Genomic DNA, 66162 nt, shown 5'->3' with positions numbered 1-66162 from the left:
CTGGACAGGCACTTGTTACTGTACATTCTTCTAACCTGAAAAGAAAAGCTGAAACAAGGAACACTTACCTGCAAGCAGAAGAACAGGTAGTATTAAGTTATACAGCATCCCCACCACAATATCCGCTGCCATGGCTGCTTAGTGAGAGAGGCACCCAGTTCCCTGAACACTGTCTACTCTCCGTACTGCGGAGACATCTCCTTACTGCAGACACATCTTCCTACTGCAGAGACAAAGGCTGAACAAGCAGCATCCCAAAAAAAGACAGCACTGGACAAAGCAGGCGAGGTGAAAAAAACGATCCAACCCAGTCGTCCTGAATTAGTGGCACTTCAGTCTAAAGTTCCAACACAAGAGGAAGAACCGGCCGTTGCCTTGGTTTAAGTGTGAAACTCCTTCTCTCTTTTCTCAATCTCTCTCTCTCTTTTTCTGAGTGTTCATTCACTCACACAAACATACGCACACATACACACATTGGCTTTCGTAATGGCCTGTGATTCAGCAGCAGCATTATCAGGGGATGCTCCCATAGGTACAGTCCTAAATGAGGACTAACGCTGAAGTTGTCCAAGAGCTCTGATGTCCTGTGTCGTTAGGCAGAGTCTATGCATAGACATAGACAATGTTTAACTTTCCATTTGTTTTGAATTGTCCAGTATTACAAAGACCAATACTGAACATCAAAGTGTAGGACATTGATGGGTTTTTCACACATTGTCTTTTCAGCTATTGGCCGACTCGTGTGTTTTTTTTTTAGTACAGCTCATCATAATTTTCTGCTGGCGAGGGGAAGTGTATCTAATATTCATGGCTGTCAGGCCATTAAGAGCCAGTAACTACTGCTGCATTGCATGGTAAACACAACGCGTTGCCTCTGGGGAAGGAGCAGGAGTGACAGAGAAACTAGGCCAGACGTCCAGTAAAAACATATATTTTTATGAGACACTTTTAATAATCTAGTTCAATTCAATTAACTTGATTCTTTAAATAATCAGATCAACTTGGGGCCATTGTCTAAAGTTTTTGATGGGTTCATGAAATATGTATTTGAATATTAAGAGAAATTAGAGTTGGGGGAAATGCACATTTATCTTTTCTACAAGTACTGTAATGTTCAGTTCACGATAATGGCCTTGCCTTGTCGCAACAACTACATTGCAGTTCAAACGAGTCACAACTCAAGAAATATGTCCACTAATGCATACTGCCACAAGCCATGCTGCCTTTAATCACACGGATCACACAACCAGGACATTTTTACCATAATGCAAGTGCTAGAGGTGTATGCATTCTCTGGCAAATATTCACTGTTGAGCTCACAGGTGCCTGACCTACTACAAGGACTCACTAGAACATGATGAGACAGAGCAACCACATCAAAACACCCACCTATCTTGAGCCAGTTTTGTTTTGTCATCTGCTGGACCTCTGGACCTCCATCCACTGTCTGAATGCAGCAGTTAGGATTCAAAAACCTGGCCACCAAGCATCACTTGTGCTGAGAGGCAGTGACTTCCTTGTCATGTGTTCTCCAACCTCAATACGCATTACAGGAGAAGCCTCAGAGCTGTTATCATGGCAATGGGAGGGTGCACAAAACAGTTGTCAGGAAATATTTAGACACTGACACATTTTTCTCTGTACACCACCACATTGTATTTGAAATTAAACAACCGAGATGCAATTCAACTGTAGACTTTCAGCTTTAATTCAAGGGGTTGAACAAAAATATCATATGAAACATTTTTGTGCATAGTCCTCTTATTTCAGGGGCTCAAATGTAATTGGACAAGTTAACACAATTGTAAATAAAATGTTTTTCAACAAAACATTTTACTGCTTTGTCGAGAATTCTCCAGCAATGACTGCTTGAAGTCTGGAACGCATGGACATCACCAGACATTAGGTTTCCTCCTTTGTGATGCTTTGCCAGGCCTTTACTGCAGCTGTCTTCAGTTGTTGTTTGTTCGTGGGTCTCCCTGCCTAAAGTTTTGTCTTCAGCAAGTGAAATGCATGCTTGATCGGGTTGAGATCAGGTGATTGACGAGGCCATTGCAGAATATTCCCCTTCTTTGCCTTAAAAAACTCCTGGGTTGCTTTCATGTTTTGGTCCTTGTCCATCTGTAAAGTGAAACATCGTCTAATCAACTTTGCTGAATTTGGCTGAATCGGAGCAGACAATGTATCCTTAGACACTTCAGAATTCATCCACCTGCTTGTGTCTTCTGTCACATCATCAATAAACACTAGTGACCCAATGCCATTGGAAGCCGTGCATGCCCATGCCATGACACTGCCTCCACCTTACAGATTATGTGGTATGCTTCGGATCATGAACCGTTCCAAGCCTTCTCCATACTTTTTTCTTCCCATCATTCTGGTACAGGTTGATCTTAGTTTCATCTGTCCAAATAATGCTGTTCCAGAACTGGCTGGCTGGCTTTTTTATATATTTTTTGGCAAAGTCTAATCTGGCCTTTCTATTCTTGAGGCTTATGAATGGTTTTCACCCTGTGGTGAAACCTCTGTATTTGCTCTCATGAAGTCTTCTCTTTCTAGTTGACTTGGATAATGATTTGCCTACCTCCTAGAGAGTTTTCTTCATTTGGCTGGATGTTCTTACCATGGAAAGGATCCTACAATCATCAAACCACTGTTGTCTTCCCTGGACGTCCAGGCCTTTTTGCGTTGCAGAGCTCACCAGTGTGTTAATTCTTTCTCAGAATGTACCGAACTGTTGATTTGGCCACTCCTAATGTTCCTGCTATCTCTCTGGTGCAAATTTTTTTCCAGCCAAAGGATGGCCTGTTTCACTTCAATTGAGAGCCACCGCATGTTGTGGGTTCACAGCAACAGCTTCCAAATGCGAATGCGACACCTGGAATCAACTCCAGAACTTTTAACTTCTTAATTGATGAAGAAATAACGAAGGAATAGCCCACACTTGTCCATGAAACAGCATTTGAGTCCAATATTGTCCAATAACTTTTGGCCCCTTGAAAAAGAGGGGACTAAATATTAAAGAGTTGTAATTCCTAAACCTGTCCTCCAATGTTGATGTAAATACCCTTAAATGAATGCTGGGATACTGAACTTTAAGCGCATATTAATTGTTTAACTGTAACTTTCATATAATTTGGTAAACAGCCATTATAACAAAATTTGGGTCAGTGTCAATTATTTCCGGACTAACTGTATACTAGTTTCCGCTTAGCTACAGACACAATTTTAAGTCTTTGCTTGACAACTTGGGGAGCCAAAAGAGAGATCAAATTCAATAGGGAGCCAAAAGAGAGACCAAATTTAATAGGGAGCCAAAAGAGAGATCAAATTCAATAGAGAACCAAAAGAGAGATCTAATTCACCAAACCTTTACTAACTGTACGTCTGTAACTGAAAGTGTTTACACATGATAACAATACATATAGCTTTAGGTGAAGTAAAACATTTAATAAATTGAATGAGACACAAACCTTGTACATATTGTGTTTGAATAATGCTCTGTTCATTTATTTTCCCCTTTAAATATTTTGTTATTAATGATGCCATTCTGTATAAGAGCCAGGGCTCCTAATTCTTACTTTGTACTTAAAGGGGCACTGGGTAAAATCCTGTCTCTAAACAATATCAAGACTTGTGTTTTCCTCGTCTTCCCTCACTGAACGAGCACGGTATAGTATTATCTAGTCCAGGGTGATTTGGTGTGGGAAGGATTGTACTGCATATGTATAAATCAAATATAAGGAGATTCCATGTCAATGTAAACAGATTGACGGACTGGAAAGAAAGTTTATATTGGGAATATCTGAGGCATTGATAATCATTTTGTAGAAAAACATAATTTGACATTTTAACCTAAAATATTAACTGTAGATGTGTTCTGGTCATTTTTGCTTGTATGTGTGCTAGTAGTACATTTACATTCTTACATATTGCCCCATTAAGAGTGCCCAATATGTTTTGTCCAGGGGACAGCTCCCAACTACTCTATTAACCCAAGCATCTACAAGACCCTTTGGCCTCTTGCTTCCTTCTATGTTGACTAACAGCCAGTCAGTGTACTCAAAGCACTTTTAACTGCACTGTCAATGTAATATTACTTGCCTGCTCAGCACTCATTGACATAATCAATTGAAATCTTCTCCGGAGAGTAATTGAGTGGGTTCCTCCTGGGCTGAAGACTTCACCTCCGGGCCTTGTTCTGACCCAGAGCAGCCACTCAAACACAGTTGAATACTATGGAGTTTGATTTGTAACACCATTACTGTTTCAACATGTAGTTAAAATCTCAGACCGTGAATAACTGACTCCAGATAAAGTATGTTTTGACACAGTATCTTAGTTAAAGGCTCTTCATTAGCAATCTTCGGACTTAAAAACACTATTGTTGCATTACTTTATGACACAACACAGCTAACTGATTAATAAACGTAACTTATACAGTATGGAAGTTGAAAGCCGTCTGTGATGTGACTATGGTTACACTGGTGAGGTTACATATGTATAACATAAGTGTAACATACTGGACATACTAATGCAGAGATGTTAGAGGTAGACCTGCTCTTGCATGCAGGTTTACAGTAAGCGTTGTGTCCAGTCACCCTGATTGAATCCATAAGTACCATTAAACAATATTTGGATTAATGGAGTCTAAACAATCTACATGGACCGCTACTGCTTGATGAATGTCCCTGCAATAACACCAATTACCGCTAATCGTTACAACCATTGACTAACAGTAAAATTAAACTCTTGAAGGATATACGGTTCAATATGTTCCCTCTTAGAGCATTACACAGGAGCTTGATTAATTTTGAAAGGTCTCTTGACTTGTTCTACAAGTGAGTCAGTAACTGTGAGCAGAAATTGGCCCAGGTATTTTGAATACACCAGTATATTTTCCCTGAGGCCTAAAGTTGTGGCCATTTTCCAGTTTTTGCATAATAAAAAAAATTGAAAAAACATACAGTCCCCTCCACTAATATTGGCAACCTTGATAAATACAAGGAAAACAGGCTGTGAGAAACAACAACTGTTGTTAATCCTCTTGATCTTTCATTCAAAATGTTAACAAAAATCTAAATTTTTATTCAAGGAAATTCTTATCATAAAATAAATATTTTCTCAAATATACACTACCGTTCAAAAGTTCGGGTCACTTAGAAATTTCCTTTTTTTCCATGAAAACTGGTTTTTGCGTCATTCCCGATCCAACTCCTCCCCGCCACGCTCCTCACCTGTCACCGTTACACCTTCACTTCCCGACACGCATGAACGCACCCAACACTCCAGATCCCAATCACCGGAATACTGAACACCTGCGTTCACCTGTTAATCCCTCTATTTAGCCCATGCTCTACCTCCACTCCAGTGTGAGGTATTGTTCTTAGTGGACCTGCCAAGCCTTTGTATCGCGCTCTGTATTTGCCTTTTGACTCCCAGCCTGTTGTGTTTCTACCCTCCTGTCCCGTCCTATCTCCTTGTTCCAGAACCCTGCGTCTTGACCTGTTCGCCTGCCCCGTAGAGTCTCTCCCCGCCTAACCCTGCCTGTGTTGTTGCCCTTACGGACTGATTACCCGGAACGCCGACCTACCTGCCTGCCCCTGGATACTCTGACCGTCTCTCCCAGCCTGTGCTGTTGCCTCCGCGGATTGATCACCCGGCTTCCTGACCTGCTTGCCTGCTTCTGGGTTTCTCGTCCCTGTCCATTCCTGCCTGTGCCTTTGCCTTCGTGGACAGATCTCCCGGTTACCGAACTATCTGCCTGTCTTTATCGTTCTTGTGCTAGCCTACTCCCTTGTACGACAAAAATAAATCTACAATTGCACTTCTGCAATTGGACCCACACTACTCTGGTCTTGGTGTTCACTACAAAAACAAGAAAAATGGGTTTGAATAGAAAATATAGCCATTGACAATGTTAGAAAAAACTATTTTTTATTTAAATAATAAAGATGTCCTTCAAACTTTGTTTTCATCAAATAATCTTTCATTTGCACCAATTACAGCCTTGCAGACCTTTGGCATTCTAGTTGTCAATTTGTTGAGGTATCCTGAAGAGATTTCACCCCATGGTCCCTGAAGATCCTCTCATAAGTTGGATTGTGTTGATGGGCATTTCTTACGTACCATACAGTCAAGCTGCTCCCACAACAGCTCACTAGGGTTGAGATCTGATGACTGTGCTGGCCACTCCATTATAGACAGAATACCAGCTGATTGCTTCTTCCCTAAATAGTTCCTGCATAGTTGGCAATTTTTCCACATGGAATAGCCTTCATTTCTCAGAACAAGAATAGACTAACAAGTTTCAGAAGAAAGCTCTTTGTTTGAGCCTGCAATCGAACCCACAATTGCTCCAGATACTCAACTAGTCCAAAGAAGGACAGTTGTATTGCTTCTTTAATCATCAACTGCTTTCAGCTGTGCTAACATATTTGCAAAAGGGTTTTGTAATTATTAATTAGCCTTTATGTATTTCTGGAAAACCCATTTTTGCTGTTAATGAAGAGATATGGAAATTTCAGTAAGAAATGTGAGTTTGGAAATTCAAGCTATCATGGGTTGTGAATATGGCTTGGACATCCTAATGTGTTTGGCTGTTAGACATTGAAAGAAGGTAATTTTGCTAACCAATAGAAGAGGATAACGCAAAGGCTGTAAGGAACTCTTTTGGTCTATTTTCCTGAACATTTCTATTATTATTTATGAATATAGTTAATTAAACAGGTTTAAACAATCAAGGGAAAAATATAACAACACTAACGGTAGGACTCATTGTAACATTTCCAAAGTAGCATCTCCCCATCTGCTAGAATGATTTGATAATTTGCATCAATCTAGTGGCCATTTATTTGACCAGTCCTAGGTGCCTGCACATTTTATTAATGAGACACTACAAAATACAAGATTTGTTTTGCTTTTTAACTGTACCTCAAAACTGCTCCTGGTGTGGTTCTAGCATTTTTTAAAGCTTAGAAAATCAGTTACAAAAGGGTGACATTGAGCATGAAAATGTGAGGAAACTATAAATCCTAAATCTGTGAATTTTTCTATTTAAATTGTAACTTACTTGCACAATATGGCATATGTAACCAAATGGGATAATTTGAGTACATTCTTATATTATTTTCCTTTGGCAAATCGGGACATTTGGGGATTGTTATACTCATTCTTTGTGCACCATCATGAAACACTGCCTGTATGTTCTCCATATGAAAAAAAGCAAAGTGTTATGAAAGCTTTCAGTAAAGTGTTATAGAAAGGGACTCCCATCTGTTCTTCCCATGGACCACATTTAGAGAGATTCTCTAATTGACACTAAAGCCCCAACAAAGTTCAGCAGCACCAGGACATCCCAGAGTCCACGTAAATGCCCAGAGGATAGGGGATACTAATCAGACCTTACTGGGGCTTTTAGGGACTTTCACTCTGGAGCTTATCATGCACTTACCACCGAAGATGTCTATCCACTCTCGCTTGTGTTCAGCTAAGTTAGACATACACTCAACTAAAAGATTATTAGGAACACCATACTAATAACTGTGTTTGACCCCTTTCGCCTTCAAAAATGCCTTAATTCTACGTGGCATTGATTCAACAAGGTGCTGAAAGCATTCTTTAGAAATGTTGGCCCATATTGATAGGATAGCATCTTGCAGTTGATGGAGATTTGTGGGATGCACATCCAGGGCACGAAGCTCCCGTTCCACCACATCCCAAAGATGCTCTATTGGGTTGAGATCTGGTGACTGTGGGTGACATTTCAGTACAGTGAACTCATTGTCATGTTCAAGAAACCAATTTGAAATCAGAGGATGGGTACATGGTGGTCATAAAGGGATGGACACGGTCAGAAACAATGCTCAGGTAGGCCGTGGCATTTAAATGATGCCCAATTGGCACTAAGGGGCCTAAAGTGTGCCAAGAAAACATCCCCCACACCATTACACCACCACCACCAGCCTGCACAGTGGTAACAACGCATGATGGATCCATGTTCTCATTCTGTTTACGCCAAATTCTGACTCTACCATCTGAATGTCTCAACAGAAATCGAAACTCATCAAACCAGGCAACATTCTTCCAGTCTTCAACTGTCCAATTTTGCATACCTCGGTTGTAACGAGTGGTTATTTCAGTTAAAGTTGCTATCAGCTTGAATCAGTCTGCCCATTCTCCTCTGACCTCTAGCATCAACAAGGCATTTTCGCATTTGCCGCATACTGGATGTTTTTCCCTTTTCACACCATTCTTTGTAAACCCTAGAAATGGTTGTGCGTGAAAATCCCAGTAACTGAGCAGATTGTGAAATTCTCAGACCGGCCCGTCTGGCACCAACAACCATGCCACGCTCAAAATTGCTTAAATCACCTTTCTTTCCCATTCTGACATTCAGTTTGGAGTTCAGGAGATTGTCTTGACCAGGACCACACCCCTAAATGCATTGAAGCAACTGCCATGTGATTGGTTGATTAGATAATTGCATTAATGAGAAATTGAACAGGTGTTCCTAATAATCCTTTAGGTGAGTGTATAGTGGCTAATCTTCCTATAAACCATGTTTACAAGTGTGCCATATAAACTGCTTTGAAAACCTATTTATTAGTAAGAATTATTTAATAAAGGATTTTAATGTGTTATTTTTGAGCAATTTAAAAGCTGTTCAAAACTGGACATACAGTGGCTCAAAAAAGTATTTAGTCAGCCACCAATTGTGCAAGTTCTCCCACTTAAAAAGATGAGAGAGGCCTGTAATTTTCATCACAGGTAAACTATGAGAGACAAAATGAGAAAGAAAAATCCAGAAAATCACATTGTAGGGTTTTTTATGAATTTATTGGTAAATTCCTCAGTAAAATAAGTATTTGGTCACCTACAAACAAGCAAGATTTCTGGCTCTCACAGACCTGTAACTTCTTCTTTAAGAGGCTCCTCTGCCCTCCACTCGTTACCTGTATTAATGGCACCTGTTTGAACTTGTTATCAGTATAAAAGACACCTGTCCACAACCTCAAACAGTCACACTCCAAACTCCACTATGGCCAAGACCAAAGAGCTGTCAAAGGACACCAGAAACAAAATTGTAGACCTGCACCAGGCTGGGAAGACTGAATCTGCAATAGGTAAGCAGCTTGGTGTGAAGAAATCAACTGTGGGAGCAATTATAAGAAAATGGAAGACCACTGATAATCTCCCTCGATTCAGGGCTCCACGCAAGATCTCACCCCGTGGTCAAAATGATCACAAGAACGTTGAGCAAAAATCCCAGAACCACACGGGGGGACCTAGTGAATGACCTGCAGAGTGCTGGGACCAAAGTAACAAAGGCTACCATCAGAAAGAAACTACGCCGCCAGGGACTCCTGCTTAAGCCAGTACATGTCCAGGCCCGTCTGAGGTTTGCTAGAGAGCATTTGGATGGTCCAGAAGAGGATTGGGAGAATGTCATATGGTCAGATGAAACCAAAATAGAACTTTTTGGTAAAAACTCAACTCGTCGTGTTTGGAGGAGAAATAAAGCTGAGTTGCATCCAAAGAACACCATACCTACTGTGAAGCATGGGGGTGGAAACATCATGCTTTGGGGCTGTTTTTTTGCAAAGGGACCAGGACGACTGATCCGTGTAAAGGAAAGGATGAATGGGGCCATGTATCGTGAGATTTTGAGTAAAAAACTCCTTCCATCAGCAAGGGCATTGAAGGTGAAACGTGGCTGGGTCTTTCAGCATGACAATGATCCCAAACACACCGCCCGGGCAACAAAGGAGTGGCTTCGTAAGAAGCATTTCAAGGTCCTGGAGTGGCCTAGCCAGTCACCAGATCTCAACAACATAGAAAATCTTTGGAGGGAGTTGAAAGTCTGTGTTGCCCAGCGACAGCCCCAAAACATCACTGCTCTAGAGAAGATCTGCATGGAGGAATGGGCCAAAATACCAGTAACAGTGTGTGAAAACCTTGTGAAAACGTTTGACCTCTGTCATTGCCAACAAAGGGTATATAACTTGTCATTGACCAAATACTTATTTTCCACCATATTTTCCCAATAAATTTATTTAAAAAATCCTACAATGTGATTTTCTGGATTTTTTTTTCTCATTTTGTCTCTCATAGTGAAAGTGTACTTTTCATTTATAAATGAAAGAAAAATATATTACAATAGTCAGTGATAAATGGGATGCTTCTGAACCAAGTTGAAATGATGAAGACAAATATGCATATTACTTAATAAATCATGGGAGCAGGCACAGAATTGGGTGTGTTTCTGGATTTTTACTATGAGATAAAACCATTATTTTTCCCAATAGAGGTGTGAAAGCTAGAAAGGTTTTGGTCAGTAGCATATTTACAGCCAGGTTAGTGCTGCCCTCTAGTGTGAAGGTCTGACAACAGCAGAGGCTGGTGGCCATGGCATTGATATAATGTGAACTCCAGCACATTCAATAAAGTTCCAGTACTGTGCACCTTCCACCTGGAATGAGTTACAAAATATTTTAAAATTACATTTTCTAGACTTTTCTAGTAAGTCTAAAATCAAATCTATGACAGATATTGAAATGGGTTTTTGTAAATGTTTTTAACCTACATCTACACTGTACCTTTCCACAGTATAAGTGGGAACAGTAGTTATCTGTTTTATGTTGTGATTGTATGTACTGTAATTTCTGTGTGCTGCTGTTTTTGCCAGATCTGTTTTAAAAGAGATTGTTAATCTCAGTGTGGCTAACCTGGTTATATGAAGGTACTTTTTTTTTTTTTGAAGCTAGTACTAAACCATCTCTGATTCCAATATCTTTCAAACCAGTGGAGGATGATGACACTACATATACTCAGGATATGGACTGTAAAAAAGAATAAATTAAGGTCATAGGTTCCATAGTGTGATACCAAGATAGAATGAAGAGCATTTGCAGGAGGAAATTGGAATATGATGTTGTACCGGTAAAGATGGGTGGATCTGTGGACAGGATTGGAGTTCATATCAGGTTAAAGTGAAGGTCCATCACCCGCAGACTGAAGAGGATAAAGTGTGTTTGACCAACCAGAGGTACAGGTCCAGTAACAGGAGATGGCTGCATATAGTGGTCAGTGTGATGGCCCTCGTTTTCACCCTGTTAAGGGAAGATAGTGATCCTATGGGTAAGAACATATTTAGAAATATACAAAAAATATCATGCAGTTTCAGTTGGCAATCAAACTAATTTATCAACAACAACACAATAATATTATGTATTACCCAATAATAATAAAAAACACTTCGCATTCTCATGCAAAGATGACTACCAACCTCAATAGTTAGGAACAAGGCTCAGTCATATTGCTTAGTTCTTATCAACAAACGACTGGAAGAATGAAAAAACGAAATCACAAACGACTGGAAACATTTATTCATTAGTCAATTGTGTGATTCAATGGCATTGCTCGTCAAAACATCGGAAATGGAAAAAGACCAAGCCATCGCCGTGACCCCGTGTTGACGATCCCAGAACCCCTGTTGTTCCTTTGAAGAGGGCGCCGTTTTCTCCGCAGAATTTCGCCATGCTGACGTTCTGTGCAATCATGTGATGAAGCTCTGGTCCTTCCCAGGGTTCAATGAGCGCTGTTTGCCCCACCCCATCTCTTCAGCGCTGTCTATCTCATGTACTATTCCCGGAGAAAAAGGGAAAAAATAATACCGTAAAGAATTGGTTAGTCCCGTGTTAAATCTTCCACGACCAGCCCAGGAGGGAACTGCCGTCATAGTGGAATGTGTTATTACAATCCGCGTTATATTTATGAATGTATATGCACATGTAGGTTCTACCTACCATTCGAATTCAAAAGGAATATAAAACTGAGACTGACAGCGGGCTATCCCTGCAAGAAACGGGAAAAAATCGAAGGATTTTCGTGTTTTTGTCATGTTTAGAAGAATCAGAACCCATTTAACAATGTGTTGGGGACAATCAGAACGCTTTTAGGAGCCTTGCTGATGTAAGGAAGAATAAACATTTTAGCAACAAAAGAAAAGACAGAAGGGCCTTTGGATTGAGAAAAACCAGCCTGGAACAGCCATCACAGAAACGGGGGAAAATCAGGAAAATTGAATTATTTCGGGGATCTAAACTGGAACCGGACTTACAGTTTAGTTCGAGGATAATCGTGCGGATATAAAAGTAATTAAATGAAGACGGAAGCAATGAAAATATTACACATGTAGTTCGTTTAGTGTATATATTTTTTTCTTCAGTCAGTGTACACAGTCTGCGTGGAGAAAGGCCGTTTTAAGTAAATACACAGAAAATACGCATTTTCCCTAAGCTATGTCAATTTTAACTCGTGTAAAAAGGGTCCGTGTCATTTCACAGTCGAGTTTTTGTGTCATGCCGAGTTTGGGTCTCTGTCACAGGCAACAGTGAGACGTGAGACCCGGGCCGCTCGTGAGATGAAAATAGGCTATTTATCCTGTCTTCAATTGAATGTAAAAGAGGTAAAAACCCTAATTAACCTTTACATCTGTGGATCGTAATCTATATCGGTACATAAAAACTGTATGCGAAGAAGGAAAAGCCTACAGAATTTACCAAACTAAGGGCGGCCTGGGTGTCGTCATCAACCTGCCCTTTTTGACAGCAATATCTACTGAAAATACGCATTATGTATACATAATTACAAACGCAGAAGGACAGCGTTTTCAAACAGATTAGTTCGACGTAACACTAAACAACAGACTGTATACATGTCGTTAATATTGCTATCAATTTCGTGGGTCAACCGAGGGATCTAGAATACTTTGTTTATTTATTTATTTTTTCACATTCCCCCTCCCCTGGACCCTTTTTCTTGCGGGAAGATGGGTTGTTTGGGCAACAGTAAGACTGAAGATCAGCGAAATGAGGAGAAGGCACAAAGAGAGGCAAACAAAAAGATAGAAAAACAGCTTCAGAAGGACAAACAGATATATAGAGCAACTCACAGGCTACTACTTTTAGGTAAGTTTGAATGCAATCTGATGTGTTGTAGGCAAGGCCTCTTTGGCAACATTGTTTATCTTCGTACATGGCATGCTATTTGAAGTTGTGCTATAGGAGATTGAGTTTTTTTTTTCTGTAGGCCTTCCTGTTTTTCTACACAATCATTTCACCTTTTCGTGTTTGGCATGGTTGCTGGCATGGTGATTTCAAGTTGACATTGTATATAAAAAGATTAAACTTTCTTCACATTTGGTACAATATGTCAAAGGCCTATGTGATTGTAACAGCTCTTGTCTAATCTATGTGAAACATGGGTGTTGAACCTCCAGCTACATGTGGGTGTGTTCTCAGAATGACTAGCTACCTGACAGCCTTTAAATCCATGGACATGTGTATTTGCACATGTGAATTAATACACAGTGAACTCACTGTTAGGTTTCTACAACTGACACTTCTGTGATCTCATGGTTATGTAAAAGCAGTCAAAATGTCCTCGCTAAGTGATAATATATGATTAGAAAATGCCAAAGAGTTGAATGACATGCCGGTATTTTCGTTGCAGAGGAAGTTGAGGTTAATAAAGAAAGCAGAACAGTAGTCACATTTAACCAGAACAAAATGTTTACTATAATTATGCCAGATGTAGCTCTGCATGTCTCCAGGATATTAAATTGTTTTAGATCAAGGATTATTTGCGAGTAAGATGTTTGTTGGAGTGTTTTTAGATTGACATCTGACCATGAACCAACCGTAATGAAGCTCATAACATTTGAGATCACTGGCAATTTGCGTCTAATCATTACAGACAGAAAGCTATTTGATATGAGAAAACGTATATTTTTAGTCTAGTCAACAACTTGATTAACACTATGGTGAAGCTGAGCTTTACTGAGTTAGCCTGGTTAATAACATCCACTCCTAGAACCGTGCAGAAAGGACACTAAAAAGGCAATATTACGGCCACCATAATAGCCTAGGGTTTGCATCAGCCCTGTATTATGAATCAGAAATTATAGCAGATTCCTTCCTTTTATAATTTTCACATTAAGAAGTCCTCACACTTAAACAAACATTAACCAGATCATTGGATCATCTTTACTTGTGCCAGTTTTCTGGAGTCAAGTCCAGGAATGGCTGGTACGTCATAATATCAGTGTACAATTGAACTTGACTGTTAAAGGAAGTGTCAATAACGGATATATAATGATGGTCTAAGGTAAAGGGTTTATGTTTGGGGGCATTTCCGACACATCCTATACAGATGGCCAGATTCAAGGACGTTGTGAGACATCACTTTAGAATGAAGGGATGTATTGCGAGAGAAAACAAATTAAATGATACAATTCTAGGAAAACAGAGGGTTAGAGCAGAGATTAGTTTGGTCAGCTAATGATTCTGGACTGTTGAGTGATGCTGGTTGCGGGTAGTGTAGCTGTGGTGGTCCTCTAGGTTTCTTCCAGTTAGGTTAAGGTGGAATGGGATTGGTCGACCGGGAGTGGAGAGATCTGACCAATCCCTAAGGAAGACACAAACTGTGGAACACAATATGTGGGTGATAGAGGTTAACTTTGTGTTTCCACTATAAGTCCAGCTGTAATGCTACTGGAGTATTAGATTTCAACATGTTAAGATTACATCCATTGTAGGACTTAAAGGAGCAATTACATTATAGGACTTAAAGGAGCAATTACACACTGTCATTTCTCAATCTAGCAACCTGTCGTGTACTGTTTGGATGCTTGAACCGATAGGGTATTCTGTCACCCGTATTCACCAATCCTTTCTCTATGGGAACTTGTTTGATGGCCTCCGACACTTGTTTTCTCTAACAATAAGTTTTCTAGCCTAAACACTGACCTTAACCAAGTGTATAATAGTACTGTGGCTGGACTCCAATGAAAAACCCTACATCCTAAGCCCCTGGGTGACGTGTCACATCTGTGTGGACTTTTTCAAATAAGGGATTGTGATCACCGTTGCCTCAATCCATTGAGGTTTGAGTGGCAAAGAACAATGGAGTTGGGTTGATTCATTTGACACGTTGCGGCCCCCGGCGCGTGAGTACAGTTTGCATTGAATAGTTGTTGATATCAGTCCTGCAATGAGCAAAGTTGTTGGCCCGTTCCCTCAAGCTAATTCAAGGGTGTATGGGGCAGGTTTTGTCAATTGGACCGGCACACAAGAGACTGCTTCCGGTTTTGATGGCGGTTCCTCAGGGAAAGCAGCAAAGGCGATTGCTTAGGTGAAGTCCAGCCTATCTCTCACCCTAGGCCAGATGTTAAAGGTGACTTCTTTCTACTCCTGGCCTCTGTTGCTCCCTGGGACCTTTAAATCAGGACATTTCTGATCATGTCCATTTCACTGGTTTGAAATGCGGAAGTGTCACTTTACTCTCTTAAATTTTTTGCAGGTTGCTTCTGATGGTCACATTCCTAATGGCCATTTCTGTTGTCAGGATGGGACAGTTCTCTGTCCTCTGTGTCCGGTTTCTAACTATCCCTGTCTGTCTGTACCTTTACACAGGGGCGGGGGAGTCAGGAAAGAGCACCATAGTAAAACAGATGCGAATCCTCCATGTGAATGGCTTCAACGCAGAGTAAGTACCTCTGTCTTGTCTGAGGAAAGATGAAGTAGTTATAACAAAGTCACAGCGATAGAGGAGAATCTGGGACATATTGTGTGCAATTAACAACCAAGCAGTAACAGAAAGCCAAAGTGTCTCCACCCTCCCGGACTGACATTAGTCCACACAGCTAAGCTGGGGATAAAGTCCTGTGGGGTTCAAGCTGTGTTGTGTTGAAAAATGACCGGCAATTCTAAGTAAGAATGTTGATTCAGGGGTGCTCAGAACCAAACTGTGCAGATGGGTGAGTGGGCTGGGCTCTGAGTTGGGCTTTACCCTGGTGGGTTGACTGGGTTATGTTAGATGAGCACATCAGCATATAAGCCACCCAGCAGCGGGTGACCCGTCTCACGACTCAACAACATTTAAAACTGTATTTGTGAGTGAACCAGTTCATCATTGTAAGAACCAGTTCAACATTGTAGAAATATCAGTCTTTCATTGAGTTGTTGATTGTGTCTGTGTTATCTGTACAGCATATAACTTAAATCTATGGGTTTCTTTCTATTTCTCTGGCATTTGTGATAGATAAAAAGCAAGGCAGTGTGTCTGACTGTTTGTTAGTCAGTGCTGGAGGAACAGATACTATACCACAACAAAATAAGAATTCCTGGAGCTGTTCAGTAGTTTCCCTCAGACTTGGAATATGGTGTTTTTGCCTTCAGTAACTTCCATTGACAGGATTCTAGGCCAAACAGCACGATAGCTCGTTCATTTGTGAAACACTGGACTCAGTTTATTTTGTCTTCTTGAGTGCGTTTTTAGAAAAAGTTGGACACGAATGTATACACTTGCTTTCTTCTTTCTAGTTATTGCTTCTTTTCTCTTTCCATCCCACTCTCTACACGCACAAACACAGACACAGTCATATACAAGCTCTCACACACTAAGTCGCAAGGACCATGTGACTTCTAATGACTATCATGTTGAAAATGTAAACAGGGCTTTCTCAATCTATGTCCTAACCCAATAAACAAGAGAGCTTGTCTGTGTTGTTACGGAGCCTTCGGTTGGCTTTTGTCTATTCTTTCTCTCCCCTTTCTCTTCTCTCTCTCTCTCTCTCTCTCTCTGTCAGTTTACCTTTTTCTGTTACATTCTTTTTACTTGAATTTTGCGTTTTGCTTTTGGTGTAAACTACACACAAGTGACAGTCCCCAATGGGCACTGCTCAGAGGAACAGTTGTTTTACAATGTTGTTGTACATTGAAATGCTTTACTCACAAAAATACGCCCTCAGCAGTCTTTGCTTGTTAAACACTTTGCATTTGAGTTGATAGCTGACGCTGAAATAGTGAGTTGTCCGTAGTGACATTCTGTTAATGGACTGTTGCAACTCAGTTGTTGCTATTCCAAGCAAGCTGATGTTTGACACTGGATCATTTGTAGTTGTCATGCCCTGCAAAGCGTTTTCATTGGAGTGCATTGTAGTCACTGGGAGACGGTGACGTTTTGAGGAGTGTCAGTCAAAAGCAATGACCGGTCCAGGAGGGATGTTGTGGGCTGTCAGTGCATGTGTGCCAGGCCACTTTTTGAGGCTTATCTACCCATGTTTTTTGTAAAAAAAAAAAAAAGAAAGAAAGAAAATGATATTATGATTTTTTATCATGGGAGTTTGAATTTCAACTTTACTGTGCTTTTGCAGAGAGAAGAAGCAGAAGATTCACGACATCAAGAATAATATTAAAGAAGCTATCGAGGTAAATCATTGCTTTTAATATTTGCAAGTCACTCTAGGTAGGTAGAGTAAGAAACATCTGGACGAGCTTAGCTTTAGTCGTGAGTGTTTGATTAATGATTATTGAATAGATGATGGCCCAAAACAAACCTGTGGTGTCACTTGATCCGTATTGACTGTCTGTGTTTGTGTCTCTTTTTAGACCATAGTAGCGGCCATGAGTACACTGACGCCTCCCGTTCTGCTTGCCAGTCCACACAACCAATACCGAATCGAATACGTCCTCAACTTAGTTAATCAGAAAGACTTTGAATTCACATCTGTGAGTATAATGATGATTGGAACACGTACATACACACACCCACACATTATTATTCATGTGCATTGTCTTTAATGAATGTATGTATGTATACACTTTGTGTGACAGCACGTACATGTGTTCATGGTCTCTTAAGGAGGCCCATCCAGTAATCCCTTTTGTAGATGCTAGCCTCATGACACTGGTAGCACTGCTAGTTATGGTGCATTACAGGAGTAATTAGTGGCCTGGGCCCCTTTGGGATGCCTGTTAGCTAATTGACTGGCCTGAGGGAAGGCCTTGAGGTCTCTGAGTACCACTGTTTGATACTAATTGTGCCTACACCGCCTTTAAATATGTTTCCCCGGGACTCCGCGGGCCTTTGTTAGTGTAATGCTGGGACCCATGATAGAACAAGGTTGTCATGAAGTCCAAAACGTAATCTGTTAAAATGTATCTATAACTGGTTTTATCAAGTCTTAGGGAACTTTTATGTATTGGTCACAGAAACCATGTTTTGATTGAAAAGGGAGTCTTAGCCAAAGTGATTTTTATTCCCCTCCAGGGCAGAGAACAGGTTGTCTCTCATCACCACTATAACAACAATCAGTTAGCGGTTGCATCTGCTTGGCTGTTTTGAAACGTTTATTTAGATCTCCTTACCTATCTCAGTTGATGGGATGGAATTCAACCACTGCGTCACGGTCATTGAAGATGCCTCTGTGCTGTTTCATGGACTAGCCCACCTGTCAGAGCATGTCTCTCTCTTAGTTTGGGCAGGGGGTTATGCTGCATTTGGCAGGTACGATGCACTACAAAAACACTGAAAAATGATGGGAGCAGAAGTTTGGGCCTACCTGTGAAGAGCTGTGATTGTCTGTTGTCTTGGGCTGTGGTGTGATTCTGCAAACAACGGAGGGTTGCTGGAAGGCTCTAAGGTCACAGTGTCACACACTCTCCCTCCCTCCTCTCTGGCACCCCCAGGGCCGAGAAGAAACCGGTTCTACTGGTCACCTGATCGCGGAGAACATGTCGGGGGGAAAAAAGAGGGTGAGGAAAAGTACGAGGGGCGTGAAAAGAGGGGAGCGTTGTACGGTTGTCTCCAGTCTGGGCTACTCACTCCCAGTCCATTGCTTGTTTAAAGGGTTCATCATGTGGGATGGGTTTTCATTTCAGACTACTGGTTTCTCGGCCGATGATTATTGAAACATTGTAGGTTGGCTAATGTCACTAAAATGCATTTAAAAAAAATGCAAATCTACCAGGGATATGACTTCCTTCTCCTGCCTCTCCGTGCATGAGGCTATTGTAGTAGTGTTGACCGTAGAGTTTGACTGCCAGCCAAAGGAAAATATTTCCATTGAGCTCCATTTCTTGTGAGGTTTTTGTGTTGCACATGCTCGCTCATCTTGCAGAGCATTATAGATGCTTGTTTAGTAGCCTCGAAAACGAGCGGAAACAGAGTAATGGCCTTATAAACGTCAACTTGGAAAATCCTTCCTTTGCTTTAAAAAATATACTAAAAAGTAAAATCAAACTTCCTCTGATATTTTTTGTGAAACAAACAACACTTGTGTATTTTAGACAGGCCTTCTCAAAGAATGGAATGACTGGGGGGAATGAACGACAGCCATACAAACAAGCCACTATTGAACAGAGAGAAACAATATAGTATTGAGTTGTAGCCCCAATGGATTCTGGGTCAGCTGCAATGCAATAAGGAGTTAGCAGCGACAAGTGATTCTTTTTTTTGTTTCTTAAGCGCATGACTGATGAAAAAGAAGGACACATGATGTGGGCTCTTTTATGCAGTGGATTGAGGGATTCAAGTGTTCAAGTGAGCCGCAACAGCCAAACAGCGGGACATATTTTTCATATTGGGCAGCAAAACAAAATGTTAGGCGAGTGTGTTTGGCCCAATTGTTCCAAGAATGTCAAAAAGTCCAGAAGCATTTATTTGACGCCATTTCACGTTTACCTTCATATTCCAAATGTAGACGCATGGACAACGTTCTGCCCTCTGGATGTTGTCCATGGGGCACACATTCTGGTTCTTGATAAGATAAGTGGACTGGACATTAACACTTCTTGCAAAGAAATATCAAACAAGGAAGTAATATATATTCATTTGTATAGTTGACTCACCTGTTTACACCTCCGGACCATTTGTTTGATGAATCAAAGTAATTGCATGTGTTGTTATATTGGATTTTGATGGGTTAGAGCCTTTTATGTACCTGACACAGGTCAGCTGACCTCTCCACCATATGCAGTGTTGATTTCTCTGTATTGTCGGGACCGTTGGAAGGGATGAGACCATGCCTTGTGTTTTTAGGTCATTTAAGGCACAATGAGGGATTTCAACGATCAGAGCATTGGTTCTTCCTATATTGATATTCCCCTTGGCTGTTGCCCTTCGTGGCTACAGAACCTGTTCTCCTGTCAATAAAATGCCAGGTCACTAAAAGGTGTGCTGCCCAATTGGAATGTAATTCATCCCACCCCTGTTTACCTTCCTACATGTTCAAATGCTTTAACCAAGCACACAGGAACACAACATCTCTTGTCAGAAGCCACTGCACATGGCAGTGCCCTCAGAAATTCTATCATTTTTATCAAACAATTGATTTGTTCTTCGTTGTCTACACCTCTTTCTCTCGCTCTCTCTTTCTGTTCTCTCTCTTTCTGTTCTCTCTTTCTGTTCTCTCTCTCTCTTTCTGTTCTCTCTTTCTGTTCTCTCTTTCTGTTCTCTCTTTCTGTTCTCTCTTTCTGTTCTCTCTTTCTGTTCTCTCTCTCTCTTTCTGTTCTCTCTCTCTCTTTCTGTTCTCTCTCTCTCTTTCTGTTCTCTCTCTCTCTTTCTGTTCTCTCTCTTTCTGTTCTCTCTCTTTCTGTTCTCTCTCTTGCTGTGTTCTTTTCTATCTTCATCTCCCATCTCTCTCTCTCAGGAGTTTTACGAAAACGCCAAGACTCTGTGGCAGGACGAGGGTGTGAGGGCTTGTTTTGAGAGATCCAATGAGTACCAGCTGATCGACTGTGCCCAGTAGTAAGTATGCTCTGTGCCACATGCCACAAGGGGACCCACGGTCTCAAGTGGTCCCAGTGCCCTTGGAAGGGCCCGTTTGTTGATACGAAACATTCTAGACAAACAACCATGGCCACCTACTGCACATTATGGGAACAGAGTTCAAGGCTACCATGCTCAGAGGTTTGGAAACCCAAAATATTCAACCTATAATATCTCATAAGAACTTTATTGGACAAAGCGATTGCCTTGAGAGACTGTTCTGATTTTCGGTGACTCCTGGTAAGATAATGGGCCTTGAATCGTGTCCCCTCCGGAAAAAAGTGGCCCTCTGTGTTTTGTGTGTTTGTGTAGTTGTCGCTGAAGGTCTTTGTGTAGGATCCAGGAAATGGTGTGTGGTAGTAGAGCTCTGTCGTGGAAGTCACTGTGAGCTCACAGTTTCTCCCCTTCACATCTCATTACACACACACACACATACACACACACACACAAACATATACACACACACACACACACAAACATACACACACACACCACATGACGTCACCAGAGCTGTCCACATCAACAATGCCACCTCTGTCTGGCTCTGCATCTGTGATGTAGGATATTCGTTGTAACATGGGCAAAAAATGGCAGGTCCTGAGTCATAACTAGAGCGAGGGAGATTTCACCAGTTAAGGAGAGCAGGGGGGGGCACATCACCAAACCACAGTGACTTAAGCCCCAGAAGAAATTCTCTTATGATGCTGTTTGAGTTGAGTTGATCATATAAAATAAAATATATGTATATATTTATATATACTGTGTATAAACATCATGCTAAGGTTTGTAGAGTCAGGGCTGTGTATTTTATTTGTGTTACTTAAGTCTCTGACTACCCCTTCAGGTGGATGAGATGGTCCAGTCCGGTCTTTTGTTCCCTCCCTCTCTCACTCTCTGTCTCTATGACATTCTCACTCTCTCCCACTTCCCCTCTTCCAGTCCGTCTTTCTCTTACTCTCTCTCACTCCCCCTCTCTGTTTTTTTTCTTCATCTCGTTCTCTCCCAGTCCTTTATTCTTTCTCCCTCTCTCGGCTACTCTAGTCACACATTTTGAGCAGATTTTGAGCTGATAGTCTATTTATAGAGACTGTGGTTCCGTCTCCGTGGCAACCATGCTGGAGGCCAGGGCGCTAGGGAGCTATTTTTGAATCTGCTCTGTAATGTCAGACACTACTCTTTCACCCTCCTTCAGATACTACTATTTTACCCTCCTTCAGACACTCCTCTTTTACCCTCCTTCAGACGCTCCTCTTTCACCCTCCTTCGGACACTACTCTTTCACCCTCCTTAAGACACTCCTCTTTTACCCTCCTTCAGACACTCCTCTTTTACCCTCCTTCGGACGCATGCACTTTTCTTTCCTATTTTACCTCCTTCCCTTCATACCAATTGTCTTCCTCTTAATGGTGCCTTTCCTTCCTCCTCCTCGGTCTGCCTCCCTGTCTCCCAGTACCAACGACTCATTGTGGGTAGGGTTGAGACGATACCAGCGTCACATCACTCATTAATATCGTGGTGAGGGGAGGGAAAACAAAGCCAAATGAACTAGTTCCTGGAAAAAACATCCCCAACGTTGGGAACAAAAATAATTCATTCATATACGATGTGATGTCACATGCCTGGTAAACAACAGATGTTGATTAAAAGTACAATGCTTACTTCCCACAGTGCACAGTTAAAAACTAACAGAATGAGACAGGAATAGACAATACAAATCTATACAAAACAAAGATGGCCTTGAGTCATATAAACTTATTTCTTATAGCACGCAGTGTTGTACATAAAGCAGTTTTCTTTTTTTGCAATGAACCAGAAAATACACGGGTAAAGCAACATTTAGAAAATGTCCCATGTCTTTTATATGATTGGTTAGAGAAGAGCCCTCATGGTGATGTCACGTGAACTACTGCAGTGGAAGGAGTCTCTGGAATATGCAGCAGAACATTTCAGTTTGACTGTTTAGGCAACGAGAGTTCATCTCCACACCTGTTTTTTTTCCTCTTGAGTCTGCATATCTCCGGCCATCTTTGTTTCCATTACAAAGAATGTCAACTGCACGTGAATACACACACACACTATCTCTTTGTGGTTTGCCCTAGCCCCCTATGTCTCCATCGATGATTGCTGACTGATTTCTGCCATTCCACTGAGAAAAATAATTTGAAAGGCATTTTTTTTAACCACAAAGAGATATTTTCAACATATTTTCAGCGCTTTGTGCTAGTAGGGATGTCTCACCTGTAGTTAGGCCCCTCCCATTTCACCCCACAATGTCACGCTCCTAGTTATCCGGAGGTTCAGCATTCCTCTGTGTTCAGTGTGCCTTCAGCTATATGATCCACCTGTAGGAATCCTTTCAACACAAGTGAATATTGGTTGTGTGTGTGTGTCTTGGAACGCAGTATCATCAAAGTCAGTAGGATTACAGGAGAAAGAACACTGCCAATCCTCTCATCTTTAAGGGTCTCTACCAATGATGTCTGTTTTGGTGATTTTCTTTACTCTCTGGTCCGGTTTCTACACTGGTCCTTGCCATGTTATTAGCTGGTGGCTCGTTTAGGTACCTGATATTGATTTAGTCTATTCTCAAGTCCTTGTTTTTATTTAAGTGGTCCTCTAAAGAGGAAGGAAGGATGGCTAACAGCAAGTCAGTCCCTTCCTATCTTAAAAATTGTTGGAGAAACACGGGTCCATAAAAATTTACTGAGCTCAGTTTCTACCAGCCCCACCAAGCATGATCCTGGTGACTTATTGAGAATTCAGATGTTTTGTACTGTCCTGAATCTCTTGTTTCCTTCTTCAGCTTTCTAGACAAGATTGACATGGTGAAACAGAGTGACTACACTCCTACTGATCAGGTGAGTGTCTTTAGATTCAACAGCCATCTTTTCATAATATTCATTGTGTCGGGGTAAAGGTCATAGTTACTACTTACCTGTTCAGAATTGTCATTAGTTATACAATTTTCAGATGACCCAAGACTACTGAAATCTCATCAGGGGATGCTGAGGCAGCCATTTCTTGTCATTCCAATTATACCATTTATACCATTCCATTAATACCTCTTGATCTTCAAGAATCTGACTTCTGAAATCTGGATTAGATGTCACATTCTTGAAGATCAAGAATGACATCACAACCCCAAAAAACGAGAGACATGATCTACTGTGTTGTTTTTCTTATAATGGAGGACTGATTGTGCCCATTGTTTCAAAATATTGCTGAAAAATAAATGCTGCTCTCATGGAATCGCTTACCAAGAAAACGTCTAAAATTGGATGTGAAAGATTATCGGAATTTGATGCATTTTCTGTAGGGCTATAGTTTCTATTTCTGCTGGTAGTACAGTGATATCTAAATCACTTCAGCTCTTGTCTGTTAAAAGTGCCTATTGACCAAACAATACACCAGTGGTTACAAAACCTTTTGCACTATAACATAAAAAAATGCAGACATTCAAACCTTGCATGTGTGCAAATCTGAACAAACAAACCAATTTACTGTTCAATGCAAGTATAGCCTATTGGGAATTGAACACCTACATTTTTAGAATCAAGTTAGTCATGTCAGTAAGGGATATCATGTTACCCTAACTTTTATCGGAACCCAGGGCAAGTAGAATCATTTGGCCTACCTGTGTGGAGCTGAGGCTCCACAATTGAATGGCCAGAGTGCTCTAAGCCAAACACTTTATGTCCTCAAATATTGTAATACACTCAGTGGCCAGTTTATAAGGTAGACTGTGTTTACAAAAAATCGTTTACTCATACTCATAGTGAGCCATTGCTTATTTTATAAATCAGGCAGGAAAGCATCAAGGCAATCAGTCACTGAACGATGGAGCATTAAAATAGGCAAAAAAAGTGACCTAATTTACAGAGAATGTTGCTACAGACAAAGATCATCCAGTCAGTGTCAGTCCAGTGTCTCATCGTTGATGAGAGAAGTTAATGGAGAATGGCCAGAATCATGCAAGCAAACAGGCAAATAATGGCTCAGTGGTGTCCAGAACGGCATTTCGGAACGCGCAGCTCACCAGTCCTTGTCACGGATGGATTGTAGCAGCAGATGACCATGCCAGTTTCCAATGCCATCAGCTAAAAACCAAACAAAGCTGCTCCAGTGAGCATGCAGTCGCCAAGACCTGGACAAGTTGACTTGAGATGCCTGCGCATCTCCGGACCTCAACCCATTAGAGCACGTTTGGGATGAATTGGAATGGGCTGTTCTCCGAATGCATGTGCAACTGTGTGATGTCAGCATGGACTAACTTCCATGTGGAATGTTTCCAACCCCCTGGTTGGATTCGTGCTCTGAAGAATTCGGACTGTTGTAGAGGTCAGTGGTGGTCTGACCCGGTACTAGATTGTTGCTTCTAAACAGACTACTGAGTGTATGCTCTCTATACCAGTTTGTATCTTCTTTACATGTTATTGAAACCAGTGCGTGATGTTACTTGAGACATATAACCAGTAACCATCACAAAATCTCCTAAATGAAAGGAAAATATGTGGCTTCCGGGGTGGCACAGTTACGGCACTCTTTCACAAGTCCAAGCTGACGACCACAGTCTAGCTTTGAGCCTTGACTCTGCCTCCTGCTGATGAGTAACTGAGAAGCCTTACAGGTGATGCAAAAGGGCCAGCATCCCCAAGGGAGTGGGGAGGTCTTGTCAGCATTTGTATTTCTCTCATTCTGCTCCATTGACTCCCTCTTTCAAGGTAATAGATGGAGGAAGGGGGTTTCTGCTGGAAGAGCAGTGGGTGGATTCAGAAGCATGTACATTGGAGGCAGCAGCATTGGCCACATATTGTTATCCAAGTCATCTTTTAGTTTCTACAAATGTATCTGTAATCTGATTAGAGATTAGAGTTTTGCTGGCAACCAGATGAAACTTAAATTTCTTTTGAATCTGTTACTCCCCAACAATGATTGTTATAGCACAGATTAATGAGTCCCCACCATCTCTCACATTTCTCAGGACCTACTAAGATGCCGAGTGCTCACCTCTGGGATCTTTGAAACCAGATTTCAGGTGGACAAAGTAAATTTCCAGTGAGTATAACCTGCTGTTATCGTCCAGACCAGTGGCTAGCACAGCACTTCATAAGCAGCTTTCAGCTCAACCCTGCAGTGATAATGAGTTAATATAGTACAGCTTACCCACCCAATAGGTTTTCTACATTTTGTTGTGTAACAATCTGGAACGAAAATGGATTTAATGTGATTTATTTCACTTTGATTAACACCACATAAATACTTTGAAGGTGGAAGGTGTAGTTTTAATGTAATTAGACATATGAAACTAATATTTTGGGTGGACTCGTAATCAGCCTTTAAACAATCAACCCTTTTTCAGGAATGACTACCTAATGGGGAACAACCAAGTGATTCTATAAGCCTCTCATTCAAATGTCAGTTAGAGTAGGGTGCTCATCTCTGTCAATTCTTACTGTGGCTTGTCAATAAGATTTTTTTTATGTACAAATAAAGAATGTTCTTTGATGCATTTGAAAACGAAGTCTAGGTGTGTTTCCAAGCCGATTAGAATATGAACTCCTCCTGCTGTGAGGATGATGAGCACATCGTGTTTGAGAACTGAAGCAGCTCCACAACCTGTTCACAACATTGAGCAGAGCGTTGGTACCATTTAATAATCAACTAGTTGTACTTATTGTCCCACCATGCTTCCAACTCTCAGTTCTACAGAGTTCTTTAAGGCTGCTTGCAGTTTAATCTATTTCTACTCTCTGCATGTGAAAATGATTGCCAATAGCCTTTCTTAAAAGAAAGACAAAATTAAACGAGCAAACGACCAAAAATAGTCATCAGTGAATCAGTAAAACTGTAAACCTGTAATCAACACTTTGTAGAATGCCCTTTGGTAGCAGTACCAGATGTAACTTTTTTTTAAGTGACTGCCAGTTTTCCAAATGTGTTACTTAAAATGTTTGCCTATCCTTTGATTCTTAGATTTCACTGGGACACTGAGTCCTATTTTTTTTTACCTCCATCTCAGTCCAAAGTTTCGTGCAGACGGATACAGTTTTTCTTCTAGAATTTTTAATCCATCAGTGACAGAAATATGAATAAAAAAAAATTTGTTCTAGATTGTAATCCTACAGTCCTTTGGGTGTGGGGGTTTCAATCCATTGTACAAGTAATTCTTTATTATGCCACAAGATGGTAGTGTGATATAGTTGTCTCACAATACCATTTCTTTCACAGCATGTTCGATGTTGGTGGTCAAAGGGATGAACGTCGAAAATGGATCCAGTGCTTTAATGGTAATATTCGTTACACCACTTGATCTGGCCAAGCCAATCAAAAAACACTCAAACACAGTTCATATCTCCTATCTGTTTTTATTTGAGGGGGTCTGGATTGGTCCTCCAAAGTCTGTAGCCTCGTCTGCTAAATGTTTCCTGTATTTTCTAACTGTCGTATTTGGTTTTCTGCTATTACTGTGTGTTTCTGCATAGGCTTAAGCCAAGTACCTTTTGTGTTCTTTCCCACTTTTTCAAAATCAGTTAGTCGTAGTCCTTCCTCTCTCTGTGTTCCCCTCAGATGTAACAGTCCTTATCTTCTTCTCTGTGTTCCCCTCTGATGTAACAGCCATTATCTTCTCTGTGTTCCCCTCAGATGTAACAGCCATTATCATCTTCTGTGTTCCCCTCAGATGTAACAGCCATTATCATCTTCTGTGTTCTCTTCAGATGTAACAGCCATTATCTTCTTCTGTGTTCCCCTCAGATGTTACAGCCATTATCATCTTCTGTGTTCTCTTCAGATGTAACAGCCATTATCTTCTTCTGTGTTCCCCTCAGATGTAACAGCCATTATCATCTTCTCTGTGTTCTCCTCAGATGTAACAGCCATTATCATCTTCTGTGTTCCCCTCAGATGTAACAGCCATTATCTTCTTCTGTGTTCCCCTCAGATGTAACAGCCATTATCTTTGTGGTGGCCAGTAGCAGCTACAACATGGTGATTCGAGAGGACAATCAGACCAACCGTTTACAGGAAGCTCTCAATCTATTCAAGAACATATGGAACAACAGGTGACAAGCATACTCAGAGAGTAATCTAAGCCTTCAAACTTTTCTAATACCATAACATGAAAAAATAAAATTAACCAATATTGTTAAACTTAAGGTTTTTCCTTAAATGTTTTTCTCCCCAAGTTTAGCATAGGATAAGAATGGTTCAGTGATTAGTATTCCCTGCAATATTTGTATTCTGAATAGGGAACAGGTCCGGTTTGGTGTGCGCTCCACATATGTCTACCAGTTTCTGTAGCTGTAAGCAATGTCAAAGGGGAATTTCACCATAGATCACCTACTTAATGTACTTATCACTAATATTAGTGATACATTTGTGTAAAGCTCCTCAACACAATCTAGAATAAGTGAAGTAGGATCAACTTCCTCTGTATTCTTCTGCTCAAAAAAAATACCAGAAGTTCAAACATTCTATACAAACATAGATAAGAAAATGGTGGTTGATGAATACAATAGTAATAATATTTCGGAGACTGAATTTATAACTGTTTATTTTTAAAAGATCAACATTGATGATCAGAACAATCGAGTTCATCCCGCTCATACCATATAAACAAACAATAACATCAACACATTTACAAGCAGAAATATTCCAATGATAATTTCCATTATCATGACAAGCAAATTTGTGTTTCACCATTGCCTGCCAGATTGCATATAGGCAACTATATATGGAAATATTCTATAATATATTGTTTTTCAATTATAATTTTTATTTCGACTAGCAAACTCATGCTTTCTCAAATGTTCACTAGTTATATACACAATGCCACCTACATTTTAAATGTTCATTCAATGGCCAGAGTATTCCTAATCTAAAATGTACCCTTCCTTCTTAGGTAATTAGCACAAATAACAATAACTGTAGCAAAACTCTCATCTGAAACGTGAATATTGACTTTACCAGCTAACTCTCCTGCCTTTCTCATTACTGTATGATCAAATTTGTCAAGTCTGACATGAGATTTTATTAATGTTAAAGTATTTTTGGAATTTGGAACCTGGTGCTTTGAATCCTAAATGCTGATTGGCTGATAGCCGTGTTGTATTGGCTACAAGGGGCTGTGGTATATTGCCAATATACCATGGCTAGGATATGTTTTTAAGCACAATCTGAACACAGCTAAGATCTGCTTTTAGGCAGTGCCTGGACACAGACCTTAGCTGTGGTATATTGGCAATATCTTGCAAACCACCGAGATCCGTTACTGCACTTATAAATTGGTTACCAACATAAATAGAGCAGTGGCGTTATATGTCAGTCTGGACAAATAGAAAATACATCCAGGTCTTCAGGCTAAACTTTTTTGTCATATCCTAGAAATGTCTCAAAGTGCATTTGAACAAAGAGCAGTCCAAACGTAAAAAAAACTTCTTTTAAAATGTTATACCATTCTAATCTATTTATATGTAAGTTTTTTGTACGTCATTATATGATTAGATGACCCACATTTTTCTGTGTGCAATTATACTAGGTCCTGTCATTTCCAATGTCCCCTAACTGATGTTTGTTTCAGACCAGTAAATTTCTGACCTGTATTTTCATCTGTCTTTAGGTGGCTGCGGACCATTTCTGTCATCCTATTCCTCAACAAACAGGACCTGCTAGCAGAGAAGGTTTTGGCTGGGAAATCGAAAATCGAAGAGTACTTCCCAGAATTTGCACGCTACACCACACCAGATGATGGTAAGAAGTGAATACAGTTCCTCTGGATGTTTACTGTACACCCATGCACACACTCATAGCAGCCCCAACAGGCTGCTCCAGCTTTCAGCCAGTGACACTGTGTGACGGTGAACCCCGTCACAACACTCATCGTCAGTCTCTCACTCGTCTGTAGCGACACCAGAACCAGGGGAGGACCCACGTGTCACCAGGGCAAAGTACTTCATACGAGATGAGTTCCTGGTAAGTTTCCCAATTCACACCATAATGCTAATGTTACGTACAGGCTTATGGTGTTCATTCCAAAATGGGATATAATCAGAAAGATGCCCAATGGAATGACTTGTTCTCATTTGTGTTGGATATGCTAGAGGTCAGTGTTTGTGATTGAGTCAGGCGGTACACTCTGGTAATGGACTCATTGTGATTTCAGAGGATCAGCACAGCCAGCGGAGACGGCAGGCACTATTGTTACCCCCATTTCACATGTGCCGTGGACACGGAAAACATCCGGCGCGTCTTCAACGACTGTCGGGACATCATTCAGAGGATGCACCTTCGGCAGTATGAGCTCTTGTGATCGGAGGGGGCCCACGACACTGACTCTGACATCCCACATCGGTTCCCCGCCCCCCAACCCCCCCCCCCCCCCCCAAACACACACACACACACACACACACCCAACCCTCCTCCAAGTAGCTCCAGGCCGTGTGCTCTTGGGATTCCTGAAGTCAAACTAGACAAGAGCTACAGTGCAACCTGGAAATTCTGCAAAGCCCAAAATACATTCAAGCCGGATCAGCTGAACTCCACCGCACTTTAGCACTGTGCTCAGGACCCAAACCTATTTCACCACATGAACACTGACATCATACCTTTCTTTGACAACCTGTTTATATTTACACACATACACACACACACACTCGATTCACCCGTAAATACAGGCTTGCATTCAGAAAAAGAAGAACACATGCTTTTACTGGACTGCATGGTTACTGGTCCGGAACTAGGCGAGTCCCGAGGCTTAGCAGCTTAGTGTCTACAGCCACAGATCGAGCCTCAGAGCTTAAATGACTTTGCATCCAAGGAACCTACCAGGGGCAATGTCAACGACGAAGCGGAGAAGCATCGTGGTGGGCAGGGTTTCAGTGGGGGTGCGTCTACGTGAATTTGGTGGAGCTTGGACACGTGAGGCCCACACGATTGTCACATGACTTGGCCTCGTCGGTACAGCAGCGGGATGAAAAAGGCCAAAGTTCACAGAACTGAGTGCGACTAACGTAAAGTACAGCACCGTCTTAAGTTAAGAGAAGTTCGATCAGCGCTGTTTTTTTGTCTCCACAGTTGTTCTGTCTGTGTGGACTGGTGTGCCATTGTGTCCTGTGTGCTCTCGTCACTCTCCCCCCTTCCTCAGCCTCCCCCATCCACTCCCTTAACCTTCCCTCGTACCCTGCACTGTTACTTTACTGGCTCTTTGTTTTGTTTTTTTAAAGAAAAAAAAGTATCCTGAAATTATTAAAAAAAGTGGAAGAACTTAAATGGGACACTAATCTCTACTCATGTGGTCACTCCCCCTTCACCCCCCCCATTCCCAACTCTGTATGTCTATTTACTTTACTGCTGAACTATTATTCTTGTACAGACTGTAAAATGTATTATTTTGTACAACTTTATTGAAAAATAACTTTTAGAAGATCCCTGTGCCTTGATCACGACTGTACGTGTATAACGAGCTAAAGTGGGTGTTATACTGCGCTGTATAGCTCTGCCAGTGTACCTCCTCTCTCTCCAGGGAAGGGGACCACCATTCGTAGCTTTGGATTTTTATTTCGATACCCCATCCCCCCGTTCTGATTAAAAAGGTATTTTATTAGAATCAAAGGACCGTGACACAGATTGTACACTTGACATAGTGTATTGCTTAAACCTAATCCTTCTCAATTAAGTTTTGTTTCATTAATGACATCTGCAAATTACATTTTGAAGGGTGTTTATTTACCATTTTTAATATCATTTTTAGCTTTAAGGTAAACAGTGATGAAATATCCAAATGCAAAACATTGCTTGTTTCTACATGATTCTTTTTCTTTTGCTAAAGAAAACTAAAAATGAAAAAAAAAAAAGGTATTGTTTTGGGGTCCTTCCTAGCATTGCACAGCAGGCAGACTGTACAGTATTCCACTTTCACTTCAGTGCCCTAGTTTTCATTTACTGTGTACATCAAAAATGGGTCTCTACTTTCAGAAGAGGAGCTCTGCAAAATAAAAGTTTTTGGTGCAGACAGCAAAAGGCCCGTCCTTACCCACCACCACACAGAAAACATACACCCATGTTTCATTTAGCGTTCAGTGTACATTTATTGAGTTATGTACACTGGACTGCTTCTCACAGATAATCACATTCCCTATATTTTATTTGAATTAGTCTGTTACATGAATGATGACTCCCTTTTAATTTCAAGTCTTTACCTATTTGACCCAGACACAGGCATTCTGCTTCAACACGGTTCTTTCGTACAAATACTACACTGTTATAGTTTATGAAGACGTTTAATATTGTTCTATTTCAATACATTGATATACTGCATGACCGATTCAGATGAATTAATCAGTATAGCGTAGATAATTACAAGAGATTTACAACATGGCAGTAATTGATGTCTTGTGTAAGATTAAGTTTTCAAAAAGGACAGAGGAAAATTGACGGGTTGGTTGACCCTACAACAATATTGTGCCTTGAATGACTATTCCAATGACTGGTTAAGGGCTTGGTTCATATTTTTCAATGCTAAATCTGTGACACCAAACCATATCAATAGCTTATGTCCCACTGTTGTGTGAACACAGGGGCCTTCATAATTTAAGTTTGATATTTCTGTGGAGACTGCTTATTTTCTGTTGTATGAAAGTAAATCAAGAAGTCAAAAAGGAAGGGTCCTTTGAAACTTTGTAAATTCAGCAGTGTTAGGACACATTACTCCAGGACCAAACAACAACCTTCTGAAAATTCTAACCAACACCAATCTCAGAAAATTGCAAACTGAAAGAATACATTCAGAAAGAAAGGCTGCATGCTACTTCTCTGTTTACATGTAGCTCTTTTTGAATCATGAATGAGTGAAGCGAATCAGCAACTTACCACAAAGAAGTGTTGGGGGAGTTTATGCATTTAATTCAATATGATGACGCTACATGATCCATTATATTTGCTTTTTCCATCTATAATAATTATGCTCCTTGCTATTTCAATTATTTACTTGTTTATTTATGTACATACAAAACAGTATCCAATTGTTGTGGTTACATGTTGCGATGGTCTGAAGCGTTGTTGCAGATTTTACGTAGTGTTTACAGCTCATTTCTCCATCCAGTCACCCACAATCAAAGCCTCTCGGGCTACACAAACACATGGTTTTAAATACAGACAGGTTGTTCTTTTGACAGCCAAAACAATACAAACCAAGTCACGAAAGAAATCACCCCAACCGAAAGCTAGTCCCGAGATGGTCCCTTTTGGGGAGACTAATATTTGCATTTTAAAACACAAAGGAAAAAAACTATTCAGGTAATTTCCATGCTATGCAGAGTAGACATATGTGAGAACTTTATTTGAATATAGTGCATCAAAACAATGCCTACATGATACTCCAAAAAGAAACGTCAGCAAAGCACTACTCAAAAAGTACTAAGGAACTATATGCAGTGTTACGAGTCCAAACCAATCAGTATATTTTAGTGTACTGTAAGTCTGAAATGGATGTTGCATATTTTCACACCCTGAAATCAGACCACTCAGGGTTCCCAACCCGGGCTTCCTTTGAGGTCATCTGGATAAGCTGCAACTCTGACACCCATTTTATTCTGATCCCAGGGATATCCATCACAGACTGGGCCTACCACCAAACGACCACGTTCAGCCAGCCTGCGCCCTCCACTAAGAGACTCACTGAATGAATGTGTCCAACTGACTGCAGTGCCATGACACTTCTGTGACAGACTGAAAACAAATAGCAAAACGTGAATGTTGACAAAAAAAATTTAAAACCTATTGTATCGGAAATTGTTTGGGACATAATAATGGTTAACATTTTATTTTCAGTTACTGCCCAAATCCGCTTTATACTGGAAGTTGGATGACAGGATTAACATAATTCGCCCGTTCATGCTAAAATTCACCGGCAGCCTCTCGACTCACACACAGCGTACAGACCTTGCCTTAAAAAAGCAGTGATTAAAACATTCACACAACATTATAGAACTCAGTCACATTAGTTCTGCAGTAGGAAAAGCATTGGCCTTACTAGAACACGTTGCTATTATTGATACTTCTAGAACACAACGTAGCCACTTCCCCCACACAATGATTTGTACTGTACCTGTGCCATGGGGATGGAGGGACGGAGAGTGATTCCAAAGGCAAGACAACTTGTGATTTGTTCTTTTCATTATTAAACTTGATTACCTTCAAATTTTTTATGTTAAATAATTTCACTACTCAAATAAACCCATGTGATATTACATTATGCAAAAAAAAAAAAAAAATCCCGTTGTGGTTTTGATCGGTCCTCCAAGCATGCTGCCACTGGCTGTCTCTACAGGGCCAATTTCCCAATGATGACTCCAATGACGAAGAACAGCACGCAGAGCGCCAACACCCGGGTACTCAGGCCCTCCTCCTTCATCATGGCCTGGGAGGATGAGGAATGGGGGGAGGACGCCATGGATGTGACCTTCCTCTTCCGCAGGCCATCGTCCTCCTTGGTAGAGGGGGAAGAGTCACAGGCCAAATGTCAGTCCAAACACATTCAGGATGTGTGACCGCAGTGAAACAGCAAAGTACCAATCTCGAAATTGGTCAGTTACCCACCAAATAAGAGGTGTGGGAAGGTTACTTGAAAATGAATGAGTTATGGTTACCTTTTTTAAATTGTTATGAGTTACCCAATGGAATAACTTAACTTTTTGATTCATTTTCTATTCTTATAGTTTACATGGCTGGCCATATCTATAACTTGTAATGTAGTGCAGTTCTTTTTTTATTTAAACGTTTTCACAAGGCACATCAAACCAAGCCACCCAAAAGGCCATTGGGCATATGAAAAGACAACAAAATAAAATCTACATATTAAATTGAGCAATACAAAGCCTCACCTATTTAAACTTGTTCGTAATTGAATTCAAAAGATGTTTAGCAGGCTATGACTCCCACCATTATTGGGTTGAAAATGCTATGTTAAGACAGCCATGTGATTCACACCATAGTAGATATAAATAAAAGGCCTAGTGACATCTGTAACCTTTAACTTTTTGCCCAACGAACCAAAAAATGCTGCAGTTCAAAGTAACCTTGCTATGCCCTGTTTAAGCATGCCCATGCAGAGACTGGCACTGGGCAAGTGTAGCGTGTGAATGCCCATCAGATAAAAAACAGATCCTGGTTTGCACCTGCCTTTTTAGCTTAAAGTCAATGTTGTCAACAGCTAATGTCAAATAGGCATATCATGTAACTTGACTTAAGTAACATGATAGCAAGCAAATATAATTTGGCCTACCTGAATGCAGCGTATTTGAAGGACTGGGTCGGTCGCATGCATTGCCTGGAGAGAGCGCTTTTTCGCCACAGCATTTTTTCCTCCTCAAATATTGTGAAGATTACCCGCTATGTTGCATCTGCATCCCATAATAAGGCTATGCAATGTTACAGCTATCTTCTGACAGAGGTTTTGGAAAGTATTCAGAACCCTTCACTTTATCCAAAATTTGTTACGTTTTAGACCAGATTTTAAAAGAAATGTTATTCACATAATACCCCATAATGACAGTGAAAATATATATATTTTTTAAATGCGTTCCAGTTTATTGAAAATAAAAACTGAAATAGCTTATGTAGAACAGTATTTATTCCCTTATTGCCATAGAAATGTGTTATTGCCATAACACTCCAAACTGAGCTCAAATGCAATTTGTGGTCTTTTGATCATCCTCGAGATGTCTTTAGAACTTGATTTGGCAAGGTTAACTACCTATATAAGATCCCACACTTCACAGCACATGTCAGAACAAACAAACAAACATGAAGTCTGAGGAATTTGTAGTAGAACCCAGAATGCTAAAGCATTGAAAGTTAGCCAAAGCTTGGAACCACAAAGACTCTTCCGAGACATGGCAGTCCAGACCAGATCGTGGTGCTGTCCATGACAGTTTTGTGTTTGGTTGCGGATGTGTGTCTGCCACTAAAACAGCTTCAGAGTTTCACTGCAAATATACAAGAAACTACAAGTAGGTGAAACCCACTCCTAAGTCCTACAGATGGCATGTCATTTGCCTTTTTAAGAACAAAGAGTCACTATGGTCTAAATGCCAAGCATTACAGCTGGCAAAAACAAGGTACCATTCATCGTCTGGCTAATACCGTCCTTGGAGTAAAGCATGATAGTGCAAGCATAATGCATTGGGGATGCTTCTCAACAGGAGGGACTGGGAAGCTGGTCAGGTCTCTGCATAGTACATAAGTCCTTGAAAGAAAACCAGACCACAAAGGACCTCAGACTGAGGCAAAATTCATTGTTCATTTCGAAACAACCCAAAGCACATAGACAAGACAGCGCTAAAATGGCTCCAGAACAAGTCTGTGAATGTCAGAGTGAACTTGAATGACCCAGGTCTAAACCCATTTAGACCTCAAACGTACGCACAGTGCCAAGTGGCGGAATATGGTAACCGCTACTGAAACAAAGACTAGTTGATGTGGCAAATATCTTTTTGTAATGTGTGAATTCCTTTTTCTGAAGATGATCACTCTTTTTCCATTGCACCTTTCATACAACGTTTCTTACCAGGGTACAATATGTCCTGTAACTTTGACCACCTTAGATCATCTGTAATGATAAGACTCCAAAAAACATTAATTTGTTAAACTATAAACCATTGAATAGTATAACAGACTGAGAAAAGGGGAAATGGACTGGAGCGGATTCCCCAATGTATGGTTGACAACACTGCATTTCAGAGAGCACACAGACAGATGGGACCGATTTGCAGAAAGCACCGTCTAGGCAGATACCGTTTCGCAATTTTTTTCTTTTTAAATGTATTTTAGAGAGACAAAATAAGACAAATGCAATTCCAGTGCACAATAAACTACCATCCCCCATTGGATTTAGTGCAAAAAGCATTATTCAATAGGAACTTGTCTGTCTGGCAACCCACTTGGAATGAGCCGACCGATAAATCTTTGTAAAACAGGTTCATACCCTTTCAATACACCACCGCTCAACAGGTTGAAGTCAAGAGGAGTTCATTCTCCACTTATGGGTTTCTAAAACATTCGGATGTGTAAACTGCACCCAGACCATCATTAAGCACCATACCAAGAAAGGAATGTGAAGAGAACAGCTTTCCACTCAATCAGCAAGTAATACCTGGACACCCAAAGGACTAGACGGTTTTCTAGTAGCCTCGGATCTTGGATAGGTGATAATGTGAGAAATACCAACTGTATTCAAAATTATAAGAAAATAGGATGACTATTTCAGCATTCGGGGAGAAGTGTTGATATTAGAGCCTATTGATTTCACTGAACGTGTGTTCAGAAGCATTTTGACAACGAGGTGTGGTGGCTACATTTATATGTGCTTTTATAGACCTACACAGGCCAGGTATACACTCACCTAAAGGATTATTAGGAACACCATACTAATACTGTGTTTGACCCCCTTTCGCCTTCAGAACTGCCTTAATTCTATGTGGTATTGATTCAACAAGGTGCTGAAAGCATTCTTTAGAAATGTTGGCCCATATTGATAGGATAGCATCTTGCAGTTGATGGAGATTTGTTGGATGCACATCCAGGGCACGAAGCTCCCGTTCCACCACATCCCAAAGGTGCTCTATTGGGTTGAGATCTGGTGACTGTGGGGGCCATTTCAGTACGGTGAACTCATTGTCATGTTCAAGAAACCAATTTGAAATGATTCAAGCTTTGTGACATGGTGCATTATCCTGCTGGAAGTAGCCATCAGAGGATGGGTACATGGTGGTCATAAAGGGATGGACATGGTCAGAAACAATGCTCAGGTAGACCGTGGCATTTAAACGATGCCCAATTGGCACTAAGGGGCCTAAAGTGTGCCAAGAAAACATCCCCCACACCATTACAACACCACCACCAGCCTGCACAGTGGTAACAAGGCATGATGGATCCATGTTCTCATTCTGTTTACGCCAAATTCTGACTCTACCATCTGAATGTCTCAACAGAAATCGAGACTCATCAGACCAGGCAACATTCTTCCAGTCTTCAACTGTCCAATTTTGGTGAGCTCGTGCAAATTGTAGCCTCTTTTTCATATTTGTAGTGCAGATGAGTGGTACCCGGTGGGGTCTTCTGCTGTTGTAGCTCATCCGCCTCAAGGTTGTGCGTGTTGTGGCTTCACAAATGCTTTGCTGCATACCTCGATTGTAACAAGTGGTTATTTCAGTCAAAGTTGCTCTTCTATCAGCTTCAATCAGTCGGCCCATTCTCCTCTGACCTCTAGCATCAAAAAAGGCATTTTCGCACACAGGACTGCCACATACTGGATGTTTTTCCCTTTTCACACCATTCTTTGTAAACCCTAGAAATGGTTGTGCGTGAAAATCCCAGTAACTGAGCAGATTGTGAAATACTCAGATCGGCCCGTCTGGCACCAACAACCATGCCACGCTCAAAATTGCTTAAATCACCTTTCTTTCCCATTCTGACATTCAGTTTGGAGTTCAGGAGATTGTCTTGACCAGGACCACACCCCTAAATGCATTGAAGCAACTGCCATGTGACTGGTTGATTAGATAATTGCATTCATGAGAAATTTAACAGGTGTTCCTAATAATCCTTTAGGTGAGTGTATATGGGGGATTGTCCTCAATGTACATAAACTAAACAATCAATTTGGCTCAATGACACAAATATCTCACAAACCAAGGTGAAAATAAAAAGTTGATAAGCTCAACCAAACCAGTTATAATGAAAATCTAAGCATGAAAATGACTGCATGGGTGAAAATGGATGATAAGTGGATGAGTAAATACTCTCAAATGTATTTCGACATGAAATTCAAAATGTTATTGTGAGATTTCTTTTTTGTTTTTACTTATCCATTACTAATCAATTTGGGGAGTTCTCATGCTCAGGTTGATTTATAACCGGTTTGCCATCATAACTTCATTTTCTCCTAGGTTTGAGGCATTGGGAGATATTAGTGTCTATGTTAAAAACAAGATGAAACATGCAAGATGTAAAATAATTTGCACACACATCCTTAAGGAAAAAGAAGATCCAAGAATCAATTGCTGTGATTACAATATTTCTTGCTAGTAATGTAAGGGCTTGTGTGGCTGGCGAATAACGGGTTTCTACCCAACCCGGCCGTTAGTTACATGGTGTTATGCGAAACAGGACAGATGGTAGCTTATCCTAACAACATCGGAGACTCACCCTGATCTGTTTGTTCTCTTCACGTAGCCTCTGGACCTCCATCTGGAGCCTCTTGCACTCCTCCATGATCTTCTTCACCTCGCCGTCATCCAGGGAGGAGCTGGCCGACTTAGGGAGTGAGGAGAGCTCTGACTTTATGGGGGTAGAGGACACATTTGTGTGGCTTTCACTCTCATGCTGTGGAGGAGTGAAGGAGACACATGCGGATGAAGAACAAAATGGCGATGAGAAAGACAAAATACAAAACTGAAAACATGGCAATGGCTGCTTCCAAGGGTTTAATGGAGATGATGGGATCCCTCAGGATCTACTCGGGAATGTTGTGAAGGGGCCCGGAGAATTGGTGGAAACAGATTAAATGCTTTACAGGCTCTCTCTCTGTGTCAGATACAGGAGGAGAAAGTGTCTGGAGAAAGGTATGAAACTGAATTGCATTCTCACTGACATATTGAGAGAACACACACACACAGACACACACATAGGGTTACGCATGCTGGATTGCATGTCCCAAGGTACAAACACCCTAGATGAGCGGGGATCGACAAGGGAATTTCCCTGGGAAAAAACAGTCTGGGAAAAGCCCCGGAGGAAGAGGCGAGTCAGCAAAAGGTTGGGAGACTGTTTGGGTCACTTCGTTCAGAAGTCGAATGGATAAGGTGACTTGCAAGGGACGTTTGAGTTCAGGACAGAAGTTCAAGCCTCTGGGCTCACTCCACTATTGCCTTATAAATGTAGAGACAGATGTAGAAATGGATTTGTTCCTGACATTTCTGGTAATGCTAAAGTGCTGACACCTAAAAAAATCTAACAAGATATGGTTGGGCTATAAAATGAGGGGGATGTTAGAGGGGAGGCCCAGTCATTAATATGCAGGAGCGTTTGATCTGTATCCATTTTATATTAAACTCTGGATTCCTTAGATTATAATTAAAACAATGTTTTACCTTTTTATTAGTAAGACCATTGTTGAGTAGACTTTAGTAGTCTTAAAATGGGTGACAGAAATCCTGGGACTCAATGTTGAATAAACATTGAGTTATTGTTCCAACCTGTTTTCTGTTTCATCCTATGAGCATATCCTTTTATCCCATGTTCTCACTAACTGACAGAGGATTTTCTCATCTGGTTAATTAGTTAAAATGAGTTGCTTTGGAATCTGGAAACAATGGAACCTAGACCCTGTATATTACACTAATATTAGTAAGAGTTCTAGATAGGGATTTGACTAAAGGTTCTAGCCAAGCCTAAGTCATTCTTATTCGGTCTACAGTGGAAGCTAATTAAAGTCAGGGAGCATAAGGGCAGAATTCTGGGGATGCCAGCCAGACAGTAAATCCTCTGTGAAGGGACCGCGATAACATTCCCTAGCTGTTGCCGGGTCATGTTGGCAAGGTACACCAGCCTTCCTAGGATAGGACAGTATCGATTGGATATCAGTCTGAGAGTAGGCCGGGGTCCTGGTTCAAAGGAGAAAGCTTCTAACCCTGTAAGGTAACATCTGTTATGGAACAAAAAGACATGCAGTCGAATGTAGTGATAGGACATGGTGTAGGAGATACTTACAGTTTTGTCATTCTCTAGCGGCAGCTCAAATGCGCATCTCAACTTTGAGTCCATCAGCTCCTCCGGCTTTGCTTCTTTCCACTATTGGAAGTAAGGATAGAACGATAGAGGAAAAAACAGAGATAGAATAACGGAATTAAAAGCCACACAGAGATGTCCGAACAAAGCTACAACATTTGTCCCAACTGCACCACCCAAACAGGTAGAGCAGTGGTTCTCAAATCTCTCTTGGGGATCCCCAACTATCTGACTATTTTGCTCTAGCCCTGAACTAGCTCACCTGAATCGAGCAGTCAAGGGCTTGATAATTAGCTGACCAGTTCAATCAGGCGTGCTACAGTAGCTCTGGAATACACTGAATATATACAACGGCTATTGGTCCCCAGTAGAGGGTTGAAAACAACTGAGGTAGCGGCCTGACAGGGTAGCAGCATCAGTCCTTCTAAACTAAAACTTTAGCTTGAATAAATTGAATGTGACCATAAGATCCCAGTTGGATTTGTAATGTAACAGATCAGATTTGGAAACTCACCACCTGATCCATGTCAGTCATGTCATAGGGAGCAAGCATGGACTGCACCATGAATTTGTGTTTGCTCTTTTCATTAGGATCATAGTCGAAAGGCTGTAGCATAACTGCAAAACAAAGCAGACAGACAAAGACCTTAGCAATAACATAACGTGTTAGTTCTTTTGAATGGGCTCAAAGTACAATTCGTTCCTAATGTATAGGTTTGTAAGTTACAATAACTTACAGTTAGAAAAGCTACTAACCAGATACATTGATGGAGGTGCCTGCGTCAATGATGCCACTGTTTGGACGGACACAGTATCGACGAGGCGCTGTCGTCTTCACTTTAAAACACACATTTCTATCTGTTGGGTTGCTTAGCTTTAGGGTAGCCGTGACGACATCTGTAAATGGACCTAGAAAGTATAAAGAGGGAACAGACAACATATATCAATACAAGCAGGTTCCTCTACTATTAGAGCTCTGTTGGAGTTTTTCCAAAAATGTGGGGAGGAACCTTTTATTTAAACAAAGCCACCCATTTAAAATGTTACCCTTCTAATAAAATCAGTAGTTATAACCACTTTTGTTATAACTAATTATTTTGCTACGATTCATTGATCCTGTGTCTGATAAATGTCAACAGTCACCTTTTTCTACTGCAGTATTTCTCAATCAATTCCTGTAGCTCCCCTAGGGGGTGTGCACATTATTGTTTCAGCCCATCTTCTTTAGCATCCACTACCTGATTCAACTAATTAAACGTGTTCACGTGTGTCTGTTGGGCTGAAACAAAGAAGTGCACCTATGTTTTCGCCCAAGGCGAAACTATTCTCTTCAACCATTCGGGTAATTGTGAAATTGCAATATTTTAGCCCTGACCTCACAGAAAGTACTAGAATTACTGTAGTCGGTAGCTTTAATGAGAATTTTTTATTTATGGGGTCAACAACAGAAGACTCGAACCCCACGCAGATCATGAGTAAGATAGTTAGGTAACTGAATAGCATGCAACTGATAATGATTGAGGAAATGACCCGGGCCTGTCTTTTCATTACTGGTTACGCTAGCTAGCTAGCTAAGGGAGGCTGGAGAAAATGACATCTATGGTATTAGCCTGTTAGCATCGTCAGGTAACGTTGCGAGACGTTGGTATGCAATGTCGCTTCGCATATTGCCTTCTAGTCATCAAATAAGAAATATGATACAGTCTGCAGCCCCATCATTTCACGCGATATGTTTAATCAAAAACATTATTGTTAATGCAATAGCTAGCTAGGAACGATGGTCAAATACTTGCAGACCAAATTAAACTGTCAGGCCCTGCCCTCTTACCTCTAAATTTCAGTTCGTGTGGTGGCTCAAGCTGGAGGACTTGCTCTTGTCTGGCCATATCCCAGAGGTTCGGAAGCCTTTCTGATATAACTACCGGTATAAGTCGCAGCTCTTGTTATTATGGCTACTGGAAAAGCTCCTGAACACGACTCGACTTCGGTAAGGGATAGCCTAGAGGATGACAAATGCACCACTTGGACTGCCAACAACAGCTGAAGCTAAGCTAAGCTAAGCTAGCGAGCGAGCGAGCAGGAAGGACTCAGTGTGACGTCATGGAGTGGGTTCAGTCTGTGGAATGTCAGCGAGGAGACGTCTCCTGTCAAGTTGTGCAATTTTGCATGGATATTTGTAATTGCCCTACACAAATACAAATCTACCTGAACTACCTCATATTTGGAAATTTCGAAAAGGCCCCTTCGCTTAGAGTTTGTTTTCATCGTTATTGTATTGATATTGGGTGTTGTTCAGAAAGGCAAGTACACTAATCGATGCTATTACATTTTATTTTTAATAATTTAAATTAGTTAAAACAATTTCGTTGTTTTATTCATTTATCATAATTACAATACTACAATTAGTTACAAAAATGATAAGAAAGAGTGCTCAATCAATATAATGTATGTTTTTATATATTTCAAATGCTGTTTAGTAGTGAACGTGACAGCAGTTGTAATGATAGTAACGGATATAATTGAGTAAGTTGGCACATTTAATTAGTATATCAGAACAACATTTTTAAGTTTTTTAAGGTGGGTTTGCTTAAACATGTGAAATAAAGTTTGTTTGGCGTCTGTAACTTCAAATGTTCAAGTTATTGTAAGTGGATGAATGTATGCTCATTATGCCCAACAAAAAAAAGTACGTTCATATAGTTATAATTGTTTAACGTTTTAGTTGGAAGTTGGGATATCCTGAATAGGTAAAAGAAAGTATGTATGGTGTGTTTAGCTTGAATGATTTAGTATGCTAATTATAAACATTTATGTAAAGGGACTGCACATGGTAACTGTTGATAAACCTTTTGAGAAAATGTAGGTTGGGATAGCCTGAGCATGTGAAAGAAAGTTGAAACTGAGAAGTTTCAAGAGTAAATGTGAGCAGTTGGGACATTTGGATGTTGGTTTATAGCTCTAAATAATGCAGTACAATGCCTAACATTAAAAGCAAAAATAATAAATAAAACCAAGATAAGTCAAATCTGAGTAGGGAAATCTGAGTCACCACAAAAGTAGCCTTGTAGACTAGGCCATGCTGGTTAACTTATGTTGAACAAATGTGTTTAAAATGTGTGGAATGTCAGTGTAAATCAGTACCTACTTGCAACTAGTCACAATTCTCACTTGATTATTCTCACATGATTATTGTTTTAAATGCAACGTTGCATGTGTGAGGATGGCCAGGAAACTGCTGATTACAACCCCATCAAAATATGTTGTACGCCCTTTGTGGTGAACCATATGCTTTTGTCAAGAACAAACACACACTTTTGCTAGGTAAATCATCATTAGGGCAACTGGAGATCACACTATCTAAACAGAATATAACAGGATATGTAATGCTTAGTGATGAGTTTTCTAAAGCAGTATGCATCTACTCAAATATAAGACAAAGTCTAAATGGGATGAAAAGAATCAACAAACACAACATGTGCCCCACTATCTACGTCCATGTGGGGGAAGGTTTCGTGAAAGATAACATCAAACTGAAATCTTAGCAATGAGAACTATCGCTATATGAATACATTTTTGGATTACAAATGTTTCCAGACACTCCGGCATGGCACAGCACAGGCATGGGCATGACAGGATTTTGAAGACAAAGTAATTAATTTGAGTGAATAAGCTTCATCCAGGAAACAGTATATACAAGTGCATTACAGTCTAAGAACAGTCAACACAATGTATTTTGTAAACATGAAGCTGCAACTGTGTTTGTTATTGTCTGTGAGACTGGTATGTTTGTGTTGGCTTTTTCTGTGTTACAGTATTGGATAGTAAGCTAGTGATTGTACTTTAACAGTCTGGCCTGGAGAAATAAGCTCTTTGCTCAGTCTCTTGGTCACTGTTTGTACATATACTGTATTTGTCTTACTGTTACAATGCCTACCACCAATTTTTCTACCATTACTACTACAGCAGCGACTACTCCTTCTATAACAAACATAACAACAAGCAAGCACACACATGCTCTAAACGAAATGTACGGATTTTTTATTTTTTATTTGCAGGCGGAGTCCCATGGAACACAATATACGTCATATGGCCTTAACCAGGAAGTAGGAAATATCAACAATCAGGTTACACGATCGCTTAGCTAGCCTTAACATTTTTGAAAGGACATTGTTTTTATATATATCTATATAGTTTAGAGGATTTCTTTATATCATTATGTCCGTGTTTGGGAAGCTGTTTGGCGGTGGAGGCAAAGCCGGCAAAGGGCCAACTGCACAAGAAGCAATTCAGAAACTCCGAGAAACAGAGGAAATGTTAACGAAGAAACAGGAATTTCTAGAGAAAAAGATTGACCATGAACTCACAACTGCAAAGAAAAACGGCACCAAAAACAAACGAGGTGAATCGCGAACTATCCCCGTATATTAATTTACACGATTGTTGTCAAGTTGGTTAGCTTGCTAATGAAGCTTGCTTGCTAGCCAGCTAACTAAAGTTCGCCTGTTTGTCAGCTGCCTTCCGTCGTTAACTAGCTGGCCAACGTTAGAAACCTCTAGTTAGCCAGTTAACTTTATAAGCAGCCGTCTGTCACAGCTACCTATACGAGTCATTGTAACAGTATAAAATATTACTTTTCTGGTGACGTTAACATTATATCTGGCTAGGGTTACACCCAGGCTACACTATCCAACCTGATCTAACTTAGTACACGGATCTGTGACAGCCGAATTCATATTTGTTTTTATATGTTGAGAATTAGATGTAAGGTTAAGGTAATGTATCACTGTACTGGGGTTAAGGTTCGAAAATCGCCTCTCCGTAGTTGAACTTGCAGCCATTGGAGTGAAGTTCAGGGGTGTTTCCGTTCTGATCGTGTTATGATTGTGCTGTACGTGATAAGGCAGAAACAAATCCGATAACAGTAATGATCTAATTTGTAAGTTTGTCATGTATATCTATCGATATTAGTTGTCAGTGGTCATAAGGTCAACGTTATTGATGGATTTCTATGACCTTTTTAGACTTCCTGTTAGATGTTTTGAAAGGCACCCCCCTCCACCTGTGAAATTAGCGCGTTTCCATTTCCAAATTACACTCTTACCTTTCATTTGACAACATTTGATGTGATCATGTGAACTTCGTGTGAACATTTCGTTGGTCATTGGTCCTTCTAAATGTAAGTTACATCTTATCGGGTTCTTTCCAGGGTTGTTAATGACGTAGGTCTATGAAATATAGCGGTTCTGTGTTCACTCAAAGGTTAGCAGACCATGACTCACTTCTACTGTGTACATACTAACTATCCTCTATCAACGTATACTTCGCTCTTGATCGTTGTTTTCAAATGTACAGTTTCTCTTCTACAAACGTATTTCACTTAAACAAACCTTTATCTGTGCAAGTCACGATTTCCAATGTTTTTTTTATAATAGATATGTCATGGAGCTGGAGTTAATCCATTGCCTGTTTTCAGACAATGATTACGATTTAATGTAGTGTTTGATGATAACTCGTTGTTAGTGAAGAGGTTGACTAAATCCTAAATACATCTCTTTCCCTCTGCGCAATATATGAGTATATTGTACAGTCTAGCAATACTTGACTGTAAAAGCTTGCTCCAGAAAACTACCTCCTTTGCTGCCTCCGTACTGAGACCTGAAAAGTCAGTCACCATTACCACGCCCCTTTGTGTAATTCTTGGAGAATCAGACAAAAATGCTGCATTTCACCAGTTGTTTATGAACGCATTTTACTTTAGAATTATAATCAAGTTTTAAGTCTTGTCCTGTTTAACATAATATTTCTGTCACAGCGAATCAATTGTATTATAGTGCTCATACTCCACTCTGTCTTTCTTGTTCAGGAAGTGAAAAGGCTATTCATTTTTCAGGTTATTGTGTACTAAACAAACGAAAAAACATCTTTATTGCCTTAACTTTGTTTTAAAAAAAAAAGGGCTTCCTATCTGTTTTGTATAATGTGCATGTATGTTTTTTCCCTTATTTCTACCAGTTACTTAGTTGATGACACCCTCAATAAGCAGGATGTACTTAATACTGAGTTGCATGGTCATCCACCTAGCTATTATAAAGCTTGAGCCATTCTGAATAAGGATGTTTGCGAAATGATTCAAATGTAAATGTTCTCCATCTAATAAACTTAATTTACTGGATGTTCACAATAAATGTTTCCATCACAACTTCTTATATGCCATTAAGCAGATTATTTTTAAGAGAATTATGAGCATGCATTTTATGTACAGGTGGTCCCATGAACCGTAAATACTGAAATGTATTCTCCTTTTACAATGCACAGCGGCCCTGCAGGCCTTGAAAAGGAAGAAGCAGTATGAGAAGCAGCTTGCCCAGATTGATGGCACGTTGTCCACCATTGAGTTCCAGAGAGAGGCGCTGGAAAATGCCAACACCAACACTGAAGTGCTCAAGAACATGGGCTTTGCCGCCAAGGCAATGAAGTCTGCCCATGAAAACATGTAAGCAGCATCACAGTACTTGTTTATTACCTAGGTTTAGTCAGGTCCAGTCATACATTTATACCGATTTTTTTTCTTCCCTCCATCTTTTGTTCTAAGGGACATAGACAAAGTAGATGATTTAATGCAAGACATCACAGAGCAGCAGGAGCTGGCGCAGGAGATCTCTGATGCCATTTCCAAACCTGTAGGCTTTGGAGAGGAGTTTGATGAGGTAGCTTGTCTGAATATTGTTCTATTCTGAGTACATTTTTTTGTTCATATATCACAGAGAATGGATGTGCTGATTGTCTTGCCTTTGTAGGATGAACTCCTGGCAGAGTTGGATGAGCTGGAACAAGAGGAATTGGACAAGCACTTGCTTGAAATTGGTGGTTCAGAAAATGTCCCTCTACCCAATGTGCCTTCTACTTCATTACCCTCCAGACATGGTGAGTTCTTGGAAATATACTGTAATATTTAAAACAAGAAGTGACTTCCATAGAACCATGGTTACTGCACCTAACAGAACATGAAATAAATGATTTAGTTGTCATCCCTGTATTGCTCTTAAATATCTATAAACGGGACAGTTTTACTCAAGCGTTTACAATTTCTGGGTTTATTTTTTCATTTTAGTCAAGAAGAAGGAGGATGAAGATGAGGATGACATGAATGACTTACAGCGCTGGGCGATGGAGGCCTTGTAGTCACATTATTGACTCCCCCTGCAGTAGAAGAAAAGAAGGGACTTATTTAGTATTAAAACGGTTGTTTTGTGTCCAAGGAGAGCCAACCACCTTCTAAAACTAACACTACAAAGGCCTAAGCTGTGTGTTCTGTTTCCAGGTCCAAACCAGAGAAAGAGAACCATGGCCTCCTTGAAAGGAAGTTCAGAATCTGTATACATGCTATAAACAGGATGTTTAAATCGGAATATGTCATCTGAAAAGTTTACCCCTACCATTGCAGTTCGACTGGTATTGTAATATCACTGAACTCTTCTGTTTCCTTTGTGTGATAACCTATCAATATCAATGAAAGAAAAAAAGTATGTTTTTAATATATGGGAGTTGCAATGTTTCTTTTCCAACTTATACATATTTACTATTTGCCGTGGTGGGAGTGCGCTGGGTGTTTTTATTCATGATTACTTTATGTTTTGCTCCTTAGATGGGATGAAAATTAGCATGATCAATTGTAACATTTAGAACAGTCTATTTTTAGGGTTGTTATTCTGCAACTTGATTTTCTTTTTTTTCTCCAGCATTTTGGCTATTTCCATCCCAAATGCCTCTTCACCATGTGAACCTTGTTATTTGCTGTAAATATCCAAATTGTTTCTATTTTTGCTGTCATAGACAGTTTTCTACATGTTGTGCTAAGCATGCAACGAGGGAAGATCTTAACACAGCACGGCTTACGAGACAGATGAACCCCATCCCGTTCTTTTGTCTTCTGAAAAGGTTTATTTTGAATTGCGTAATGTTGAAAATGTTCACCATATTCACTGCAGAAAAAAAATCACACTGGTTTGTCATGGTTAGATTATAAAATATCAACATTTTGGATTTGAGGATTCATTTTATTTTTAAACATGATGTACATACTTTACGAAGAAAGAAATATGTAACACAAGGGTAAGCATGTTTACATTTCTATGTTTTATTTATCCAGATTAAAATATTATTTGGAAAATAAATTAAAGATTTCAGTGATTTTATTGTGGTGTTTTCTTTATTTGCTCAAGGCTCCGTATACTTAAGAACTCTGAATTCAAATATTATTTTAAGTTATATTTAGTTATATTTTATATTATTATTATATATATATTATTATTATTCACTTTAATCAGTTACTTCGGTCATGTAGGGTTGGTGTTGGCTTTAATCGGTTACTTCGGTCATGTAGGGTTGGTGTTGGCTTTAATCGGTTACTTCGGTCATGTAGGGTTGGTGTTGGCTTTAATCGGTTACTTCGGTCATGTAGGGTTGGTGTTGGCTTTAATCGGTTACTTCGGTCATGTAGGGTTGGTGTTGGCTTTAATCGGTTACTTCGGTCATGTAGGGTAGGTGTTCACTGCAAGGCCAATAAAAGCTATGCTTTATTTCACCTAGTTTTGACTTTGCTTGACAGGTGAGTACTGCTGAGTAAAACAAAATGAGTAAAATAAAAAAAACTTGTCTGTTTCACAACTGGGGAGACAACATGAGGATAGAGAAAAACATAAGGAAATACATATGTTGTACATATGAGATGAGTAGATTCTTCATCATTGCCTAACTCAACTGGGATGCAGAAAATACCAGTGGATTGATGAACAAGAACCATCCCTTTGTTGTAATAATCTCCCATTTTTAAAGGTCATAACTACAAGGACTTTGGGCCTTGGTGCAGTGGTGTAAATCACTACCTCTGGTGCACTTGTACTGTTGTAATACTGTAGCATGGGTCTGAATACAGCCCACTTCTCTTTTAACAAGAACTCAGACAAGAGATGCCTGACTCCATGACTGCCAATAAAAGATAATCAATGTCAATCATTATAAAATGTATAATTTTTGTCTCTTCATCCGAGTTTAATATGGAGTGTCATGGCAAAGGGACTGAATACTTATGTACATGAGATATTTCAGTCTGTTACGTTTAATAAATTGAAAGAAATGTAAATTAAGTCTAAACTATGTAAATGGGTCTGAATGCTTTCTGAAGGCATGGTGTCTTCCTCATAATGCCCAGCTTTACTTGCATTAGAGCTATCAATGTCTAATCTTGATTCCAGACTTTGAATTTGCATTTGGAGTCATTTGCAGGTGTCTGACAACACAAGTGTCAATGCAAATCGAACTGGCCATCATGACACAGATAAATCCAAATCAGAAAAAAAGCACTCTGGTTAGCTCAGCAATGGCGAATGACCTGGGAAGCGAAATTAGACATTTTCAATGAGTGATCAAAGAGTACTCACCATAGGAAGACAAAGCTAAGAAAGATCTGTGCCACAGACCAAAAACACTCTCCAGCGCATAAGCGCAGATGTGTCAGCCACTAGCATTCATACCATACCATACCATCTTCTTCCGCTTATCCGGGGCCGGGTCGCGGGGGCAGCAGTCTAAGCAGGGATGCCCAGACTTCCCTCTCCCCAGACACTTCCTCCAGCTCTTCCAGGGGGACACCGAGGCGTTCCCAGGCCAGCCGGGAGACATAGTCCCTCCAGCGTGTCCTAGGTCTTCCCCGGGGTCTCCTCCCGGTGGGACGGGACCGGAACACCTTCCCAGGAAGGCGTTCCGGAGGCATCCAAAAAAGATGCCCAAGCCACCTCAGCTGACCCCTCTCGATGTGGAGGAGCAGCGGCTCTACTCTGAGCTCCTCCCGGGTGACCGAGCTTCTCACCCTATCTCTAAGGGATCGCCCGGCCACCCTGCGGAGAAAGCTCATTTCGGCCGCCTGTATCCGGGATCTTGTCCTTTCGGTCATGACCCAAAGCTCATGACCATAGGTGAGAGTAGGAACGTAGATTGACTGGTAAATCGAGAGCTTCGCCTTGCGGCTCAGCTCTTTCTTCACCACGACAGACCGATACACCGACTGCATTACTGCAGAAGCTGCACCGATCCGTCTGTCAATCTCCCGTTCCATCCTTCCCTCACTCGTGAACAAGACCCCTAGATACTTAAACTCCTCCACTTGAGGCAGGCACTCTCCACCAACCTGAAGTGGGCAAGCCACCCTTTTCCAACTGAGGACCATGGCCTCGGATTTGGAGGTACTGATTTTCATCCCCACCGCTTCACACTCGGCTGCAAACCGTCCCAGCGCATGCTGAACCAGGACTAGCATTCACAGAAGACAAAATATCAAAAAGAGGCAGCAGAGTTCCAGAAAATGGTATTGTGGACTAAAGACAAATAAGTAACCCAGTGATGGTTAGAGGAAAGTGTGCACAAAATATGATCTGGCATACCAATTTAGATGTGAAATTAGATGTTATTTTGTTTTGGATGTGTATATTGCAGCTACTGGAACTGTCTCACTTGTCTTCATTGATGATATCGAGGTTCACTGCAGACGACAAACAGTAGGATGAATTCTGAAGTGTTCGGAAACAGCTTCCCTGCTCAGATCCAACCAAATGCCACATGAACTCATTGGAGGGCACATCAATTTTCTGCAGGACATTGACCCCTACTGTTATGAAAACAAGGAGTTTTTCAGGGCCAAACATTTCTTAACTGGCCAAGTCAATCAACCAACCTGAAACCAATTGAGCATGCATTTCACTTGCTGAAGACATGACTGAAGGCAAAAAAAACATGAAACGAACAAGAACTGAAGATGGCTGTCAAGTCGTTCAGTAAAAAGTTCGATTCTTTCGAATCATTTCGTTCATTTGAGTCAGTAATTCCTACATGATTTTATCTGTATTTATCATTACAATCAAAAATCAACTACCACATTAATTATTTTAGACCTATCATTTGTCCAATTAAATGTTACAAACATGTCTTTATTATGCTATTGCCTTGATTTACTGTTCTTTGCGAACGTAAAACTAACAGCGTATTCCGTGGTTGGGTTGAACTCTGAGCTACCATTTAAGCCAAAAAGATGTCCAGTTGTGTATGAGGTACCATTTAAGGCAAGAATATGTCCAGTTGTATATGAGGTACCATTTAAGGCAAGAATATGTCCACTGTTATGTCTATGTTTTTGTTCAAATGGTCGATGTCGTTGTGCATGTCGTCTGCATTTTCGTCAGTTTTTTCGTTATAATGTGCATTTGGTATTGCATTTTCTGTAAGTATATGTCGTTGGAGTTGTTGACTACTTCGTATTTGCGGTCGTTCCTGCTCTGTCGTTACCAGGGGCATTTTTTAAAATCTTTGTTGACTCCTACATCCATCTCCCGACCTCTCACTGTATCACGTGAAGTACGCTAAATCCTTGGATTTACTGAAAGCGTTTTTTTTTTTTTACAGTTAAAACATTTCTTACAGTATGCTCTTAACTTTTGTTGATTTATACTTTATTTTTACTAGTATTAACTAGTTCAGTCTCCTTACATTAATGATCGCTACACACACACACACACACACAACCCTGGTGCATGCGAAATGACTCCGATCTCACACGAATTTAACATCAACTAAATAATTTGTATAGGTACATTATAGGTACATATTGTCATGGATAAAAGCTGTACACACCCCTTTCCCACTTCATAAGTATTCTAAACCTAGAAAAAGCATCCTACATTGATAAATCACCATTCATAAAAGTTCTGTAATTCTGTAGTGTAAAAACATGTATTCAGGTTGGCTAAAATTCTAGAACTGGAAAAAGCATGTTTTAGTTGGCAAAGACTCATTGAAATAACTTGCTGAATCATCATGCAACACCAAATGTAGCTGGTTAACTAGACCAATAATAGACAGATCAACATTGAAGTTTCAATTACAACATGTCAGTCTTTTAACATATGCAAGTCAATTTAATTAAAAACAATTGTTTTGACATTGCCTAAAATTGTCGTTTTTTATCATTCAAGTTGCTCAGTGAAAGGTTACACGTTTCACTGGCCCTACCTAATGTTCAGATAAAACATGTTACATTGTAAAGACAATCTAAATTTTTTATGTATATATGTACCTGAGTTTTAATATATATATGTACCTGAGTTTTAGTTCAGAAAAAGTATTTAACACCACACTACGGTAGCTAAAACTGTGATACCCAAATCCTCCTGTAGGGAATGGGTATCAGGAATAAATAAAAAGGGAAAGACAACAGACATAAGACATATGACTACCACACAGTAGAAACAAAGATACATTACAACCAACCACATAGAGAGACACCACTAAAAATCAGTGTCATCTGTTTTGGTGCAAATGAAAGCGATAATAGGTGCACTGGAGGCAACAGTAAGACAACCCCCAAAATAGGGAATGTTTTTGTAGGTGGTGGCCACAGACAATTGCTCTCTCCTTATCCTTCCTGATTCTTCTTTTTTCAAACAGGCACGTGGGGGCCCATACACACTATTGAGTCACATTATGAGTTGCCGTGAGGAAATTCATGCAAGTTGGAACAGCCTGTGATTTCCATTGGCCATTGTTATGTCATTTTGTTCTCAACTAATTACACAATGTACGGTAAAGATTTTGATCTTTAATATATTTATTTCATCGAGACGCTATGTGTGATTTAAGTGTTTGCTTAATTTTTTTGAGCAGTGTACATTAACACCAAGCACATGCAGAGACAGCACTACACGTCCTTGTTAAATTAAAATCCCTCACTGTCTGAGAAGTCAACTTCACCCTCCTCCCCCAGGTACAGCATCCACTCACATCCAGTTAAAAATCTCCTCCTCCTTTCAGTTCTCTACACTTTGAGATTGGAATCAACTACAAAAAACGATAAAACAATCTACTTTTTTCAATCGACCCATATAGTTTGCCATGATGGATTTCCACGTTATCATGTTATTTCTCTTGTACCAAATGCCACAATGTTTTAAAGACTGGTAATTAAAATAACAAGGTTGATGAATACGCAATAAGCACGAGGGGGTGTTGTGTATGGCCAGTATACCATGGTTAATCGCTGTACTAAGGCGCGATGCATCGCCAAGTTCTTGAACAGAGCGCTAAGTCTTGGTATATTGGCAAAATACCAAAAACCGAAGTGAAACATGCCATCCTTAGGCTGCAAAAAAACTGAAAAGGAACCAGGCAAGCCTAGTTTAGCCAGCCCGTAATTAAAAGCGATAAATGTTGTTGCCCGTCCTGAATTTGAACCCAACTTTCCCAGATGAGTGGCTGTGTCTTTAACCACTACACCACAGTGCTATATGTTTACCCAGTGTCGGTATAGCATCTTGGCATTAGAGTTTGTCACGCATTAACATCACATCAAGTTTGAATATTTCGCTAGGCAACATTAAGCATTGTGTTAAAATGACTAATGTTTCTTATAAAGTTTACCTCCACCACAAATAGCGTCTATGAAAATGTATGGCTTTTGCCACTGGTTATTTTAACAGCTTATTAGCCAGTAATAGGCTTATTAGTATCTAACTTACTACTTGGAATAATCATAAGAATTGAGCAATTGCTAGTGAGACTGAATAAGAACTTTACACTGCCAAAGCTATTTCATTTCATGGCACAAAAACGTTAGTTTTTCTTTCATTCATGAAGGACAGTGATACAATAACTATCAATATACATTGGGGAGAACAAGGATTTAAAACACTGTCGGTTGTCCCACTTACAAAGCATGTAGAAGTCTGTAATTTTTATCATAGGTACTCTTCAACTGTGAGAGACGGAATCTAAAACAAAAATCCAGAAAATCACATTGGCCCTCATTTATCATTCTTGCGTAGAAACGGGCGTATATGTTGGCATAAGATTTTGCTTACACTCCTCTCACCGCCTGATTTATGAAGCTCTGCGTACCTTTAAAATCCAGGTGTACACAATACCTGCCCTTGATAAATGCCGCGGCTGAAAACGATCGTCATTAGAATAACACGCCCCTATATATTCAAGTATCCACTTCCCCCACGCCCTCATTTTACGTCATGGACACACGGAAGACGGCAAAAAAGAGCAACTTCTCTGACGTGGAGATTGAGACGATTGTTTTTTTTTACAGTGGGTCATAATATATCATATCTTTTAGTTTGTCAGTGCATTAGGATTTTTTTTTCTGCGCATTTCCGCACTAACTCAAAACGTGCGTACACCACCTCCTGAGCTGGCGTAGGATTTGAGAGTGCCGTACGCCAACGTCCATATTGATAAATCTCAAACCGTGGTCACCGTGGTTTTGGGTGTACGCCAGGTGTACGCTGGAAATTTGGTGTACGCACTTTTGATAAATGAGGGCCATTGTATGATTTTGAAGTAATTAATTAGCATTTTATTGCTTGACATAAGTATTTAATACATCAGAAAAGCAGAACTTAATATTTGGTACAGAAACCTTTGTTTGCAATTACAGAGATAATACGTTTCCTATAGTTCCTGACCAGATTTGCACACAATGCAGCAGGGATTTTGGCCCACTCCTCCATACAGACCTTCTCCAGATCCTTCAGGTTCCGGGGCTGTCACTGGGCAATACTGATTTTCAGCTCCCTCCAAAGATTTTCTATTGGGTTCAGGTCTGGAGACTGGCTAGGCCACTCCAAGACCTTGAGATGCTTCTTACGAAGCCACTCCTTAGTTGCCCTGGCTGTGTGTTTCGGGTCGTGCTGGAAGACCCAGCCACGACCAATCTTCAATGGTCTTACTGAGGGAAGGATGTTGTTGGCCAAGATCTCGCGATACATGGCCCCATCCATCCTCACCTCAATATGGTGCAGTCGTCCTGTCCCCTTTGCAGAAAAGCATCCCCAAAGAATGATGTTGCCTCGATTGCACTGTATATGCCTTGATTGGTGGAACTAAGTTGCATAGGTACCTGGAGCAGAGTTATGTCTGTGGCAGCCATACTGACATAATAATGATTGTAACAGCCTTAGTGTTGGTTTAAGACTTTGATAAACCAGATTTCTTTCTGAAGCACTATTTTGAATGGAGTCTTGTCATGTACATTTTGCCTCTGTATCAAGTTTTGCTGACAAGTTCTTCTAATTTGTAAACAAATAAATAAATAACAGGAACTGAATATTTAAGGAGAGCAGAGTGAGGCAGTAGAAGATTAAGAACTGGACAACAAGTTTCCACAAAAGAAAAAGAAGTCTAAGAAGATTGAGTTCCAGGAGGAAGAGGAGATACTGGAGAAGGAAGATGGTATGGGGTTGTATTTTACCTTAGTTTTACTGAGTAACTATTCACTATAGTTTCAGGCATTGTCTTGAATGCTGATGTGTGTCCTATTATTTCCTTTAAATGAGTATACTTTTTGAATGTTAATTATGACAGCATGATGTTTCTGCTTAAGCTATTGAGGATAATGAGGGGGAAAACAATGATGACGTCTCCTTCAGCTCCCAGTCTGGTCCGACGTGGACTACACGTATGATGAGGTAAGCCTACTTAGAGTACCAGTCAAAAGTTTGGACAAACCTGCTCATTCAGAGTATTTCTTTAGTTTCACTATTGTCCACATTATAGAATAATAGTGAAGACAACCAAACTATTAAATAACACATGGATTCATGTAACAACGAAAAAAGTGTTAAACAAATCAAAATACAGTGCATTTTGTATTTTCAAAGTAGCATGGCATTCTATCAACCACCTTCATGAGGCAGTCACCTGGAATGCATTTCAGTTAACAGGGGTTCCTTGTTAAAATGTCATTTGTGGAATTTCATTCCTTAATGTGTTTGAGTCAGTTGTGTTGTGATAAGGTAGGGTGGGTATACATAAGACCATCATTATGTCTGTATTGTAGTTGTCCATATTATGAACAACTACAAAAAAGAGAAATGCCAGTCCATCATTACTTTAAGAGTAACACTATGATGAAACTGGCTCTCATAAGGACCACCACAGGAAAAGAACCTCCACCTCTGCTGCAGAAGACACGTTCTTTAGAGTTACCAGCCTAAAAAATCAGCAACTAGCTGCACCTAAGTTTGCTGCCCAAATCAATGCTTCACAGAAGTAACAGACACATTTCATCATCAACTCTTTTGAGGAGAATTGCTGCAAAGAAACAACTACTGAAGGGCACCAATAAGAAGAGACTTGCTTGGGCCAAGACACGCAAGAAATTAACTTTAGACTGGAGGAAATCTGTCCTTTGGTCTGATGAGTCCAACCACTGTGTCTTTGTGAGACGCAGAGTGGGTGAACGGATGATCTCTTCATGTGTGGTTCCACCGTGAAAAAAGGAGATCAAGGCACATTCAACCAGCATGGCTACCTTAGCATTTGTTTTTCAACAGGACCGTGGCACAAAACACACCTCCAGGCTATATAAGTGCTATTTGACCAAGAAGGGGAGTGATGGATCAGATGACCAGGCCTCCACAATCACCCGACCTAAACCCAGTTGAGATGGTTTGATATTGTTGGACCACAGAGTTTAGGAAAAACAGCCAACAAGTGCTCAGCATACGTGGGAACTCTTTCAAGACAGTTGGGAAAGCATTCCAGGTGACTGCCTCATGAAGCTGGTTGAGAGAATGTTGAGAGTGTTTAAAGCTGTGATCAAGGCAAAGTGTGTAAATATAAATGTATTTTTATATGACGCCTTTTCAGTTCAGTATGTGTTACTTCCCAGTTTGATGTCTTCACTATAATTCTGCAATGTGTAAAATAGTAAAAAATATAGAAAAAGACCCTTGAATGAGTAGGTGTGTTCAAACTTTTGACTGGTACTGCACGTCAGCAGCGTTTACAATATTTGAAATAACATTGCAACAGTCATTTGGTTAAAGTGTTTGAAGGCACACCCTGACCTCGGGCTTTTGGCCCCTGAAATTAAGTTTGATATTCCTATGTGACGTCAACCTCAGCTCCTGAACCGTGTTTTTAACATAATGAGGGAGAAGAACCTTGACATGGTGGCCGGAGAGAAGAGGAGGTTTGTTATGAAGCCCCCGCTGGTGGTCAGAGTGGGCATTAAGAAGTCCTCGTTTACTTCACTGATAACTGTAAACTGTGAGTCTTTTTGTCTATGTTCACGTCAATGTCATTCATCCTACATATAGTGAGGGAAATAATTTTTGATCCCCTGCTGATTTTGTATGTTTGCCCACTGACCAAGAAATTATCAGTCTATAATTGTAATGGTAGGTTTATTTGAACAGTGAGAGACAGAATAACAACAAAAAAATGCAGAAAAACACATGTAAAAATGTTGTAAATTGATTTGCATTTTAATGAATGAAATAAGTATTCAAGCCCTCTGCAAAACATGACTTAGTACTTGGTGGCAAAACCCTTGTTGGCAATCACAGAGGTCAGACGTTTCTTGTAGTTGGCCACCAGGTTTGCACACATCTCAGGAGGGATTTTGTTCCACTCCTCTTTGCAAGTCATTAAGGTTTCGAAGCTGACGTTTGGCAACTCAAACCTTTAGCTCCCTCCACAGATTTTCTATGGGATTAAAGTCTAGAGACTGGCTAGGCCACTCCAGGACCGTAATGTACTTCTTCTTGAGCCACTCCTTTGTTGACTTGGTTGTGTGTTTTGGGTCACTGTCATGCTGGAATACCCATCCACGACCTATTTTCAATGCCCTGGCTGAGGGAAGGAGGTTCTCACCCAAGATTTGACAGTACATGGCCCAGTCCATCGTCCCTTTGATGCGGTGAAGTTGTCCTGTCCCCTTAGCAGATAAACACCCCCAGAACATGGAACAAGATACAGTATAATTGTATTGTTATTAGAGTTCCACTGCTTTTATTAGGGTCCTATGTCTCTAGGACCCATAAAGTCTGGCATGATGGATTTTCTGCTATTTAGAATTTTCTTAAAAACACCTACATTCTTACTCCTCTGGGACATAATAACTGATCTGCACATAACATGGTGTGTAGCATCTACAGACAAGGTTCTAACATCGCCATATTTTTCAGACTACAAAGTCAAAAAACCTGGGGCCTCATTTATCAAGCGTGCGTAGAAACTGTTCTTACGTGTAGGTTTGAAATATTCCCACGAACAGTTCAAGGGGCGATTTATCCAACATTCGTACGAGCAGCATATGCACACTTGTAGATGTTCCTTGATAAATCTCATCTGTTCTTAGTCTATAAGCTCGTGCACAACCACAAGTATTTGCATACGAAACACCCCCATATTATCTACATTAATTGAATCACCACCAATAAAAATGGAGCTAACAAGTTAAACTAGACATTGGTAATGAAAATGGAGCAAGAAAAGAAAGGAAAGAAAAATAAATTTTCCCCCAGTAATTGAGGTTTTGGTGTTGGAGGTTGAGTGCAACAAAAAAAAATTATATTCGGAACACTTAGCGGTGCTTTGACCACCAAAAAAAGAATATTGTTTGGGAAAATATAGCGATTGCTGTTAACGCAGCATACTGCGGTGAAGTTAGTTTCAGATTGGACATTCCACAGACATTCGGCTCTTCAAATCTCAATAGCTCTTTAACGAAGTATTCATGTAATCCACTATTGGTCTCATTGTGATTACAAAAGTGTATACGATGTTGCACCGCCCTTATTTACCCATATTTTAACTCAGCATAAAGTTAGCGAGCTACGGAGAACTAACCGCTGTGTATCGGAGCCAAAACCGAAAAGGAAGCGATATCCGGCCGGTGCTGGTTGTGGGAGCGTTCAGAGTGTGTACAAATGCAGCCATCTTCTTCAAACTTCTAGTTTCAATAGCTCTTACAAAAAGTATACAATAACTATGAAAAGTATATATTATTGATCAGGGAAGGGTGAGGAACAATGCAAAATCTGAAGTTTCATAATTTGACTGAACTTCTTCATTTCAGTAGCTCCAACAATAGATATGACATGATTATAAAAAGTACATATACTTGATCAGGGGAGGAACAATGGACACCCTTTATTTTTTCAATACCTGAAGAATGTGAATGTTAGTCTCAAGTTTGCCAAAAACAACCTGGATGATCATCAAGATTTCTGGAACAATGTTCTATGGACAGATAAGGAAAAAGTGTACTTCTTGCCCGACATGCAATTTATGTCTGGCGAAAACCAACCCTGTATTCTACAGTAAGAACCTCATGTAATGGTTGAGCATTGGGGTGGTAGTGTCATGGTTTGTTTTGCATCAAATAATTCTACTGGTGAATTGGCCATCCATCAGTGAGCTGAAGCAGAAGTGCGGCTGGGTCATGGCAAGACAATGATCTGAAATACACAAGCAGGTCTATATCAGAATGTTTCAAGAGATTTACAGTTTTATAATGTCGAGACTTTGACATCATTGAAATGTAGAGAACCTGAAACAGGTAGATTCTAATCAATATCTAAAGGAAGTGTTTGGTTGCCGTTATTGCTGCTGAAGGTGGTGTCACCAGTTATTGAGTCTCAGGGACTAATTACTTTTTCACACTGGTGCATTGGGTTTTGCATAACTTTCTTAAATGAATAAATGATATGCTATAAACTTCTCAGAATTGTAAAAAGCATTACGTTATACAACCCAATGCGATGCCATGTCAATTGTCCACATGGTGGTGCAATAACAAGCGATATCCTAGGATATTTTTTAAACCTCACATGCCTTACACTGTGTGATGTAGTTTTGAAAATTGGTAGATGGGTCCATATCCACACAGCTAACAAATTTGCCTTAAGATCTCATAATGTCCGCCATTATGCATTTTCGGGAATTTCAAATATTTGTAAAAAAAAAATGTTGATACTTCTTTGGGATTGAATGACCAGTCTTCATGTATGTTGGCATGTAACATCTATTTACTAGGTTCTAAATACAGTATACTATATTAGACTACAACATAAAAAAAATAATGTTAAAAAAGAAATACATTGAAAACCTATTGAATTATCTTACCTATTGAATTATTTGTGATGTTTTGGCAGCGGGCGTAGGAGTGAGTTTCACATTTAAAATATTAGAATGTGATGTGATGTATTCTTATAATTGTTGGGGAGACCAATTTTATTTGTGCTTCTAACATTTGGGGGAAATGTCCTTGCATAATAGGTTAAATCCCAGTAATGCTGTTTGCAGCATTAATTATTGTTGATTTTGCAATATGTCTATAATCAAGTCCTTTTCTTATGAATGACTATTACATTTATTGCAGAGGAATATTTGACGTGTCACACCTGTCGCTCTCCTGACACCATCTTGCAAAAGGACACCCGTCTCTACTTCCTCCAGTGTGAGACCTGCCATTCACGTTGCTCTGTGGCCAGGATCAAGACTGGCTTCCAGGCTGTCACAGGCAAGAGGGCACAGCTCCATGCCAAAGCCAACTAAGGCTACACCAGTCCTGGCTTCCCCTGTTCCATCCCTGGGCCGGAGCTTTGGATTCTGTTGATTGGATTGGGAGGGGTTTGTTTTTGTTGCTTCACTATGGTGTGAGAGAAACATATATATTTTTTGACATAAGAAGCATTGCAGAAAAACCCAATTGTTTTTTACGTTATTCACCTTGAACTATTCTGTTCCCTCAAAGAAAGCCTTCCTAACACATTTCCCTTCCTTGGTATCCTGTTCATATATATAACTATTGAATTAAATGCTATTATAACAAAGTAATTGATATTAGCTACCCACTGGTTCAAGTATTCTGAAGTATTATACATTGTACATTCACATAGTAAATATACATTCATAAATGCATTCAGGGAGCTCTGTTCAGTATCACATAGACCATATTTAGACTGGTAAACTGTATTGGCCTTTTTGCTCAGCCAGAAGTGTCAGTAGGATTTAATGTGAAATGTGTTATGTCCAAAGTTTCCTCTTCTGTACAATCCTCTGCTGCTTTTACTTGCTTATCTGATATGTTAATCCTAGGATCAGGATGAAGCTTCATCATGGAAGACTGGTAAAAAAAAAATAGCTGTCTGTCCTTTGAATGTGTGGCTTGACTGAAACTAAAGTATATATTGAAAATATTAGGATGACGTGCGCATGCTTTTATGGCAATCACGTTTATTTCTATTTCCTAATTTTTAAAGTGGGCACCTGGGGTAAAGCTCTTTTTTCAACAATACTAAAAGGGCTTTATACAATACGTGATTAGGGGTATCTTTTAAGTTTCTTGTTTCATATATCAAACAAGAAACTTAATCGATACTCCCAATTTGTTCAGAAAGGTACTTCATATTATTTTTTAATTCTTTTTTACTAATAACAGAATTTGTTAATCTGACACTTCTGATGTGCATTTTCTCCTTGAAAGTACGCACAACTTTTGAGTGGAATTACTCAAAATGAATTATGGATAATCATATATTACTATGGATTGAGATTACACAATGTACTACACGTTTATTGTGCGAAGTCATCGCGCGGAGCAACTGCAGTAACTACGTGAAACACGCTCTATCAGCGCATGGGCAGGGAGCACTTCCGTTTCAGCTCACCGCGCAACATTTCCTTCGTCTAAGCTTTCCAACGTAAAAAAGGTAAACAAACTTGATATGTTCATATAACTGATGCCTTTCACTGAAACGAAATCACAATATTTATTATCACAACGTCAGTTGATATGAGGCCTAAGCAGCAAATGCTAGTGAAAAACATGATGGTTTGTGAGCAACCTCCATTCATTTTAGCTAGCCACTGAAGCTCAAGACTACTTGTTAAAAGCATTGCCACACTGACAAGTATTTGCTAGCTAGTGGCCCTCTTTCATTGTTATCATGTATGTATACGAATAACCTATTTAATGACTATCTATTTTTAAACGATGTATGTTTAGTTTTCTGTACTGCTTTTAGATTACTAACCGCGTGTTGGCTGAAGTCAGTCCCTCGTCATGAGCTTGTTCGGAACCAGCACAGGCTTTGGCGCGGGGGGATTCGGAGCGGCAACTACAGACACCCACAACCCAATGAAGGTAGGTAGCTCATAACATTCCCTGTCTATAGATTCCTTAACTATCAGTATTTATGGTTGTAATAATTCATTCTAATTGGCCAAATTCGAATGGGAAGATTTTGAATGCCTTATTTCATACAGGATGTGGAAGTTACCTCGCCCCCAGATGACAGCATCAGTTGTTTGGCGTTCAGTCCCCCTGCCATGCCAGGGAACTTCTTGATAGGGGGGTCCTGGGCCAATGATGTGAGTCAAGAGTTCAAGTGCTCTCTTAAGACTTCATGAGTCAAAAACCATTCACTTTCACATGGGACTGTTCTATTCTTCAAGGTGAGGTGTTGGGAGGTACAGGACAATGGACAGACAGTCCCCAAAGCCCAGCAAATGCACACAGGTCCAGTCCTTGATGTCTGCTGGAGTGAAGTAGGCCCCCCTCATATCAAATATTTTCTAACCATGAGCTCTTGGAACAGAACTTAACTATTTTCATTCCATCTCAGGATGGAAGCAAGGTTTTCACTGCTTCTTGTGACAAGACTGCCAAAATGTGGGATCTCAACAGCAACCAGGCAATACAGATTGCACAGGTAAATAACCCAATATGATAATGTTTTTTGTTATTTTCAAAACCTCTTCTTGGGGACCCTTATACATTCTATATATTGTATTTGTTTTAGTGCTAGCACAACTGTTTGGACTTGTTGACTAATTATGAACCCCTTGACTAAGTGAACGAGGAGCTAGTTCAATGCTACATCCAAATTGTACAATGTCAGGTTTTCTCCAAGGAGAACTTAGAGAATGGTGTATAAAAACTGTTTTTGTTCCCCTTTAGCATGATGCACCTATAAGAACAGTCCACTGGATCAAAGCCCCCAACTACAACTGTATCATGACAGGGAGCTGGGACAAAACTCTGAAAGTAAGAGGAATGATTGGGATGGTGAACCATCTGTTTTATATAATAATTATGCAGTCTGTCTTGCAACTGGCAGTAAGGCTCCTGAAAGGTTCGCCTGCAGTTACTGACTTTTTTGACAGAGTACTCATAAGTTATATCACAATGAAATTCCCATAAATTACACTTAGTCTATTTCTGTTGTATTTTTTTGTCTTTAAGTTCTTTTTTATGATTTGAAAGATACCACGGAGCAGACATGTCCGCATAGTAACTATCTTAGCTTCTAGTAGCTTTGCTCACTTGTTTGGTTTGCTCTGATTTAGTTCTGGGACACCCGCTCGCCCAACCCAATGATGTCCCTGCAGTTACCGGAGAGGTGCTACTGCGCAGACGTGGTGAGGATCACCTCCAGTGATTAACATGCTTAAACTGTCTTTCTATGGTGACCCTGTATAGCCAACGACTAAGTCGTGATACTAATGTTATTGAGCAGAGTTACATTTGAAATACATTATAGATAGGTGGTTTTACAAGCCTTGTTGTTAGCTTATTGGTTGATATTGGTGTTGTTTTCGCAGGTGTATCCCATGGCAGTGGTAGCATCTGCAGAGCGAGGCTTGATTGTATATCAGCTCGAAAACCAGCCCTCTGAGTTCCGGAGGATAGACTCACCACTCAAACACCAGGTGACTGGTTTCACATACCAGGTGACTTACAGGTCTCCCTAAAAAAGGTCTTCTGATCACAATGGGACTTCCTGGATAAATGAAGGTTTACTTAAATGACCAGTACATTTACAGGACTGTCTTCTACTGTACTTACACTACGTTGCACGTTGTGCACAGACCTTTTTTACAGAGTGCAGTTTCCAATGCTAAGTAGGTAATGTAGTGTACACCCTAACACCACCCCTCTCTCCTCTCTTTATGTCAGCACCGCTGCATAGCCATCTTTAAAGACAAACAGAACAAGCCTGCCGGATTTGCTCTCGGGAGCATTGAAGGCCGGGTTGCCATTCACTACATCAACCCACCCAATCCGTGAGTGCCACAAATATACGAACTGCAGGAAAGCCCTTCGCTTTCATCCACAGAACCTACTTACACTTATGTATTTGTTGTAGAGCCAAGGATAATTTCACCTTCAAGTGCCACAGATCGAATGGAACCAACACAGCCACACCACAAGACATCTATGCTGTGAGTTGTGCTTGTTCTCTCTACAACCTGCTTTCATATCAGTTGGGCTACAATCGACAAGAAGAACATGATATTGGAGTCTTTTTGATGGAAACTCATTGCTATTTCGGTTCAAACAGGTGAATGCTATTTCCTTCCACCCTGTGCATGGGACACTGGCAACTGTTGGCTCTGATGGACGCTTTAGCTTCTGGGATAAAGACGCCCGCACTAAACTGAAGACCTCGGAGCAGCTGGACCAGCCAATTACAGCATGCTCCTTCAACAACAATGGCAACATATTTGCCTATGCCTCCAGCTATGATTGGTCAAAGGTAATATTTTGTCTCGTACAACATTATGATTGGTTCATTTTATTAATTCTATTCCTGCAAAATTAATTTGCTCCGGATGTGAGCGTCTGCTAAAATTAATAAAATGTTAACATTTGAAATTATACTCCTTTGTGTTAAACTTAAGGGACATGAGTACTACAACCCTCAAAAGAAGAACTACATCTTCCTGCGTAATGCTACTGAGGAGCTGAAACCACGAAATAAGAAATGGTGAGTCTAACTGCCTGTGATTGATGATATACCTGAGCTGGAACCACTTTTATATTGGCTGTCACTAATTAAAACCATATTTTCTCATATCTCTAGATTTGGACTGTTGTTTCGAAAATAAAGGATTGTCAAACACCTCAGCCTGCACAACCCCGTTCCTATCCGGTGCCAACACCAGTGGTGGAGTTGCTGTTTGCTAAAAGATCAATCACACAAGGTTTTTCCATCTCCTTTGCATCTGACTGGCTACCCTGTCCCAGCCATGGTTATTCCAAAGGGGGTTGAAAAGTAATGACATGATATTCTTTTGTAATATCTGATTTTTTTCTACTGTCATTGATAACGATTGTATTTAATGTTTTTTTTCCTCTGTTACATTGTTGTACAATTTAATGACATTGAATAATAAAATAAAGAATAAGTAATGGCGGGTTAAATTGTTGTTCTTTCTAATTTATTTCAATACTTTATTTTTGGACAATCCACTGATGTGAATGGGTCACAGATGTCAGGTAATTTTTGCATGCAAATGTACTGGTCATACCTAAGAAGTAAAATATTGTAACATACAGGCAAAGATGGGCATTATTTATGAAAATTGTATTTGTCATACAGCTGTTTAAACGACTTTTGAGTCATTTGAATATCCCAGGCCTCAACAACAGTCCAATGTCCATTGTAATAACATTGAAATGTAATTCTGTTCAGATGTTATTTGGGAGATTTAAATGACTCAGTGCAACAACAGATTTAAGTATTTTGGGGTAGGTGTGTACCAGCTTTGTACAGTTTCAGAAGGATTTTGCTCCAAGGATTTTGCTTAATCCAACAGGTTTGTTGGATGATGCTTGTGTACCACAGATTCTCAATAGGATAAGATCCGGACCCTGTGGGACATATCCACCAAAGCTAAAGTTTTTAAGCAGAAAAGTAGGTTCTCTTGCAGTATTACCTGTATTTTACTCAATTTTAACAAGATGCCAAGTTTGTACTGATTAGAAGCAACCCCACAGGCTGATGCTTCCACCAACATATGTCACTGAAAGTTTGTTAGAAGCATGGGCATTGTTAATTTTGAAACACAGTGTTTTGAGTTTTTTCAGATGGTACTTTTCAAATAACAGCTTTTTTCTGTGTTCACTGGGAAATCCAA

The 66162-nt window shown here is 40.2% G+C and overlaps 4 protein-coding genes and 1 pseudogene across 12 annotated transcripts; 4 read left to right on the top strand and 1 right to left on the bottom strand.

Annotated features, from left to right (window-relative positions):
- The first annotated feature begins 11643 nt into the window (after window positions 1–11643).
- On the top strand, window positions 11644–29982 carry LOC105026335 (guanine nucleotide-binding protein G(s) subunit alpha). 4 transcript variants are annotated; one of them, XM_010897725.5, is made up of 13 exons: window positions 11644–12155; window positions 12833–12971; window positions 15477–15549; window positions 17219–17273; window positions 17454–17573; window positions 20495–20592; window positions 23417–23471; window positions 25595–25668; window positions 26842–26900; window positions 27554–27674; window positions 29231–29361; window positions 29498–29583; window positions 29774–29982. In XM_010897725.5, the coding sequence occupies exons 2-13, from the start codon at window positions 12833–12835 to the stop codon at window positions 29918–29920; spliced, it is 1158 nt and encodes a 385-aa protein (XP_010896027.1). In that variant the 5' UTR covers window positions 11644–12155; the 3' UTR covers window positions 29921–29982. The 4 variants fall into 4 exon arrangements, with proteins under 4 accessions (XP_010896027.1, XP_019907275.1, XP_010896026.1 ...); XM_020051716.3 differs by having other exon boundaries at window positions 11644–12469; XM_020051717.3 differs by having other exon boundaries at window positions 11649–12469; window positions 29516–29583.
- A 2605-nt stretch (window positions 29983–32587) lies between these two features.
- On the bottom strand, window positions 32588–42493 carry LOC105026336 (vesicle-associated membrane protein-associated protein B). 3 transcript variants are annotated; one of them, XM_020051718.3, is made up of 6 exons: window positions 42224–42493; window positions 41152–41304; window positions 40910–41013; window positions 40378–40458; window positions 38815–38922; window positions 32588–34096 (listed from the first exon to the last, which is right to left on the bottom strand). In XM_020051718.3, exons 1-6 carry the CDS (start codon window positions 42279–42281, stop codon window positions 33932–33934), a joined length of 669 nt encoding a protein of 222 aa, XP_019907277.1. In that variant the 5' UTR covers window positions 42282–42493; the 3' UTR covers window positions 32588–33931. The 3 variants fall into 3 exon arrangements, with proteins under 3 accessions (XP_019907277.1, XP_010896029.1, XP_010896028.1); XM_010897727.5 differs by having other exon boundaries at window positions 38815–38946; window positions 42224–42492; XM_010897726.5 differs by having other exon boundaries at window positions 38815–38991; window positions 42224–42490.
- Window positions 42494–44479: 1986 nt separating this feature from the next.
- On the top strand, window positions 44480–48569 carry LOC105026337 (charged multivesicular body protein 4b). The gene is made up of 5 exons (XM_010897729.4): window positions 44480–44794; window positions 46711–46888; window positions 46988–47102; window positions 47193–47319; window positions 47507–48569. The coding sequence occupies exons 1-5, from the start codon at window positions 44611–44613 to the stop codon at window positions 47575–47577; spliced, it is 675 nt and encodes a 224-aa protein (XP_010896031.1). The 5' UTR covers window positions 44480–44610; the 3' UTR covers window positions 47578–48569.
- A 6818-nt stretch (window positions 48570–55387) lies between these two features.
- On the top strand, window positions 55388–58214 carry LOC105026347 (annotated as a pseudogene).
- A 3624-nt stretch (window positions 58215–61838) lies between these two features.
- Window positions 61839–65122, top strand: LOC105026338 (mRNA export factor). 4 transcript variants are annotated; one of them, XM_010897731.3, is made up of 13 exons: window positions 61839–61949; window positions 62265–62383; window positions 62506–62610; window positions 62695–62787; window positions 62865–62951; window positions 63200–63286; window positions 63589–63660; window positions 63844–63972; window positions 64199–64305; window positions 64389–64464; window positions 64584–64778; window positions 64924–65009; window positions 65106–65122. In XM_010897731.3, coding segments are annotated over exons 2-13 (1119 nt in total). In that variant the 5' UTR covers window positions 61839–61949; window positions 62265–62302; the 3' UTR covers window positions 65107–65122. The 4 variants fall into 4 exon arrangements, with proteins under 4 accessions (XP_010896033.1, XP_010896035.1, XP_010896032.1 ...); XM_010897733.3 differs by having other exon boundaries at window positions 61840–61949; window positions 62246–62383; window positions 63844–63951; XM_010897730.3 differs by having other exon boundaries at window positions 61840–61949; window positions 62246–62383.
- Window positions 65123–66162: the final 1040 nt, after the last annotated feature.

The sequence above is a fragment of the Esox lucius genome, chromosome 12, assembly GCF_011004845.1.
Source record: "Esox lucius isolate fEsoLuc1 chromosome 12, fEsoLuc1.pri, whole genome shotgun sequence".
Classification (NCBI taxonomy): Eukaryota; Metazoa; Chordata; class Actinopteri; order Esociformes; family Esocidae; genus Esox; species Esox lucius.
The sequence above is the reverse complement of the archived record's forward strand: the minus strand, read 5'-3'. Positions and strand labels throughout refer to the sequence as shown.

What these genes read in the sequence shown, in the direction of transcription:
- LOC105026335 (XM_020051716.3), top strand. Translation starts at nt 12,425, where the DNA reads ATGAAAATAGGCTATTTATCCTGTCTTCAATTGAATGTAAAAGAG. An exon ending in ATATTAAAGAAGCTATCGAG is followed by an intron (nt 17,274 to 17,453) that starts GTAAATCATTGC and finishes GTCTCTTTTTAG; the next exon opens with ACCATAGTAGCGGCCATGAG. An exon ending in AAGAACATATGGAACAACAG is followed by an intron (nt 27,675 to 29,230) that starts GTGACAAGCATA and finishes ATCTGTCTTTAG; the next exon opens with GTGGCTGCGGACCATTTCTG.
- LOC105026338 (XM_010897731.3), top strand. Translation starts at nt 62,303, where the DNA reads ATGAGCTTGTTCGGAACCAGCACAGGCTTTGGCGCGGGGGGATTCGGA. An exon ending in GGGGGTCCTGGGCCAATGAT is followed by an intron (nt 62,611 to 62,694) that starts GTGAGTCAAGAG and finishes CTATTCTTCAAG; the next exon opens with GTGAGGTGTTGGGAGGTACA. An exon ending in TTGATGTCTGCTGGAGTGAA is followed by an intron (nt 62,788 to 62,864) that starts GTAGGCCCCCCT and finishes ATTCCATCTCAG; the next exon opens with GATGGAAGCAAGGTTTTCAC.
- LOC105026336 (XM_010897726.5), bottom strand. Translation starts at nt 42,281, where the DNA reads ATGGCCAGACAAGAGCAAGTCCTCCAGCTTGAGCCACCACACGAACTG. An exon ending in CACCTCCATCAATGTATCTG is followed by an intron (nt 41,014 to 41,151) that starts GTTAGTAGCTTT and finishes TTTGTTTTGCAG; the next exon opens with TTATGCTACAGCCTTTCGAC. An exon ending in AAGAGAACAAACAGATCAGG is followed by an intron (nt 34,097 to 38,814) that starts GTGAGTCTCCGA and finishes CCCTCTACCAAG; the next exon opens with GAGGACGATGGCCTGCGGAA.
- LOC105026337 (XM_010897729.4), top strand. Translation starts at nt 44,611, where the DNA reads ATGTCCGTGTTTGGGAAGCTGTTTGGCGGTGGAGGCAAAGCCGGCAAA. An exon ending in CGGCACCAAAAACAAACGAG is followed by an intron (nt 44,795 to 46,710) that starts GTGAATCGCGAA and finishes TACAATGCACAG; the next exon opens with CGGCCCTGCAGGCCTTGAAA. An exon ending in TTCATTACCCTCCAGACATG is followed by an intron (nt 47,320 to 47,506) that starts GTGAGTTCTTGG and finishes TTTTCATTTTAG; the next exon opens with TCAAGAAGAAGGAGGATGAA.